This window comes from Xyrauchen texanus, chromosome 12 (assembly GCF_025860055.1).
Source record: "Xyrauchen texanus isolate HMW12.3.18 chromosome 12, RBS_HiC_50CHRs, whole genome shotgun sequence".
Taxonomy (NCBI): domain Eukaryota; kingdom Metazoa; phylum Chordata; class Actinopteri; order Cypriniformes; family Catostomidae; genus Xyrauchen; species Xyrauchen texanus.
This window is the reverse complement of record NC_068287.1, coordinates 41,572,512-41,644,600: the sequence shown is the minus strand read 5'-3', so window position 1 is coordinate 41,644,600 and position 72,089 is coordinate 41,572,512. Positions and strand designations below refer to the sequence as shown.

The following is a 72,089-nucleotide window of genomic DNA, read 5'->3' as shown; positions in this document are numbered from 1 at the left end:
AGGAAGAGGATATGCTGCCATGGAGTTGTCACCAATGGAAGAAGTATTCACAGCATCCCCCAAGGCCAACACTAGGCCCTCATGGAATTCAGAAGAGAGATGCAGCAGCGCATTGAGGAGCTCCTTATGGCCCAGGAAGAAGATAAGCGGTAGCTGCGGAGCTTAGTTTTCCAGGAGGGGGGCATTCACTGCGACCCCAACAGTAGTGCACCCCAACATGTTGCTTACCAAGATGGGCCCCCAAGATGACCCAGAAGCATATCTGGAGCTCTTCGAGCATACTGCCGACGCGATGAAGTGGCCACAGGGCCAGTGGTCGGTGCATCTGCTACCACTGCTGACCGGGGAATCCCAGATCATGGCGCAACAGCTTCCGTTTGCCAACCTCTTGGATTACACAATGCTTAAGATGTCAAAGATGTCTTGCAACAGCCGTAAGTGACGTAAGCAGTTGCCTAGGGTGCAAAATGACAGAGAGACACCCCACGAAAGTTTTTTTTTCAGAAGTGCGCCCTCTTGTGAGAACCCCTCTACCCATATATTGAGCACTAGCGCTACGTGATTATGTTATAATCGGATCATTATCATATCTGGAGTGAAAAAAGAACCAAATTAGGCCATCAGGAGCACAAGCCAGGAAACGGAACAAAGAATAGGTGAAGAAAATAAAGCAATATAAATGTAAGAATCACAAGTTAATGACTGTTCATGTCAGCCATTGATGTTTTTTTACTACTTTGAAATAGCTTATTTAGAACCTCTTAACTGGCACGGACACTGTGGGCCATTTTTTGCTTGTTTTATTTAAGTTTAGTGCAAGTTAAGTGCAGTGTATTTTCTTTCAAATTAACTAAAGCTTCTATAATGTTATTTTAATTTCAGTTATATTGCTGCTTGCTATATATTCAGTTATATTCACTTCACCAAAAAACTCTTAAATGTCTTCTTTTAAAAGACACCATGGTTAGTCTAAATTATTCATGCTAAGCATCCTCAAACATACTTTAGAGCACCCTCCATTGCAGACCAAGGCAAACTACTGCCCGCAGGTCGATTTATAATGAATGTTTTTTATTAGATCTTTCATTTATCTGGCTTTGGGACCTATCGCGCATCCACAATCTTTTAATATGCTCAGGGTTTCCAGATAATAGATGCAACATCCCAATCAGAAATTTATACATGCACAAATAGCAAATATTTCACCTTATGTCATATTTCGTTTTTTTATTTGGAATCCCCAATACTCACTACTCAGTAGGTCGTCTTGGTGGCAAGGTTACGCACCTCAATCCAGGTGGCAGAGGACAACTCTCAGTTGCCTCCGCTTCTGAGACCGTCAATCTGAGCATCAACGTGGCTTGCTGTGCATGACACCGCGGCGACTCACTAAGCAATAAATGTTTTGTACATGAAAAACTGTTACATAACTTTACATTGTTTTAGTAGCATTTAATCTAAATCTACAATCTCGCCTAGGGCGCCAACAAAGCCTGGGCTAGCCCTGATTGGAGCATTTACATTCCTGACAGTTGCGCTTTGGGTGCTGGCAAGCGCCAGGCGTATGGTCATTAGGTGTTCATTGATACTCACAGGGAGTTCAGCAAGGTAGCCAATGAGACCGTTCTTAATGGCAAATCCGACATTGTGATTTCTAGGTTCATCAGCTAGTTTTGCTTTCCAGAGTATGTATAATGACCTCTCTGCTCTTTGAGTTGTCCTTAGCCAGCCAGCCATGTTTCAGAGAGTACAGCAATATCAATCCAACATTTCTTTAGAGTTCGATAGACTGTGGCTAATTTCGTTTGTTTCATTGAATGCACTGCAAGTCGCTCTGGATAAAAGCATCTGCAAATGCATAAATAAATGTAAATGTAGCAATGATGTCGGTTTGCCAATATGTACACCCACATACATCAGCATACATACACACTTTTGAATTCAAAGCTGACTCCTCCATGTCCCATGGGGTCTGAATACCATCCAGATGTCAAATGGCAGTATTTAATTTGTTGCCCGATTATTGCAAAGCAAACAATATTTAAAACTCTTTAGATCTGTCTGAAAGAAATGCAAAGGCAAAGAGAAATAAATGGATCAATCATACAGCAATATCAAAACTGCTTTTATGTTTCTCTCTCACATTTTTGCCTCCTATGTTGAGTTTGTATAACGTGCAACCTTAGGCAAAACAGCAGATGTGTTAGGAGTCAAATCCACACTCATTTTCTGTATGCCTGGTGTATGAATCATCATTGGAACAGTTCTTTATAAAAAGCACAATTGCATTTTCAGGCATTGTGACAAATTACTCACCAGTGAAAATGCAAATGAACTGTTAATAAGAACTTATATGAGGACAGTGGGACAGTGGCGATATGAACACATGGATGCAAAGGTGCAGGTAGGTCTCTCAAGTCTGTCTACCAAGAGGCCCAGTTCAGTCGTGGTCGGGGACATCACTATGCACTCCCTTCTAGCACAGTAATCAGTTTCAGAGCTTCTCAAACCCTAACAAATTATAGCAAGCAATGGGAGAATCTCTTACACTTATGTAGATGTGCTTGGCTGCTGTCCACTGTGCTGAAATCACATGAGAGGTGAAAGCCGGGACAATGCTGACGTACAGAATGCTTGCCATCACACCTAATATCAACTGAAATTGAAAATTAAGAATGCGTGCCTAAAGGGTAAAAAAAAGATTCAATTAATTCAAATACCTTTTCATGTGGCTGATGGTTGCACAAGCAGCCTCAGAGACACAAGGCTGGTCCCATGGAAACCAGGGAGTAAACGTGTTCACATAAACAAGGATGAGCACAATTCTGAGGTTGCACATTTTCCCTCTCAGATTACATTTGACTACATTGACAGTTAAGTTTAGGGTTGGGGTTCGGTTTAGGATGTATGGTTAATAAAATATTAGTGCTGTCAGTCGATTACATTTTTTAATCACAATTATTCACATAAAGTTTAGTAGTTAATCACGATTATTTGCACATTTGAAAGTGCTGAAATTTGACTTTATATATATATATATATATATATATATATATATTATACTTCTTTTCCTGTCAAAATGCATTTATTTCCATCTTAAGGAAAGAAAACAAAACAATATGCAACAAATGAATGCTTTATTAACATTTTCCAAACAAAGCCTTCCACAGTATAAAGATAGAAATGCACTAAAATAGCACAATTCAAGTAACATTAAACGTTTCCCAAAGTCAAAGTGGAAGTTTGACTAATTGAAAGACCTAGTCCACACATATTGGTTGCATATTCATTGCAATGGGCATCAAATCTCTTCAACTCTCATCATCCACACTATTAATCAGCCAGCAGACTATGGCTATCAAGATTGTTACAGCAATCGTGAAGCTGCGTTCATGATTCGCTTCAGAAAAGCTGCTTTGAACTCCACATGAAAGTGCTTGCAGACAAAAACATCTCATTCTGCATTTTGTTGATAGTTAAGACTTGCAATGCTTCTGTGGTAATTAAAAAGCACCTGTATTAACAGTAAATGCGTTAATCGCATCCATCCATCCATTTTCAACCGCTTATCCGAAGTCGGGTTGCGGGGGCAGCTGCTCCAGCAGGGGGCCCCAAACTTCCCTATCCCGAGCCACATTAACCAGCTCTGACTGGGGGACCCTGAGGCGTTCCCAGGCCAGTGTGGAGATGTAATCTCTCCACCTAATCCTGGGTCTTCCCCGAGGCCTCCTCCCAGCTGGACGTGCCTGAAACACCTCCCTAGGGAGGCGGCCAGGGGGCAGCCTTACCAGATGCCCAAACCACCTCAACTGACTCCTTTCGACGCAAAGGAGCAGCGGCTCTACTCCGAGCTCCTCACGGATGACTGAGCTCCTCACCCTATCTCTAAGGGAGAAGCCCGCCACCCTTCTGAGGAAGCCCATTTCGGCCGCTTGTACTCGCGATCTAGTTCTTTCGGTCATGACCCAGCCTTCATGACCATAGGTGAGGGTAGCAACAAAAATTGACCGGTAGATCGAGAGATTTAACAGTTGATGGATGATGTGGTCAACGTCTCCAAATTTACATGCAGGCAAAACTTTTAAGGACTGTGAAAACACATACACCTCATCAGCGGCCATAGCTACGTTTACCCAACTATGACGACTTCCGCTTCGTGAATACGGAAGTGTGAAAAGGGTCCATACTGTAGCTGCGTATTGAGTCATCAAACTTTTTGGTCCAATTTTGCAGAAGAGAAAGATTGTACATTTTAAATGTTTATCCAGGCTGATCTTATTAGTATTTGTAGTTATTTGAAATTAATTTTTACACGTGCATTTATATCCATTTTGACATATAATGCACAATATCAACATATTAACATAATCTAAAAGGTAAGTGCTTTTACATGTGTCCAGCATTAGTGTCTGTGCAAATGCACAGTAATTTAAGTTAGGTTTGTATAGATAACCCTAATGTAGGTATATCTGTAAAAGTCAACTTTTAGGAGTACTCTAGCATATTGATGGCCTCAGAGCTAACCGACATGAATTGAAAGCCACAAAACTTTGATTTTGATTTCATGGCGTCTACAGTTTCAAACTAGTTACACATTGGCAGTTTAATGAGATACAAGAACATCATATCCAGAACCAAAATTAACTAAGCAATATACGCTGTCATAGAGTTAATCCTAAAATGTGGCAACAGATGCTGATAGTGTTCAGCAGCACTGGTCAGTGATATAGCTCTTGATCTCTGATCTTAGTTTTGAAGGACTGTCTCTGACACATGGCTAATGAACCATGTGTCTGCATGCCTCTGAGGAAGAGATCAGAGCTTTTCAAGCACACACACACGCACACACACACACACACACGCGCGCGGCCTCTCACTCTGATTCTAGCCCACTCACTATGTAAAATTCAAAGCAGGTGAGCAGCAGACCCCACAGAAAACTTGTTTACCCAGCTTGTGACGCACATCAGAGTGAGTGAGGGAGAGCAAGCAAGCAGGATTGAGCTTATGAAAGGAGGAGACCAATGGGAATGGGAAAGAGAGAGACAGAGATAGTGAGAAAGCCAACACAGTGATCCATGAAACAGGATACAGGGCACACAGGCGGTGAGATAGGTGATAAATTAAAGGCAATGTTTCTAATGCAGCACGCACACCTGTTCTTCTTAAAGAGATAGTTCACTATTGTATAAATGCAATTTTTCCTTGGGTTTATTTTGTGTAATAGTGTGAAAAGCATGACTTCGTTAGGTTTAAATAGATTTTTACTTCATGCATTTTAAATCTATTTGGCTACAATGGCTGTTTGGTTGAAATGATGGTTGCTCTGATTTAAAATAATGAAAATAAAATAATCATAATTATAACGCCTAGCCATTGGGACTGGAATATAAAGACTTTCTGTTGGACTATTTTGACATGGGACAGAGAGCAAACACCTAGAAACCACAAAGACCTCCTATTGCAACCATCTAGAACACCCAAACAACCACATAGTAACATGCTAAAAACACAACATCTTATCAACTGCATAGCAATGCCCTAGCAACCTAAAACAACACCCTTGTTGATATCCTGATGGCATGTTTTGCACATGCAAGCAGCACGCTCACTTTTCCTCCTTTTCCTTTATTCTTGGGGAACTGTTACGTACTGTTGACCTGTCAAAGTCCTGGACTGGATTTGTTCAGTGTAAAGTTTAACATCCCATGACAGGTTTGTTCTAGAGCAATGTCTCGGCTGCTCTCGTTCTAGTTTTGTACTCTGTAAGCCCCTTTGTGGTTATAAGCGCAGTTCTCTTGGCTTTCCCCCAGAGACTGTCAGGATAAATTTAGGGGTGCCTTTGTGAGCCGAGCAAAAAAACATGCTGAGTACACACACACACACACACACACACACACACACACACACACACACACACACACACACACACGCTTACTTTCTACCTCTAAATTTTGAGGTCTGCAGTGCAGGGATATCAAAATGAATGATTCATTACAGCCTTAGAGGCCTGATAAATGTTAAACACATTAATAGTGGGATAGGTTTATGGATGGACGGTACTATGAGAGAGCGACAGATAAACAAACAGACTATGAATTTGAATGCCTAAAATGAACAAATTTCAACAAAAATGAAAATTCTATCATCATTTACTCGTAGTCCAAACCTGTACCGCTTTCTGTCTTCTGTGGAACACAAAAGGATAGGTTTTGTAGAATGTTCACACTGCTATTTTCCAGTCAAAGAAAGAGCCGCTAACCACCAAAAAGGACCAAGAAAGCACCATAAAAGTAGTATGTAAGACTAGTGTGCTATTTTCAATGAGTGCATTGCTACATGTTACATGCACACCAGTAAGCCGATAACTACTGAAAATCAGCTTGTTTTTTATGTCATAATGTAAACAGGCATGCACATAACTAGGCCTGTTGCGATTATTAAATAATTGTCTAAATATGGTATTTTGAGTATTGCAATTATTCTGCTCTTCAAAATCCATTTAAGAGTAATTTTAACCCTGTAAAGCCTGACATATGAAAGTTTCAAATTGTTTGACATTAAATAGTTTTTAGTACCATTAAACAAACTATAAAAAGGCTTTAAATGTCATTATCCTCCTGAGGACCAACCGAGTGTGCAGATTTGGCTACGAGCGGTTGGGGTGAGAGATTGCAGCATTTCATAATATTCAAAGCATTATTTGTATTTTTGTGATGGGTATGACTGTAATGTAATGGTGATTGAGACATTGTGACAAGGAGGAGGGCGTGGCTGGGCCGTGATGGAGCACAGCCGGGCTGAATCGGCTGATCAGCGGGAGTGCGAGATAAGAGGCAGCCGGAGGTGCCAGAGAGAGAGAGGGACACGCACGTGGTCGCGTTGCATGTGTGTCTGTGTTTGTTGATGTTTGTTTTAAGTTAAGTTTCTGATTAAACTTTATGTTGACTGTTCAGCCGGTTCCCGCCTCCTCCTTACCCATCCTTTATCTGTTACAGACATATACCTCCAAAGCCTGTTGTATCATATGATATATGGATTTCAAAGGGAGGTTTTCAATAAAATAATATTCAAAGTTTTAACCAAGCACAAGCTGCTTATATTCAGCAAATACTCAAAAATATCAGTAATGATGTAATATTAACTGTCACTTTTACTTTATTGTAATAAGCTGTCATATATCTCAACATAACAGTCACTTTTCACGCAAGTCTGCCACCATTTTAAAAAGATCGATTTAAACATTGAAACCACTTCACCTTTTCCCTTCAAACCATTTCACAAATAACCACTAGATGGTGCCACAAACATGTGAAACTTACATACCATAAGTTGTTTGTCTCGTGAGCTTGAACAGAGAGTGAAACAGGTGCCGTCTCAAATTTAATACACAACGTTATAGGGTTAAATTTGGTCAAAATGCCTTTGGCTTATCCTCATCACTGACTAAATGAAAAAATATATATAAAAAATAAATAAATAAAAGGATTTTAGGTTTTTAATGTTTGGGTCAAATCTGACCCGTGGTTAAATAATGCTGGTTTTCAATGCAGTGGTGTAGCTTCTCTTGAGTGAAGAGTGTCACAAGATCTCTCGCTCAGCTCGCTCGCTCTCTCTCTCTCCGTCCCTCCCCTCTCTCTCTCTCTCCCTCCCTCTCCCCCTCTCTCTCTCAAAGAGATAATAAACATGATTGTTACTATTACTTTATCAAAATCAGCAAGGAGTTCTCCTCAAAAAGACATGTGCATAAAAATATAAAGACATTTTAGAAATTATATTGCAAAGTCTTCTACCTCCAGAAGTACAGAAACTCACAGGAGGCAGTAGACATCTACCACATTGCATACAACAGGGTTTAAGCAAGTATTTATCATGCTGATGATGTAGAGAAAAATCATGTATGAAATATGATACACACAGTTTTATAGGGTTAATATTTGCAGATATTATACACGCACCTACATATACTGCCAAAACTGTGTGTAGTGTGCACACACACACACACACACACACACACACAACGGACACACACACACACACTCAGTTGTTTGTAGTTGTTCAAATGCACAATGTTCATTTGACAATGCTGGCAATGTATTTGTTGTAAAATAATATATGTTTGCAATATTTCAATGGTTGCAAAATAGGAATAATTTTACAGAATATAAACCATGATTCTGTTTTTCTTTCAAACAAATAAAATTTCTATGTAATCTGTATCAGCTTATTTTAAATTTGCAAATCCTTACAGTAAAGCAAAGGATTTATTGTGTCTCTTCTGTACACGAGTAGTACCAAAAATGACATATAGTTGGTGCTCTTTCCAGTTAAAAAGGTACTATTTAAACCTTAGTGTGTAAAAATGTAGGTAAGCCTATGCCAGTATTCAAGCTCATATAAAAATAGATAAGTGTGCTGTAAATCTACTGAAAATCTATTGAACTCTATACAGGTCATTTTTGATCCGAACATCAGAGTTCTTTTTTATTTGTCATTATTTTTTACATTTCAGAAGGGTTAATCTCACTGAGCCTGTTTACATGCACGGCAATATCCTGAAAACTCCCAAAAATCTGCTTATTTAAAAAATCGGACAAAACATGAGAACTGGGCGGCTATGGCTCAGGTGGGTTGGCCGTTCGATTCCCGGCCCATATGACTCCACATGCCTTGGGCAAGACACTAAACCCCAAGTTGCTCCCAACAGCAGGCTAGCCCCTTGCATGGCAGCTCTGCCGTTATTGGTGTACGAGTGTGAGTGTGTGTGATTGGGTGAATGGGACACAGTGTAAAGCACTTTGGTAACCGCTAAGGTTAAAAAAGGCGCTATATAAGTGCAGAACATTTAACAACTGTGTTTACATGAGACTTGAAATAATCGAGTTATTCTCTGTTTTTGATGTCAAACTGTGAAGATGCATGCGCACAACACTTGCATAACTTGAATAAGCCGATAAGAACCCCGGTAAAAGTGTTTACATGCAACACAAAATTGAGGTAGTGGGCAAAAATCTACCTGTGTCGATCAGTTTATTCTTAAGCCGTTTACGACCTTACACCGATAAAGGAAATCCGTTTAATGCGTTTACATGGCCACACACGTTGTCGGCTTATTAAGCATAATCATTGTAAGATTGTGCATTGATACACACTCAATGGCAGCATTTTTAATTTTTTGGTAAACTATACCATTAACAAATATATGTTTATTTTAAAGAAGCAGCTTGCAATGGAGGTTTTACACAATTCTAGTGTAATAACCGTTCTACTATAGGCACTAGGCAGCAAATATACAAAAGACCAAGTGATGATAAACAAATCACTTTAGGAAACTTGAGCCAAAGTGCACTTACAATACAGATAATGATGCAGTGAACGAGACCTTCACACTCTTTCCTCAAGAACGTGCACACAACCCTGGCCAGACACACCTCTACTAAATATACCTCATACATAAGCACAAGGTCGATAGCTGTGGATCCATGTTTAGAACGCTCTCCTAAGGGAAAGCATGGCCCCATGTCATACTCTGATTTGAAACTTGACGTCTGCAGTCTCTCTTGACTCCTGTGAGTCACAATTCCTGATTCAGCCACAACGACAACCCTGACATTATTGCACTGCAAGTGTGCAATCTTAATGCAGTCTAAATCACAATAAAAGATTATAATTCTCATATACACACTTGGCACTTCCTAACCTTAAGCTTAGAAGAGAATGTGACATTTTCTCAACTATTAAATAACTTTATATGTTTTGGAGATATCAAAACAAACATTGTAAACCCTTGTAAAACAGCACTTTGGCAGATTTGGTATCAGATGGTTATAAAATGGTGCTGAATGAATACTATATTTAAATAACATGGTATTTACATGGTACACCAAGTTTCTCAAATTGTATTACTGTGGTACAAGTCCAAAAGAGCACGGTAACATAATGGATTTTTTTTTTTGCTATTTTTTGTAAGTAAAGTGACGTTAAGAAATAAACCAATATATCAATGGCAAAATTTTGAACAAAACAACCAAAACTGATGGTTGTGGGATAATATTGTGTACAAAAGTACGTGAGAAGGTGAGTGAATGTGCACGCGAGCTCGCGCACGCACGTGCACACACACACACACACACACACACACACACACACACACACACACACACACACACACACACACGAGCACGTGCAGCTGGCTCTCTTGTGTAAGTGCTGCAGCTCTGTTTACATTAAACAAGCTCTATTTTTCATGGGAACAGCGTCGTGCTGCCACCTGATGACAAAAAAGATGTATTGTATTTATCGAATATAACTTTAAGAAATATACAATTAACGTTTCCCCCATCATTTTACGTATATTTGGAGCCTCACTGGTGAATCAGACTCAATCAGACCCAGGAGTAATCAATATGAATCATGGAATAAACATAACTGAATCGTTGAAGCAACTATTCACTGAATCGGTTCAGATGAGTCACTCACGCGGTGACCGCACGTTTCATCCTACTCCAACTATGTCTGGTTTTCCATGACAAAAGATCATACATATTCGCAGCAGAATACCTAGAATAAAGGTATACAGTATTTTCCCCTCATTAAAACGTTGTACACATAAGAATTTTGAACAATAATTTAAACTTAAAAAAGTTTAAAAGTATGTACACTCTGATGAGATGAAGACTCTTACCAGTAATGGCCTTGGGGTCCATGTTTGCAAATGACTCGGTAGGCCAAAATGAGCCTACTCAACTCGCAGCCTTGCACCAATTAAAGTAGTAGACACATCTGTTTAATGACAGGTGTTTAGTAAGTAACGTTCTTAATAATTGAATCACAATCGTTAAAAATCATCTATGTCTCTTGTTGTAAAACTGCTCATTTTAACAGTCTACTTTTATGGCAAGAAGATATAGCTTTTACTGCTATTAACGTTACTTATTGAAATTGCAATTTTACTAGTAATATTTCAATAAGGGGCTCTACCATACATTTTTACTATTATGAATTCCAGTTACAGATTTTTTACTAGAAAGAATTCGAATTAGTGAGCTCTCTTTTTGCATTTTACTAGTAACAATGCATTTGCAGAACTCTACGACTGTTATACAGTGCTCTGCAATTGCATTTTTTCTATTAAAAACATCAATTAAAGAGATTTAATGTTTTTTTTCTACAATTTAATTAAAGAGCGCTGTGATTGCATTCTTACTAGTAAACATCGCAATTAAAGAGCACTGTGATTGCATTCTTACTAGTAAACATCGCAATTAAAGAGCACTGTGATTGCATACATACTAGTAAACATCGCAATTAAAGTGCACTGTGATTGCATTCTTACTAGTAAACATCGCAGTTAAAGAGCACTGTGATTGCATTCTTACTAGTAAACATCGCAATTAAAGAGCACTGTGATTGCATTCTTACTAGTAAACATCGCAATTAAAGAGCACTGTGATTGCATACATACTAGTAAACATCGCAAGTAAAGAGCACTGTGATTGCATTCTTACTAGTAAACATCGCAATTTAAGTCCACTGTGATTGCATTCTTACTAGTAAACATCGCAATTAAAGAGCACTGTGATTGCATTTTTGCTAGTAAACATCGCAATTAAAGTGCACTGTGATTGCATTCTTGCTAGTAAACATCGCAATTAAAGTGCACTGTGATTGCATTCTTGCTAGTAAACATCGCAGTTAAAGTGCACTGTGATTGCATTCTTACTAGTAAACATCGCAATTAAAGTGCACTGTGATTGCATTCTTGCTAGTAAACATCGCAATTTAAGAGCATTGTGATTGCATTCTTGCTAGTAAACATCGCAATTAAAGAGCACTGTGCATTCTTGCTAGTAAACATCGCAATTAAAGTGCACTTTGACTGCATTCTTGCTAGTAAACATCACAATTAAAGTGCACTGTGACTGCATTCTTGCTAGTAAACATCGCAATTAAAGTGCACTGTGACTGCATTCTTGCTAGTAAACATCGCAATTAAAGTGCACTGTGACTGCATTCTTGCTAGTAAACATCGCAATTAAAGTGCACTGTGACTGCATTCTTGCTAGTAAACATCGCAATTAAAGTCCACTGTGACTGCATTCTTACTAGTAAACATCGCGTTAAGACACTGTGATTGCATTCTACTAGTAAACATGCAATTAAGCACTGTGATTGCATTCTTACTAGTAAACATCCCAATTAAGTCCACTGTGATTGCATTCTTACTAGTAAACATCGCAATTAAAAGCTCTGTGATTGCATTCTTACTAGTAAACATCGCAATTTAAGTCCACTGTGATTGCATTCTTACTAGTAAACATCGCAATTAAAGTGCACTGTGATTGCATTCTTACTAGTAAACATCGCAATTAAGTCACTGTGATTGCATTCTTACTAGTAAACATGCAATTAAAGTCTGTGACTGCATTCTTGCTAGTAAACATCGCAATTTAAGTCCACTGTGATTGCATTCTTACTAGTAAACATCGCAATTAAAAAGCTCTGTGATTGCATTCTTACTAGTAAACATCGCAATTTAAGTCCACTGTGATTGCATTCTTACTAGTAAACATCGCAATTAAAGTGCACTGTGACTGCATTCTTGCTAGTAAACATTGCAATTAAAGTCCACTGTGATTGCATTCTTACTAGTAAACATCGCAGTTAAAGAGCACTGTGATTGCATTCTTACTAGTAAACATCGCAATTTAAGTCCACTGTGATTGCATTCTTGCTAGTAAACATCGCAATTAAAGTGCACTGTGATTGCATTCATACTAGTAAACATCGCAATTAAAGAGCACTGTGATTGCATTCTTACTAGTAAACATCGCAATTAAAGTGCACTGTGATTGCATTCATACTAGTAAACATCGCAATTAAAGAGCACTGTGATTGCATTCTTACTAGTAAACATCGCAATTAAAGTGCACTGTGATTGCATTCTTACTAGTAAACATCCCAATTTAAGTCCACTGTGATTGCATTCTTACTAGTAAACATCGCAATTAAAAAGCTCTGTGATTGCATTCTTACTAGTAAACATCGCAATTTAAGTCCACTGTGATTGCATTCTTACTAGTAAACATCGCAATTAAAAAGCTCTGTGATTGCATTCTTACTAGTAAACATCGCAATTAAAGAGCACTGTGATTGCATTCTTACTAGTAAACATCGCAATTTAAGTCCACTGTGATTGCATTCTTACTAGTAAACATCGCAATTTAAGAGCACTGTGATTGCATTCTTACTAGTAAACATCGCAATTAAAGAGCACTGTGATTGCATTCTTACTAGTAAACATCGCAATTTAAGAGCACTGTGATTGCATTCTTACAAGTAAACATCGCAATTTAAGAGCACTGTGATTGCATTCTTACTAGTAAACATCGCAATTTAAGAGCACTGTGATTGCATTCTTACTAGTAAACATCGCAATTTAAGAGCACTGTGATTGCATTCTTACTAGTAAACATCGCAATTTAAGTCCACTGTGATTGCATTCTTACTAGTAAACATCGCAATTTAAGTCCACTGTGATTGCATTCTTACTAGTAAACATCGCAATTATAGAGCACTGTGATTGCATTCTTACTAGTAAACATCGCAATTTAAGTCCACTGTGATTGCATTCTTACTAGTAAACATCGCAATTATAGAGCACTGTGATTGCATTCTTACTAAGTAATTACAGTGTAGCGTTTCAATTGCTTCATCAGTTTAACAAATTATTAAATAGAACTGGCTCGTTCACGAATTGGATATCAGTAGACTTGTATCTAAAACACAAGAATAAAACCAACAAAGGGCAATTCCCCATGAAATTGAGTTTAATAGAGTTTAAAAATAAGGCTATGATGCAGTTTGAGCAAACTATTGACAAGAAAAAAACAGTAATTACAAGTTGTGGCACGCACAGCGAGTCCAGTGAAATTTTAAGGGAAATAGCAACTGCACACGCTCATCCACGCACACAAATCCAGTAATATTTCACAATCAGATGTGCACACATACATAGAACCAACCACCCAAAAAGGTGGCAATTAACAGATATTTTAACAAACAAACTGCAGTATACTGTAAAAAACAAAACAAAAAAAAACATGCATAACTTCATACAATGAATGTGTTGATTTCCAATAGATCCACAGAGGTTATACTTCATAAGCTGTCTAATACTGTCAACATTATCAGTCAACATGAAAAAAGACAGATATTCGCTTCTTAAAGGTGATTTAAAAGAAACAATATTGTTCTTGTTAACAGTAAAAAGTTACATTCTGAACCAAAAAGTTCATTATGAAAAAGAAATACTGGAATGGCAACAATGATTTCCCTTTATGTGTGAGAATAATAAAAAAAAAAAGGTCCTAAACCAACCCATTAAAAAGTCCAACATTAGCCTTTGCTGCATTTGTTTCAACAAGACATCAAGGTACAGCTAAAAGTGTCTTACAGACCAAATACAAAAATGAGTGCCAAACTCTGATTACAATTAGAAAACTGAGAATATAGTGGCTCCAAAACACTTAAGAGACATTTAAGTCACACTTAAAAATATCTGAATGTCATTGCATTACATATCAAACCAAGTGGCATTTAATGTAAATAGATGGGACACGTTCACAAGATTAATGTATAAAATAATAAATATACACCATTTAAAATGAATAACATCCCTCAATCTTGTGTTTCATGGATTAAAAAAGTCATACTGCTTTTGAACGACGAGTGTGAGTAAATGATGGCAGAAAGGTCCGTTTTTATTTCATTGGTTGTTAAAGTTTGTCAGTATCATTAAGTGTAAATTATTGTCCAGAGGTCCTGACAGAGTGTAGATGTCACTTTCTATCAGGAAGACTCGCAGACTTGAGTGAAATTTTAAGATGACATTTATTTGATGGATATAAAACAGAAAAGTAAAATCTGTCTTTGGCATAGGCCCCGTCTGGCGGTCCGAATAAGTTGTACTCAGAACCGTCACATCCTGCCGGAGATAGGAGGAATGGGCGAGGAGACTACCCCCATGCAGGACGGGACTCAACAGGTGGTGGTGGGGTGGTGGAGGTTGGCGTGTTAGCACACTGAAACAGCAATATGATAGATTGTGAGCAGACTTATAAAGCAACGGCTTACGTATGATTGGCTGGGAGTTACCCCGCTAATGGTGCGATGATGTACAGCCGCTGGAATTACGCTGCGCTTACATGTCTTGTGATACCTTTAAATTTTTCAATGCAGGTCAGGACGGGCCAATCACCGTAGTTTATTATTACTAGATGGGAATTTTAACAACTTTTTTATAGAGACTGCTGAGGCTTATTTTCATTCACATGTCTGAATCCTTGAAATTATCAGTTTTTATTAAAAAAAAGTGTAAAAATTCAAATTAAAGTCTCCAATTAGATATTAAACGTTCTGATAGTTATATGTGGATGACTGAAGGATTCAACTTTCTGAGTGGCTAAGCACTCCCTGTCTCATGTAATAGTCATTTGCTGACAACATTTGCAATTTGCAATGTGTTCATTCACAGGGGTTGCTCCTGCAGTAGTACCACTTTTTTATTGATGTTTTGAAAGTATGTAGCCATAATTATCATTTTAAATAATAAATAATAAGTACAATTAAATCATTTAGATCCTTTTTAGTGAACATTTTAACTTATTGTTCAGTTTTAATTGTATTTTTGTCCCAATATAAAGATGGAAGAAAACGTAGTTAAACCTTGTAGTAAAATGTGAAAAGTTTATTTAATTTTTAATCATTTTCAATTTTTACGGGGGCACGAACGTTTTTCTTGTTTCGGGGGGGGGGAACAGGTAGAAATCACCTTGAATTGGTTAGAAGTAATTGCAACAATTAATAGTTCTAAGAAAAAAAGGTCTAGCATAATTTTTAGATGCCACTGGGTTTGATATTTTGTTATCTAATGCAATGACATTCATGCATTCTGAAACATGGCTAAAGTGTCCAAATACTTTTAGGGGCCACTGCACACACTCGAACCCAGGACCAGGGAACACGGGTAAACAAACTTTAGACAAGACTTACATTAATTTGATGCTAAGTGCTGAAGCAAAAAGATTAAATAAAATAATAATATATTTGACACAGGTAAACACGATTTATACAATCCCTGTCTTTTACTTTTTTTTATACATTTCATCCATTTTCCCCATTCAAAAGAATTACATAACATCAAATAGCCTTAGCAACACAAAATATGAGCGTTACATAAAATTAGGCTGTTTAGTATTTGTTCTACATTTCATCCTTTGGTAAAAGGGGAGACCCTCTCTGCTGAAATAAATGCTATCATATGTTGTTCTTTCCGGACGTTAGCTCATTTTAACGTTTGTCTATGCTTGTTACTGTCTTTAAAGTGCCAGCGAGCTCTAACATGAGGGAAGCCCAATGCTAACAACATATTTTAGACTGGAAAGCTCCAGAGCTCCATTTAGGAATGATACAAGACTCATGCAGGCGAGAAATCACGCTAGGAACAAGCGTACAGACGCACACGCCATGCCTTAAGGTGCTGAGACACCACTCACAATATCTATGCCGTACAGATAGCAAAAATAGCTCTCTGAGTTTCTATATACAAGAACTACACAATGCTACCACTGCCATAGTGCACAAATGCAGAGCTCCAGAGAAATATCACCATCTTTCGCTGATCAATATATGAAAATAAATAAATAATCATAATACTGTGAAGCAGCTAAAAAAAGAACATTACAGTTAAAGGTGACGTGTGTAATTTGTTTGATGTTAAAACACTTTATCGTATATCAGCGTGAGACAACTCAAGTAAGCCATTAAAAGAATAGTAAACATTATTAAAATGTTGCTTTGTTTGTTTGCACATCCTGACCGGTCTGACACAGCGACATTGGCTCCACCAATGTCATGGGTTTGGGGTGGGACTATCTGTTTGATCGACCAATGGCGAACAACAGTGTTTGGGAAACCAGTTTAGAAAAGTCATTATTTTTTGCATATTCCGTTTGGTGATGCAAGCAATGCAGAAATTACGCACTTCACCTTTAAGTAATGACACACCTGGCCAAGCTGCAAACGGTTAGAACAGGATTTTCAAGACTTGTTAACACAGAAACAGCCACATTTACGATAAAGTTGTGGACGGACTTTGTGTTGTCCTTCAAGTCATCATTTTGTTCCTTTATTTTCCTTCTGATTTCTTTTCACTGAGTCACATCATGGATAAATGCCATATTGATTTCAAACAAAACAAATAAATAAACATTTACTAAGATTAAAGAAGTCATGTAGGTGTTAAAAAAACAACACTATTAATCATATCTGTATTAATAAGAAGAAAAGTCTTTTGTAAAATAATAAGCCCATGTTGGGTTGACCTAGACGTAGAGTTCTCTCTTAAACTCCCAGCAGTGATTTGTCAGTCACTCACTGCCTACTGCCACCTGCCAGACTATAACATAACTGCGCTCAGGTTTGGCAGGGGCCGACTGCAGTTTCAAAGTGGGTTCCACAGAGTCCTCATCTTCATCTCGGCCCAAACCACCATCATCATCACCTGAGAGAAAGAGGGAGATAAATTAACAGCATACCCTGTTTGTAACCCACATACGTATATACACTCATCTAAAGGATTATTAGGAACACCATACTAATACTGTGTTTGACCCACTTTCGCCTTCAGAACTGCTTTAATTCTACGTGGCATTGATTCAACAAGGTGCTGAAAGCATTCTTTAGAAATGTTGGCCCATATTGATAGGATAGCATCTTGCAGTTGATGGAGATTTGTGGGATGCACATCCAGGGCACGAAGCTCCCTTTCCACCACATCCCAAAGATGCTCTATTGGGTTGAGATCTGGTGACTGTTGGGGCCATTTTAGTACAGTGAACTCACTGTCATGTTCAAGAAACCAATTTGAAATGGTGCATTATCCTGCTGGAAGTAGCCATCAGAGGATGGGTACATGGTGGCCATAAAGGGATGACATGGTCAGAAACAATCCTCAGGTAGGCCGTTGCATTTAAACGATGCCCAATTGGCACTAAGGGGCCTAAAGTGTGCCAAGAAAACATCCCCCACACCATTACACCACCACCACCAGCCTGCACAATGGTAACAAGGCATGATGGATCCATGTTCTCATTCTGTTTACGCCAAATTCTGACTCTACCATCTGAATGTCTCAACAGAAATCGAGACTCATCAGACCAGGCAACATTTTTCCAGTCTTAAACTGTCCAATTTTGGTGAGCTCTTGCAAATTGTAGCCTCTTTTTCCTATTTGTAGTGGAGATGAGTGGTACCCGGTGGGGTCTTCTGCTGTTGTAGCCCATCCGCCTCAAGGTTGTGCGTGTTGTGGCTTCACAAATGCTTTGCTGCATACCTCGGTTGTAACGAGTGGTTATTTCAGGCAAAGTTGCTCTTCTATCAGCTTGAATCAGTCGGCCCATTCTCCTCTGACCTCTAGCATCAACAAGGCATTTTCGCCCACAGGACTGCCACATACTGGATGTTTTTCCCTTTTCACACCATTCTTTGTAAACCCTAGAAATGGTTGTGCGTGAAAATCCCAGTAACTGAGCAGATTGTGAAATACTCAGACCGGCCCGTCTGGCACCAACAACCATGCCACGCTCCAAATTGCTTAAATCTCCTTTCTTTCCCATTCTGACATTCAGTTTGGGGTTCAGGAGAATGTCTTGACCAGGACCACACCCCTAAATGCATTGAAGCAACTGCAATGTGATTGGTTGATTAGATAATTGCATTAATGAGAAATTGAACAGGTGTTCCTAATAATCCTTTAGGTGAGTATGTATGCAATAATGGACAACTGATTTGGGTTTTTCATAGCTGATGCCAATAGCGATATTGAAGGAGCTGGGTGACCGTTTGGCAATATAAAGCAGACGTAATTTAATGAAAGCAAATGAGACTTCCACAAACTCGTACAGATGTACAGAGAAAAATTATTAATTCCACCTGAGCGGGGAACAGTCAAGATAAAGGTCCGGGACAGTGATTTTGTGCCTCTATTAGATGGCAACACGAGGTGCCATTCACCTGCAGAACGCAGGTTTCTGGAGGGAACATCAGTCTGAAGTAGTGAGTTTAGATAGTGGGGTGCGCAGCTAGTGGTTGTTCTGTAAGCAAGCGTCAATGCCTTGAACTTAACACAAGCAACCATTGGCAGCCAGTGCAATTTGTTGAAGAGAGGCGTGATGTGCGCTCTCTTGGGCTCGTTGAAGACCACTCTCGCTGTCGCGTTCTGGATCAATTGCAGAGGTTTGACAGTACATGCTGGAAGGCCTGCCAGGAGAACATTGCAATAGTCTGGATAGAACAACAGCTTGGACGAGGAGTTGTGTAGCATGCGCCGATAGGAAAGGCCTGATCTTCCTAATGTTGTACAAGGCAAATCTGCACGATCGAGCAGTCCTTGCAATGTGTTCTGTGACGTTCAACTGATCATCAAACATATCTCCAAGATTTCTGGCTGTCGTGGATGGTGTTATCGTTGACGAGTCTAGCTGGATGGTGAAGTTGTGATGAATTGCTGGGCTCGCTGGAAGCACGAGAAGCTCTGTCTTAGCAAGGTTGAGCAGAGGAAAGAAAGTCATACACATCTGGGATGGCGTGAGGTTGAGTAAATGAGAGAACTTTCATTATTGTGTGAACTATCCCTATATACAGTAGCAACACAATAAAGTGTACAGTGATAAAAAAACACTGGCATATTACATAAAGGAAATGTTGGTTTTGGACAAGCAACATGCAGCAAGACATCTTGTCGGTCGGTTGCTTTCTATTTTTAGTGCACTGTAGGTAACCACAGTAAAATCTTATCAGAAACTTGCATCACACCTAGTTAGGACACTAATTAGGATACATTTCTAAGAATCAATGAAGTAATGAGCATCTTCTGTAACATTCAAGAATTAGATGCAGGGGGCCTGGGAAGCTCAGTGAGTAAAGACACTGACTACCACCCCTGGAGTCGCGAGTTCGAGTCCAGGGCGTGCCGAGTGAGTCCAGCCAGGTCTCCTCCGTCCTCTGCCACCTGGATTGAGGTGAGTCACTACACCACCATGAGGACTTAGAACACATTGTTAATTGGGGATTCCAATTGGGGAGATAAAATAAAATAATTATTTTTTTTAAGATTTGGCTGCAAAACATGCACATTTCTGAGGTTTATGCTGTCAAATGGAAAAAATATTAGGGATGTCCCGATACCGATTCTGGATTCGGGTCTGATAGCGCACTCATGTAATTGTACTCATGCTCGTAAAAATGCTTCGATACCATCTGATGTACGAATGTCATTACGTAAACCATACCATAAAAAGATATAGTGTGCATGTGCTGCACACTTCAAATGAGAGTGCTTGTGAATGTGTGAAGCTGGTGTTGTGATGACATAAAGAAACAAAGTGCTCATACCTTTTAGAGATCATTGACTCATACACTGAAAGCAACATGAGCATTGCACACCTTGTTTGTAGCAGATGACAGCGAGCAGAATGCTAATTCACTTTGTAGTGCGAGGCACAAACAGACTACATATTTATTTTATTTAATAGCAGCCTTGTGCGGTTTAATAATCACTTTGGGTCACGTAGCGACCTGCTTTTCCAGAAGTGAGAAAATAAAAGCTTCCACCAAAATAAAAGCTCAGTTTAAATGGAAAAAAATTACGACAGAAATATATCCCTACTGTATAGTTATGTAATGTTCACTGTAATACTACTACTATTACTACCAATAATAATAATAATAATTAGTAATTGTATTATATTTAAGCAATATCTGACATCTGTGATAGTTTGTTACGGAGCACTTTATTTGACATAAATAACTCATTTATACTCATTCAAATATTTTTTGCGTTGTGAGGTTCTGTATAAAAGTGTTTCATTTGTTAAAATTTTAAATGATTTGATTTATTTAAACTGTTTTGATGATCAAATTTAAATACAATGTTGATTCAGAAAAAATAAACCAAAAAAACAGGTATCGTGAGTACGGAAAATGAAGTATCTGTAAAAAAAAAAAAAACGTTATTGGGACATCCCAAATAAATATGCCCCCTCTTGTTCAAGGACAGACGCTAACAGGTAACAAAGACATTTCTATTGAATGTTTTACCGATTCTGAAGTCGATGTATCCTTCTCCTCCGCTCATAATGAGCATGTTCTTGCTATCTGAAGCTGAAGCATCTGAGTTTTCAAACCCACCATCAGATCCTGCAGCTCCTGGCACAATTACCTGACCTGAAGCAGAACACATCAATTACAGCAGCTTTGCAGTCCACCAGTCATTATACCAAACACCACAGCATTAAAGGACTATTCAGGGTTCAATACGAGTCAAGCCCGCCAGTCTAATTTGACCCACCATAGTTTTATAATTAACCAAAAATATTGTGCCCTTCTCATAATATCATAAAAGATCTCTAACAGTGTTTTGCACCATTGCATTGGCAAAGCATCTCTCACTCCCATTCAGTCAGCCCTCACTGTGTGTTTCTGCAAGTGAATGTTTATTTCCACCCACACGGCATTTCTCTTTCAGTATTCTTCTTTACCCTTTGATGTAGTGAGTGTGACTGTCATGCCATATTCTAGAAAACACAGTTCTTGGCATAAATTAAAATATGGAATTATTTGCTGTTTGCATGTGTGATGCTCTTGTTCTACCCGCTCCGTATGGGACTCGAACCTAGATCCGGAGACCGTAGGAGGCGGGTGCTCTAACAAGGAGGCTAAAGGCTACAGCCTCTCGTATCAGTCGCTAGTGCACCTCTTGAGGTCAGGAGAGTGAGGTTTACACACTGCACAGCTATCTACCAGCTGGCTCCCATTACACTCACCCCCCTAAACCTCACTCCCATCCGGGTCACAGCACCAATGTGATGCTCTTGTTATACCCGCTCCGTACGGGATTCGAACCTAGGTCTCCGGCGTGGGAGGCGGGTGCTCTAACAAGGAGGCGTCAGTCGCTAGTGCACCTCTTGAGGTCCTATTTTTTGCAAACTCCAGATTTTTTAAAAAGCAATTAAAAATCACCAAATTCTCCCCTATATAGGGGTGCTTTACGGTCCGATGTCATACCTGGAACAGTAACAAAGAATTTAACAGCATCCCTGTGGCCGTGGAAGCAGAGCTGAGCATGTGCCATGGAGCAGTATGGTACGTACGAGCCTGTCATCGCACCATCCACGGTTTCATTGCCATACACTTTTATTGCCCCACCTGGACGACAGGCGATAGCTCCGACAGTCTTATGAACTGCTGTGGAAAGACAAATACATTTAACCACAAGTGTTTAAAGCAAAAGCCCAGACCGAAATTTGTAATGGAACACCAGTAGCACAGTTAAAGCATCTTTGTGCAGACAGGGCAAAAAAACTAAACAAATAATCGTTAGCAATTTCAAAGCAGAGAGCTCTGCTTGCAAAGCACTGGGGTGCGACTGTTGCCGATATTAAAGCAAGATTTTGCTAACTGCAGAAACGCTGTCAATCAGCCCAGAGAGATAGAGAGGGGGGAACTTGCACATGAAATATTGAACAAAGCTAAGCATGATGCAAGCGAGCAAGACAGGTTTGTTTGAGAATCAGCCTGCAATCAATGTTTTGCATTTCCCACTCACCCCTCTGACCTAAAAATCCACACTGACCCACAGCTATAGAGACAGCAGAGGAGAGAGAAAGATAGAAGAATAAGGTAGTCAGGAGGTGAAAAAGAGGCTGAATACTGAAAATTGGCTGTCCTAATGCTACTTTACTCAGTGTCAAAGCTAATACTGATGTACAATGTATATGTTTGATATTCTACCTACGGAGTTCATCTGTGCTCCTGTCTCATAACTGTTGTCTTACATATAGAAGATTTTATGTTGACTTTTTTTAACCCTTAAATGAATGGGTGTTTCACCAAACATTATTAGATACCCCGTGTCTTTAGCGACCCGGCACGTACATCTCTCACAAATGGATCTACAATATGCCCATATAGTGTACAATAAAGGCAATTAAAAAATAATAGAATACAATATATTTGTATGTTTTATTTTTCATATATCAAAGAGATTATGCAACAAATTAAGTTTCATAACTTTCACACTGAAATTTCATGAGATGCAACTGGCAGTCAAACACATATTGAGCTACACAACATCATTTTCTCAGGCACTTTTTGAATCTAAATAGACGCACAACGAACATCATTTCAGTAGTACATACAAATTAAAAAGCCAAACCACTATTTGTCCACTCTCGGTAAGTGTGGTTTGTTCGCTGTCTGCAAAAGCTGCACGTTGCCTATAAAGATGAAGTTTCAATGCTGCCCCCTGGAGAAAACAGGTGGTACTACAAGCTTGAATTGCTCAGATGCCAGGAATATTCCTTATATCCTGGGACATAATTAATTGTGTAATTTTTATATAATTACTCACATTGAATTAACGCGTTAAATCGACAGCCCTAATAAAAAACGATAAATTTAGCAATTTAGCATTTTATTTTTTTTACTATTCAGAAGAGAAAGGGTTGAGGAATTCTAAAGAGGTGTGGGCATAACTCCCAAAAATGGGTTTATGTGGGCATGACTCCAAAGAATGGATGAGTTACAGGAGGTTGAATGAGGTCCCGGGTCACTAAAGACCCGAGGTATGCATTAAATGGTTAAATATAAAAGAATTGGGACCCACTTCATATTAGGTGTCTTTAACTTCTCATTTGTAATTAAGCATCTTATCATGTACATACGTGTGGTTGCACTGTGCTTACATTTAAAGTACCTTTATTTCCATTACATCTGTAGTTACACTGGTCACCTTACCTCTTAACACTAAACGTACCCCAACCCTTACCCCTACTCCTAAACCTACCCATACCTAAACCTCAGTAGTAGCAAATGTGAATCTTGAGAATTTTGCAGAACAACATGTAGTTGCATAATAAGTATATTGTACTGTATGTACTTATATTTTGGTACATAGTAGTTAAAGACACCTTATATAAAGTGGAACCAAGATTTATATTACTTATAAAATTACATACACTGTCTATGTCTTGTCTATGTCTTGTTTTGCACAATTCTCTTCATTGTCAACGTCCTGCAATCTGAGCCTCGTCGTAAAAATTAATGCACAGTAAACCCTGTGTAATCTGTGAAAATGACAAATAAATCAACATGACTTTACTTACAGTCTGACAGTGGGATGGAGATAATTACACCATTTCCTGTTCCCACCCACAGCCGGTTACAGGACACCTTTAGGGCTGTGATCCTCACAAAGGAGAAGCCAAGTTTCCCTGTACCTGTCAAAAACAAGAGAGAGTCCATTCAAGTTCTATTTTCTCCAAACCATTTCATAAGAGCACAAATCACATAATTTCATGCATTTTGGAGACCTATATTCTAAGCATTAACTATTATATAGCTATTCGAGTCAACAGAAATCAATGTAATGTTATTTTAAAAAGAACCATAGTATGTATACTTTAAAGGAACAGTACACTCAAAAATGATTCTTACCCAACATTTTGCTGACATAAGGTTCAATGTCAACATCTTGCAGATGCTGGAAGGTGTGAGCGTGGAAGAGACGGAGGGTGGAGTCTAGACGGATGGAGACCCAGATACCATCGCCCACCCAGGCCAGCTGACGCACCTGGCTCTCCTTACGTGGGTGGGCGTCAAATGACTTCTGTTGTGCACATACACAATGAATTATGTACAACTTATACTAGTAAAGAATGCATTTAACACATTGTTTTGTGCATAATGTGCAATTAATGCAGTAATAAGAAAAACATAATGCTAACCTCTATTTTCATGGCTTTTGGCTGGATCACATAGATCTTATTCCGGTAGCCGCACCATACTTTATCATGCACAACAGTCATGCAGCGGATAGAGTGATGTGGTCGCCCGAGGTCCAGGAGGTGGTAGTTGGTTAAATCCCATTGGCTGTCTGTAATGTAGAGGGCATATGGTTTTATACAATAAAAGTGACAGCAGGAGGGGTATTTGACATTTCAGTAAACTGACAGTGTCTTACCAAGCCCTCTGTGAAAGATGGCCAGAGTACCTTCAGCAAGAGCCACTAAAACACGTCCCCTCACGTGTCTATGTAAACAAACAATATAAGATATCACTACACTACATGACTCAAACTGCAATGTTTGCATTTGTTTTCACCTCAAGATTGAATATATCAGCTGAAGTATTTCTAAAAAGCAGCATGGAAAAGATTTGTTTGCTTAAAGGTGCTGTAAGCAAAACAAAATGTGTCCATGGTCCTGACCATTGACACTTTCTGCCTGTCAATCATTTTGCCCGTTCTCATAGTATTGTAATTGCAGCAAATTATTGAGGCATAATGCCATTTTTCTGCCATGTTGTTCCTAACAGTTGTCAGTTGAGGGCGCTATTTTACTACTGTTGTTTTTAACAACCAATTCTGTTCTCAATAAAGCTCATTTGTTATCTTTGGAGTGTGGGGTTGTGGAAAGAGGGGGTGTGGCTAATCCAACGGCTCAGTCTCATGGAAGTAGAACAGTTGAAATTGCTTACAGCACCTTTATTGATCGTGTCTGATGCATTTCTTTCCTGAATAAATGATGTCATTTTGCACTTACACAATATTTAAGATTGAATCCTTCAGCTTGACAGCATGGAGACACTTTCTCCACCGAGCAACTGATGAGTGCACGTATAAACTATACATGAGACAATGTAAATAAAAGTGTTAAAATCACATAGCATTTCAATGGTGCCATACAAAAGAACTTTATGAGGATCTATGAAAACACTCCATTGGGGGACGTTTAACATTTAACTGTACTGTAGCACACCTTACAAAGCATTGCACAAGGTCATGGGTTTGATTCCCAGGTAACATGCTTACTGATAAATATATACCTTAAATGCACTGTAAGTTGCTTAATGCATCTGCCAAATGAATAAATGTGAATCTCTTTCAAATATGCTAAAATGCGATGCAGTTGCTGTGTATTTGTGTGAGTATATAAGTCTCTCACCAGCCGTTCTGGGCCCCCAGCCACATGGTAGGAAGTGCACTGCTCATTCGCTGGGTCTCCTCTCTCGCCAGATCTGCTTTGTCACCTGTAGATGGCACATTATCCCTGTCCTGATCTGACTCCCTGAAAAGGAATTTAACCAAGTATGAGTTTGCATTGAAAGATACTGGGGATTGCACTGCATCATAAGGAGCCAAGCAACATTGGTCTAGTGGTGCCCATTCTGGAAAGTAAACCATATATATCTACTTACCTCTGGATATTGCCGGTTGAAGCTCCAGAAGACTCTGTTCCCAGTGGGTCAGTGAACACATGTTCTGTGTAGATTCCTGGCTGACTGGTGTCCTGTCCTGGGCTCACCTGGTCTTCCTCGGTGGCCTCCATGGCTTCCTCTGCAGCAGTGACTTCATCTTCACTGGGAGCTCTGGAGAGGTCTACTACAAAGAGAGTTACAAAAGAGTGGGAGTCTGTTAACTAAGGTAGGTTTTTACTAGTACTGGGGAATTAAAGGAATATTCTGGGTTAAATCTAAGTTAAGTTAGATCAACAGCATAAATGGCATGCTGTAAATTAGCAAAGACAATAATTTTGGCTCATCTCTCAGCAAAAACAAACTAAAGAATGTGTTATGCACTTACAATGGAAGTCTATGGGGCAAGAGTATCACTAGAGTCTATGAGGCAAGTGTAGATCTATGGTTTATGGAACACGTGTACAATACATGTCTATGGGACAAGTGAACAATTAGGGTTTATGGGGCCAGTGTACAATAAAGGTCTATGGGACAAGTGTACAATTAGAGTCTTTAGGGTAAGTGTACAACTAGAGTCTATGGAGCAATGTACAAATAGGGTATATGGGACAAGTGCACAATAAAGTTCAATGGGGCAAGTGTACATTTAACGTCTATGGAGCAAGTGTACAACTAGAGACTGAGGCAAGTGTACAACTTGGGTTAATGGGACAAGTGTATAATATGTGTCTATGGGACAAGTGGTCAATTACGGCTTATGGGGCAAGTATACATCTAGAATCTATGGGGCAAGTGTGCAACTAAATGCTATGGGGCAAGTGTACAATAAAAGTCTATTGGGCAAATATACATCTAGAGTGTATGGGGCAAGCGTACAATAAAATCTATGGGGCAAGTGTACATCTAACATCTATTGGGCAAGTGTACAACTAGGGTTTATGGGACAAGTGTACAACTAGGGTTTATGGGACAAGTGTACAACTAGGGTTTATGGGGCAAGTGTACAATTAGAGTCTATGGGGCAAGTGTACAATTAGAGTCTATGGGGCAAGTGTACAAAAAAGATCTATAGGACAAGTGTACATCTAATGTCTATGGAGCAAGTATACAACTAGAGACTATGAGGCCAGTGTACAACTAGGGTTTATGGGACAAGTGAACAATAAATATCTATGGGACAAGTGTACAACTAGAGTCTAAGGGGCAAGTGTACAATTAGGGTTTAAGGGACAAGGACACAATAAAAAGTCTATGGAGCAAGTGTATAATATATGTCTATGGGACAAGTGGTCAATTAGGGCTTATAGGGCAAGTGTACAATAAAAGTATATGTGGAAAGTATACATCTAGAGTCTATGGGGCAAGTGTACAACTAGGGTTTAAGGAACAAGTGTTTAATAAAAAAGTCTATGGGGCAAGTAAACATCTAAAGTCTATAGGGCAAATGTACAACTAGACATAATAAATGCTCATTCAATCAGAATTTAGAGCTGAACTATCAGTTCTATAAACATGCATAATCATGAGTGTCAAATAAGGCATTTAGTTATTCAAAGGCTCTGAAATCTGGTTACATATTTCTCAGTTAAACGTTCCACAGACTGTTATTACCATTGCCTTTGACAGGACTTTGTTCTGCTGATTGTTCATTGGCTCCAGCGCTGCCCATCTGAGATCCTGTGCTGGACTCTTCAGCACCGCAGCCAACCACTGACACGTCACTCAACACTCCTTCACTGCCCTGTGAGCTGTGACTGGCCAATAAATGGTCTGGCCCCGCCTCCACATCCTGAGGAATCTCTTCCCCTGCGAGATAGTCTGTCTCCAAAACACCTGAAAATCACACTAGAATTAATATATAAATATTATTTTTTCTTTTTATGTTTATTTATATAATGATGAAAACTACTGATTTCCATTCTGGAAAGTAAATGTGGCAAAAATTTAATTTGTTTTAATTAGTGGTCCATCTATCTATCTATAATAATAATGTACAACAGTATGTATTATGAGGGATGTGGATGTCTGACCTGGTATACTGGCGATACACAGTACACATGAGTTACAGACATAGAAACTGTCCAGCAGGTCAGAGGGCTGCGTCACATCCATGATCATCACTTTAGTGGAGGAGTGAGTGCTTGTACATATCCAAACCCGACTGGACATCTCCACCTGCACTGTCTGCTCCTTCTCATGATCCTGTCAACACATGTCATATCTCATGCATGAAGAACACTCTCTAACAACACCCCTGTCTTGCTGTATGTAAATGACTTGTATATGTAAATTACCTCTGCTATGATTAACTAATCTCTTCACATGATGTGACAAATGAGTTACAATGTCCCCACTAAAGTATGTTAATATGTTCATGGCTGTAACGTCATAGCCATGACAACTGACCCATTCATGATCAAATTTTGCAGATTCGTTTCATAAATGGTCTGGGTGGACTGGGTAGGGAGATTATATATTGTGAACAACAGAGAATGTCTACACAGTGGGTAGTCAACTAGAATGACCCTTACCGACACAGGTACCGAAGAGTTTATTGAAATATTGTACCTTAGGTTCCTGTTTCAGCTTGTCCAGACTGCTCTGAGATCCTTTCTTCTGCTTGGAGGTGTCTGTATCCACCACAGACTCCTGACCACTAAGCCCAGAGCTTCCCTCACTTGGCCATCCACCCAAGAGATTCACTCCTGCTGCACACAAGAGCTGCACAGAGGAAATCACAGCTAGTTTCATAACAGACCGCCAACAGTTCTTCAAGAAAGGTGACTGTAAAAAATGACATGGTTAATTCATTTGTTATTTAGCCGACATTTTACACAAGTACATGAACGCAGACGCTTCAAGCTACTCAAGCTCAATTTAGTTTATTTTTGCGTTCCAAAATGTGTCAGACCGCGCAATTCAGACCACAACACAAGTACGCCTTGCATTCTCAAAGTTGCCACAAGGGGCGTCAACTGCTGTCATGGCTGTGCAACAATATGAAGAAAACATTGCTTAGAAAACAAGTCAGTATACTTATAGAAGCTTGCCTCCGTAATAACACATCCAATTTAATGGCACAGACTTTTGAAGGTAACTCTATCGCCCCATTGAGTACTGAGGTTTGTTCCCGCCACATTACTGCAAGAATGCATGTTAAGCATGTTCAATTGGACCACACATTGGCAATTGGACAATGACTCTGAGCGTCTTGGTGAAAATTAAGAAAGTTCATAATTTTCCCCCTGCTGGACTCAAGCATCCAGTACAACCTTTCAGATATCAGCCAGCATCTTTAACCAATAGGGAACACAACCTTAATCCTCATACCTATTCATAAAATGAATGTTGATTAAGCGCAGTATTGCTTCAGCAAAATGGCTTAGAAATTTGCACAAAGAAATAGAGAAGACTGCATGGTCCAGTATCACTTCTTTTAGAAGCATTACCTTCATAGAAGCATCTTTCTGTTCCAGTGGCTTGAGGCACACGGGAACTGGTAAGTTCATTTTGTTCTCTGCATAGCCACCATTGGCAACCTGTAAAGAGCAGAAGAATGCAATATTAGATATTTCCAAAAACACTTAGAAAAGGTAAAAATTAAGAAAAGGGTTGGCCGAAACTCTGAAAACTACCAGTTTTGAGGGCAAATATGAGTGCTCCCTTTGTTTACTATAAATTACATTCATTGCTTTTGCATTTAGAGTTTGGTATGTATAGACATCTGCCTTGTATTTGCCCGGGAGGCTCCAGCCATGAGCGGTCACCCTGCCGTCCTCCTTCTGCACGTGAGCCTTCACATGCTGGTACTGAGCACGCTTCTGCTCGCGACGGGACAGAGAACCACTTGAGTCAACCCTGATGGAGAGAGAGCCCAGTAAATAATTCAGCTTAAACCCAGGGAAGTACAGCAAATAAAACTGTGTTTGTAAACTCTTCAATGTGCGATTGGAAGCCAGAAAAAGACTTCTCCATATTAGGTTTCCAATAATATCAATGCACTTACTCTTCTTGGAGGAAGTCGAATGCTTTGGACTTTTCTCTGGGGAACTGGGAGAAGGTGTTGCTCTTCTTCATGATGCTGGGTGGATTGTACTTCACGTTGGACGGCAGAGCCCTCGGTGTGTTGCTCGACGTAGAAGAACTGGAGGAACTAAATAGACGGCTGAAGCTGTGGATGGAACACACAGACAGCTGGTTGTGAACAGGCCGAATAGAAGGGACAAAACAGTTTACATTTCTCATGGATGTGTGAGGGTTTTCTAAAGGAGCTTTAAAGGACAAAAGTTCTTACAACTGCCTGATGCTTGACCTCTTCTTCTCGGCAACTTCTGTGTTTTCCCTTGAAGCTCTGTGGATCAACAACACACATCACTGCAGAAGAGCCATAAGCAACCAGACAGTCACCACGAGGAGTCCTTTTTCATGAGCCAGAAAAACTGGCCTACTTTCCAAAAGAGCAATTAGAATCAGAACAGCTCAATCTGAGCATAAAAATATGGTCTAGTCAGACACTGCGGACAGATGAAACAAATAAACGAAACAACTACATTCACAAGACAATGGTGTTGCTTCTATAATATGTGGATAAATTATCATTTTTGTATTCTTCATTGGTACATCTATGGAGCCCCTTAAAGGACAGGGCGGGAACTGTATTCTGAAAAAGGTTTTTTTTATTTTGCAAATAAATTTACCATGGTTTTACTCAGGGTTCGAATTATGATTTCATCTTTGTGGGGGTCTCTTAAAAAAAAAAAAGTAGCCTATAAGCAGGCGTGGTGTGTGTGATAAATAATTGCTTAACACTGCACTTGATTCTTTTGATTTCAATGTTTATTAATACAGGAGTAGAGAAACGAGTAGACTGTCCTCTGATGATGTTTTTTGTTTTTTGAAATAAACCCGAATTTTGCCAAAGTTGTACCTGATGTTGGTAGCAGTCTTTTTATTTTTGGTGGCATGGTTGCTGGTTCTGAACTTTACACTATTTCTAAAATATTCTAACTGATCCCCCAGCGTGAGTTATTCTAGGTGACCGTTATTTAGAACCTGTCACTTTAATGTTTCCATGGTGACGCATCATTGCTTGTCACGTTACACAGCGCAACCACAACACAGCGCTGAATGAATGATGATCTGCTTTTATGTCATTTCTCCTTTTTTATACAAAATATTCACAAATGTATTAGCTATAACATGAAACACTGATATTCCGATTGTCAAATATGTGCAAGTGGATGTGTTTTGTTGTTTAAACGCCTTTATAACGATCGCGTTAAGTTAGTTGAGCTGTATGTGCGATGGCAGCGCCATGTTATTTTACAACACGTCAATTCCTCAACTTCTCACGAAATACATGAAAGTAAGTGGCCGGTGAACTGGGAGAAGAATAGAGTAAAATGTAAAGCTACTTACACAATGTGTATCTGATATGAAAACGTGTCTTATTGTAACGTAACGTTAATGGAAAGGATTATTACTGCCGCTTCCCTAGACATCAGTGTGTATTTTACAAACTCAAAATAATTTTTTGCTAGTACTTATGTGTATTTAAATGTCTGAAACCTAAAATAAACATTATGTGGTTGAAAACACAGAACAGTTCATCTGTCTATGGTTGTGATACATGACAGCAGCACTGAGCGCGTCTGTCTCTGGCTCAGCGCCAGCCAAAGCGCGACAGCACGTTTGAATTTAGCAGTTGATCACGTGATGCACTGACCGTTCTAATCACACCGGTGTTGATCGATCATACGTGCAAAAGGGTTAACATAAACATTGAAGGAATATATTGAAGGAAAAAATGCTTTATTTGTAATTTAAAATAATGGTGCTGATGATTTTTAGAGACCCCCACAGGTGTATGATTTTACTGCTTTCATGGGAGCTCATCCTCTCTCTATGGGAGCTCATCCTCTCTCTATGGGAGCTCAGCTCCCACTGGCTCCCACGTAATTCGAACCATGGTTTTACTATAGTACACATATTTAACCATGATATTCATAGTGAAACAATAGTAAGAATGAAGGAAAACGTATTATTACATATAATACGTATATATTTATTTATATATTTACATATATATTTTTTGGTTATTATGGTTTCACTTTACAAATACCATAATTTAACTATGGTTTTACTATAGTAACATTGTAGACTGTAGTAACCATCAAGCTTTTTGTGAAGGAATGCAAACTATTGCGATGGAATGCAAACTATTGCGAGGAACCACAAACTATTGCAAGGTCACACAAAACGTATTGCAAGGGAATGCATATTATTGCGAGGGAACTCAAACTATTGCAGGGGAGCGCAAACTATTGCAAAGGGAAAGACACAAATTATTGCAAGGGCATGCAAACTATTGCAAGGGCATGCAAACTATTGCGAGGGAACGCAAACTATTGCAAAGGGAAAGACGCAAACTATTGCGAGGGCATGCAAACTATTGAGGCATAAACTATTGAGAGAGCATAAACTATTGAGGCATAAACTATTGCGAGGGCATGCAAACTATTGCGAGGGCAAACTATTGAGAGGCATAAACTATTGAGAGGGCATAAACTATTGCAAAGGAAAGCATAAACTATTGCGAGGCATGCAAACTATTAGAGGCATAAACTATTGAGAGAGCACAAACTATTGAGAGAGCATAAACTATTGTGAGGACCCTCAAAACTTATTGCAAGGGAACACAAACTATTGCGAGGGAACGCAAACTATTGCGAGGGAACGCAAACTATTGCGAGGACCCTCAAAGCTTATTGCGAGGGAATGCAAAACTTGTTGCGAGGGAATGCAAAATATTGCAAGGGAACACATTACTTAGTGCGAGAGAAAGCAAACTATTACGAGAACACAAATTATTACAAGGGAATACAAACTATTGTGAGGGCACACAAAACTTATTGCAAAGGAACGTAAACTATTTTGAGGGAACGCAAACTATTGCAAGGGCACCCAAAGCTTACTGCGAAGGAAGACAAAACTTATTGCGAAGGAAGGTAAACTATTATGAGGGAACACAAACTATTGCGAGAGAACGCAAAACTTATTTTAGAGAATGCAAAACTTATTTGAGAGAATGCAAAACTTATTTGAGAGAATGCAAAACTTATTTGAGAGAATGCAAAACTTATTGCGAGAGAACACAAAATATTGCAAGGGCACACAAAATGTATTCGGTGGAATGTTTACCTGATCATCTCGGTCCACCTGACGGCCTCCTGCAGCTCCATCAGTCTCTCTTTGTACTGGTTTCTCTCCATCAAAACGCGAGCCATCTCCACCCGTGTGAACCTTCTCCTCTGTGCTGTGGGCACATCACTCTGTGGAAAAAATGGCAAAAAGGACACAAGCTTACACACACCTAAGGCTTTAACACATTTTTTTTATTGAATTTCTTATAAAATTTTAAAGGAGTAGTTCATCCCAAAATTTTATCATTTGTGATGTACCAATTTCTGAGATGGCTTCAGATATATTTTAATTATCACGCTTTAGTCATATAGACGACTTTTTTTGTCATTTTAGGAGCTTGAAATTTCCTTGTCTCAATCCAATTTCATTGTATAGAAAAGAGAAGCATAAACATTATTCAAAACATCTCTTTTTGTGTTCACAGCATGGAAGAAAGACAATGGGTTACAAAATGTTCCAGCTCCAAAAAGCACATAAAAGTAGCATAAATGTAATCCATACGACTCAAGTGGTTTAATCCATGTGTTCTGAAGAGATATGATCAGTTTTGGGTGAGAACAGACCAAAATGTACAGTTGAAGTCAGAAGTTTTCATACACTTAGGTTGAAGTCGTTTTGGACATCTACTTTGTGCATGACACGAGTAATTCTTCCAACAATTGTTTACAGACAGATTGTTTCTCTTTAATTGGCTATATCACAATTCCAGTGGGTCAGAAGTTTACATTAAGTTAACTGTGCCTTTAAGCAGCTTGGAAAATTCCAGAAAATTATGTCAAGCCTTCAGACAATTAGCTTCTGATAGGAGGTGTACTGAATTAGAGGTGTACTTGTGAATGTATTTTAAGGCCTTCCTTCAAACTCAGTGCATCTTTGCTTGACATCATGGGAAAATCAAAAGAAATGACTTCAGAAAAAAATATTGTGGACCTCCAAAAGTCTGGTTCATCCTTGAGAGCAATTTCCAAATGCCTGAAGGTACCACATTCATCTGTACAAACAATAGTGCACAAGTATAAACACCATGGGACTACGCAGCCATCATACTGCTCAGGAAGGAGACACATTCTGTGTCATAGAGATGAATGTAGTTTGGTGCGAAAAGTGTAAATCAATCCCAGACAGAACAGCAAAGGACCTTGTGAAGATGCTGGAGGAAACAGGTAGGCAAGTATCTATATCCACAGTAAAACGAGATATATCAACATAACCTGAAAGGCTGCTCAGCAAGAAAGAATCCACTGCTCCAAAACCATCATAAAAAGCCAGACTGCAGATTACAAGTGCACATGGGACAAAGATCTTACTTTTTGGAGAAATGTCCTCTGGTCTGATTAAACAAAAACTGTTGTCCATAATGACCAATGATATGTTTGGAGCAAAACGGGTGAGGCTTGCAAGTTGAAGAACATCATGTAATGTAAAGTAATGATCCTAACTGACCTAAGACAGAAAATGTTTTCAAAAATTAAATGTCAAGAATTGTGAAAATGTATGAGTTTAAATGTATGTAAAATTCTGGCTTCAACTGTAACTCCTTTTTCACTATACATTTTGAAATCAGCAGTCTCCATGGCGCGATCGTGATTTGAAGCATGATGATGATGTGACCTGTACATGCTTCAGAAGACAGATTAAACCACTCAAGTTGTATGGCTGGAGTTTGAGACAACATGAGGGTGAGTGAATTATGAGAGAATAATCATTTTAAGGAGAACTGTTCCTTTAAATATCTCCCACTGTATGAGGTGTAATTCTTCTATAGGGCATTACTGTGGTTTTTACATATGAATACTCACCTCATCTTCGTCTTTATTATTATTCTGTTTAGGCATCTCTGATTCTGCTTTCAGTCTGCGTTAGAGAACATTCTGATGAGTCACTCAATTTCTGAACAATTATACTCTGTCCACACACATTATTGCAATTAGGCATCTACATCTAATAAAAAAACATACATAAACATACAAAAACATAAACTGCTGTAGACTTGAAATAAGCTGATGGTAAGATAGATTTATTCTATACCTCTTTGGCATCTTGTGTCATTTGGAGAGAGTTTGGACAAAATGATGACTCACTTTTTGAGTTCGTCCTCCAGCTCTTTGTTCTTCTCCTCCAGTTTGGCTTTTGTCTGCAGAACGGCATCCAGTTCTCCCTCAAGAACCTCCTTCTCACACGAGAGCTCATCCACACGAGCGATCAGATCGTTCTTCACCACGTTCAGGGCATTTCTTCATACAAAAACACCAAAAACCATGCAAAGTTGCACTGTCAACTACAATGCTAAAATATATTTTAAAAAGCATATTTATTTATTTCTAATTTGTTGACACTTTTTTATTATACAGAGAAAGTGACAGGAAATGATTCGGGATTAACGAGATCCGTCGAGTCCAGACTCCAAACTGCACTGCCCATATGAGCACCACAGCTTAATGTGTCCACAACATGGCATCAACAAAAGCACAATTTAAGTTCTATAAAAAACAAGCTTACTTTGTCTCTAACAATTGCACGTTTTCCTGAATGAGGTTCTCCACCTCTCGACTCATGCCTGAAAAAAGCAACATTTAAAAAAATATTTGAATTACTGTGAAACGAAAGCAAAATGATGATGAATCATTGCAATGAATCAATGATAAACATCCCATCACAATGCGCAAACATTTCAAAATGTTTGAGATGAGATGATTTGTATGTACCCTGTATCTTTAGGTAAGACAGGTAAAGGTGACACAGCTGGACAGGTATGAATGAATGGTCTTACCGGACAGACTCGGGTGTTTAAGTGCATGCACTGCATGTGTTCGACAGACAGACAGACAGACAGACAGACAAACAGACACATGGAGAGCGAAACAGGAATGGACAGCTGTGAGGTGAAAGTTAACAGGTCACAGTAAAACCAAGAGATGCTGGAAAGAGTGTAGAAACCCCAGAGAGATCAGCGAGAATAAGCATATTCAAATAAGCGCTGCTATATCTAAAGAGAACACAAAACAATTAATAGTTCACCCAAAATAAAAATTCTATCATCATTTACTCACCCTGATGTTGTTTAACTTTCTTCTGTGGAACACAAAAGCAGATGTTAGATAGAATGTTACTTCGCTTCAGTCACCATTCACATTCATTGCATCTTTAGTCCATGCAGTGAAAGTGAATGGTGACTGAGGCTAACATCTCCTTTTGTGTTCCACGGAATAAAGAAAGTCATACAAGTTTGCAACAACATGGCAGTAAGTAAATAATGACGGAATTTTCATTTTAGGGAGAACTATCCCTTTAAATCCAACCCCACAATTTTCATGTTTCAGTTAAAGGGGGAAAAGTGAAAAATGAATATGTTCATGTAGATATAAGAATGAGCTTACACAGATTTTATGACACGGAGACATTAAAGGATTAACTCACCCAAAAATTTAAATTCAATCATTGTTTACTCACCCATGTGTTGTTATAACCCCAAATGACTTTCTTTCTTTTTCTTAACACAAAGGGAGAAATTGTGATGTCATACTGTGGCAGTTTATGGTGACCACCTCTACAATCATCAAAAGGACACAAAAGTATATCTCAGAAGTCTGATAAATTATTCCATGAGACTCATGATTGTTATGAAAGCATACGATAAGGTTTGGTGAGAAACAAATTGAAATCGAATTTATTATTTAGTGAAAATGTTCACTGACCGTTGATCTCCTCTGTGCATTTAGAAGTTCATGCAGCCCCCTTGCAACATTGGGGTGTTCAAGCGAAAACTCATTTGTTTATCTAAAAACAGGCGACCCACTTTATATTAGGTGGCCTTAACTACAATGTACTTAATAAGTACATTGTATCAAATGGTTATGTACATGTTGTTGCATTGTAGTTACATTTAAAGTATTTGCATTTAATTACATTTGTAGTTACACTGTTAACTTTACCCCTAACCCCACCCCAATCCTTAACCCAAAACCTAACTCTAACCCCTAATCCTAACCCTAACCCTACCCTTACTCCTAAACCTACCCATACCTCAACCTCAGTAACAGCAAATGTGGGAATTTTGTAGAACAACATGTAGTTTCACAGTAAATGCATAGACTTGCATGTATTTAATGTTAGTACATTGTAGTTTAGGCCACCTAATATAATGTGTGACCAAAACAGGTCTGCTATAGCAACAACAGAACACAACATAGATGTACACAAACCTGAGAACAGAACTCACTAAACATGTCTGAAGAATTTGTAGTCGAAGAATTGATGCATTTCTATGCCCAGCCTTATTTTTTTGAACGGAGTACTCAGAAATCAAACAGAAACATAGAGAAGGCAACAGGCAGCCTCAGTCACACCATGTCCTAACCTGGCGGCAAACGACACTCGATAAAAGGTATGTGTTCTATGTTAAACAGAGTTTTTGTCCTAACCAGCAGTGATGAGCAACAGTATATTCTATCGATCGATTGTTTTCTATTTTCGGCATCACGTGGGTAACTCCATCCACTGTGAACTGGCACCAGTCCAAAAACTCTCAAAGAAATAATGCTGGGCATAGAAATGCATCAGTTGTTTGACTACAAACTCTTTTATTAAGATCTGTTCTCTGTTTTGTGTGCAGCTGTGTTGTGGTCTGTTGTCACTATCACTGTGGAGGACCTGTTTTTACATAAACAAAATGAGACCAATGCCTAAATGTTGCGAGGGGGCTGCGTGAACTGTTGCTCTCCTGCCTTATCATAAATGCGTATCATAAAAGTGTCAGGGAAAATTTTCATGAAATAATACATTAGATTTCCTTTTGATTCTCACCAAATCTTATCCTATAATTTCATAACAATCATGAGTCTCAAGGAATAATTGATTAGACTTCTGAATTATACTTTGTGTCCTTATGAAGCTTGAAGTGCCATTGTATGACATCACTGAGCACAAAAGTTTTCACAATTTCTCCCATTGAGTTAAGAAAATAAAGAAAGTCATATGGGGTTATAACAACACAGGGGTGAGTAAACAATGACTGAATTTGAATTTTTGGGTGAACTATCTCTTTAAGGAGGAATGCACAATACACTGTATTTTGGCCAATATCCATATAGCAGACAATTATTTATTTTAAATTTATATTAAATCAATAACATGATTTTTTCATTTAAAATGTTATTTCATATGACTTCTAATAATAAAACAGCTTTCATGCTTTTCAATCTATAGTTTCACATGCATTAGGTTTTAAAATGCCAATATATGGTAGAAATGATAAATAATTGTTCAGTGTTTTCGAAACTTGGCAAAGAAAAAGACTTTTGATTGAATGTTGAATTGGCAATAAATAAATAAATAGGCCCTGTGATTCTGTTTTGTAAATCTGCCTATTTAGACTTATTTAGTCTAATAATAATGCAATGCTAATATTGTCTGACACCAAAATGGTAACAGTATATTTTGCACCTCTAACATTAAGACAGGAAGAGAACATGAAGGAAGGCCGTCATACACACCGGAGTACTCCACTGGTTAGAGGAAGAACAGCAGAGCGGGGGCAGGGAGAGAGAAATCTGGGTCAGTTTTACATGCAAAACAGAGAATAATGGGACTGTGCCAACATACAGAGAACATCTTATTAAGGGAGAAAAATCACACATTATACACATTTTATGTTCTGTTTCTTTATATATCATCTGTTAGGTCAAATTTATCTTCATCAGGATATACTGATATAATGAAGGAAGAAATCAAAGTCATTAAACCAATCTTAAAATATAGTAAAAGTGAAATAAGTGAAAGCTATCCTTTTCCCGAAGGTTACAAACTTCTTCATATTTATATATGAAATCACCTAAATGCCAAATGTATTAATGACATTAGGGCTGCAAATAATAATTATTTAGAAAATCGATTAATCTAACGATTATTCGAACGATTATTCGACTATTCGGGCGATTATTCGACTAATCGTCGATTATTGAAACGATTAATCATTCACTCTTACCCGATTATTCAGCTTGTGCCAGACTTTAAAGGTTGTATTAAACGTGCTTACTAACAATAAAGAGGACTAAATAATCTTTTAAAAATACCTCTAAATGACATTCACTGAATTAACATGGATTTTTGGTTTAATTCAGTAAGAAATTCACTGCTTAAAAATCCTATTGAGAACAAGAGTTTTTGTCTTGTTTTCCATTTAAAAATGTCTAAAAATCCTTAAAACAAGATACATTTACTTTAGAAGTAACATGTTAGATATTTAGACTTGCTTTAAGAGAATGTATCTTAAATATAAGTGTATTTTGAATATAAGTGTATCTTCTCACTTGTTCATACTTCTGATGAACAAGTGACTATATACCAGATACGGCTCTGCTTTATTTCACGATGACGCTGCTTCTGTATTTACGTATTTTGTATTTTTGCATACTTTGCAATCTGTAGGCTGTTTGGAAAGTTTGGTGTATTTGTGCTGTAAGCGATGTTTTTTCTCAATCAGCCTCAGTGCTGCTCTTGCAAGTCATCGTTCGAGTTTCGAATGATCTCATGTTAGGTTAAATGAGATCAAACGACACATTTTTGTCGACAATGTTTTTATTGTCGACACTGACGATAACATCGACTTCAGCCCTTATTGACATTCACTATATTTTTGGTCACGTTGACCTTGTTTGACTAAAATATGTGCTTTTAATACATGCAGTAAATTCTGTAAAACTGTTTGTACAACTATACAAAATTCAAACAAACTCTGCTACAAAAAGACATATAGACAGTTTAATTCAAATATCAAGTGTCCTCATATTTTTCAGTCAACTAATTAGGTTTTACAGTATAACAGATTAATTAAAAAATTACACTAGATTTAAAAATATATACATATATTTCAGTTTCCCTTAAGAATATTTCATACTGTGAGGGTTCCTTCTAAGACGATGTGATATGTGAATAATAGAGGTCAACCAACCATCGATCGTTTTAACGATTAATCGTTGCTTTTTTGAAACGATCCATTTTAATCTTAGTTTTTCTTTTTATTTAATTTGTGTAACACACATACCCAACAGATCTGCTCCCTCGTCTACATCTCCAATCAATCCCGAGCCCGCTGACGACACCTCTTCAAACAGAGATTCTGTGTTCCGGTCAAACGCCATGTTCTCAATACCTCGGGACGGGGTGCTTCAATACATCATAAACAACATGACATATTACTCAGAATTTTAGTCTTGTCTTTATTGTTTGATCTGACAGAGTAACACTGATCATTGATTATTCTGTCAAATCATGTGTGTCATATGATGAAAGGAGTGTTTCTGAAAGTAGTTCAATTGGGACAGCCCATGCAAACTCATACGGTGTAGTCTCTATGAGTCTGTTTCGAAACCTAGTGAGCTGCCTACCTAGACAGCATTTATATGCATCATACAAGTGTTTTGTCAGGTAATTAAAAAAAATGTGCTTTATGTGGTGATATCTAAATTAACTGGTTTTATTCAAGTTAAAAGATATTATTTAATATGACCAAATCAAGTTGACAATTGCTCATTGGGACCTTCGATGCTGCCTACATTTTTCTGTACCCTTCCCCAGATCTGTGCCTCGATACAATCCTGTCTCGGACGTCTACAGACAATTCCTTGGACTTCATGGCTTGGTTTGTGCTCTGACATGCACTGTTAACTGTGGGACCTTATATAGACAGGTGTGTGCCTTTCCAAATCATGTCCAATCAACTGAATTTACCACAGGTGGACTCCAATCAAGTTGTAGAAACATTTCAAGGATGATCAGTGGAAACAGGATGCACCTGAGCTCAGTTTTGAGTGTCATGGCAAAGGCTGTGACTATTTATGTACATGTGATTTTTTTCGTTTTTTATTTTTTGTAAATTTGCAAAGATTTCAAACAAACTTCTTTCATGTTGTCATTATGGGGTACTGTTTGTTGAATTTTGAGGAAAATAATGAATATAATCCATTTTGGAATAAGGCTGTAACATATCAAAATGTGGAAAAAGTGAAGCGCTGTGAATACTTTCCGGATGCACTCTAAATTAACGTTGAAAATTGTATTTATCATCACTGAATAAACCTGAATACATTCGGTTACACCAACAAGACTACTCTTGGGACCCCGTATCCACATATGTGGACATTATATTTAAGCTTCATTAAACGCAATGCATAATTTAATTTAAACTGACTTAATACTGTTCACAACACTCTAGACTGTCATTTAAGGGTTAAACGTCTGGTGCACCAAGTCACGAGACACAATAACATAACGTCAATTTCCGTGAAGCACATCTATGGGCGCAGAGCCAACAAAAGTGCCTCTTGTAAGAAACCGCTTTTAAGTTTTTTCATTGAAGCCTTTTTGAGTGTAAAGTGTAGCACCTCTAGTTTCGTTTGAAATGCCACTTTAAAAAATGCATGAATTGTGTATGCGCAAACGTTCTGATAAACATGATGTCCACATATGTGGATTTTGGGACAATATTTCCTCAAAAGTTGATAAAAGATATTTTAAATAGCTTTCAACATTAATACATCTGTGGGTCGTTTTGCTTCTCTCTATGAAAATTAAAATCTGTCTATAACGTGGTATTATTTAAAATTCACAACTTAGTCCCACTGTCCACATATGTGGACATCAATTTTGACACCGAATTGTTTTTCTTTGGCACGTTTATTAGATGCTAATAGTTACGAATCAAAAATGGAAATGGACAGTGCACACAACAGTCACACTCGGGTCTCAGGAGGTTAAAGGTAACTATTGCAGATTATTACTTTTTAATTTTTTTTAATGTTGGTGCATTTTAAAGTTCAAATGGAATGTTTAAACACCCCTTTGTGCCTAAAAATACTGTCTAGCTAGGCAGCTCACTTGATTTTCATTTCATTCAATTGCCCTGATTGGTTACCTTGCTCCTTTGCATCCACTGAGATCCATGTCCAGCTCTGGTGTGGACTCAATAATCGCCTGAACGTCTGACTTCTCGTCATTATCAGCCAGACCTTAATAAATCACAATCGACAATTATTTATCCATCTGTTTGCTGCCATATTATGTACACATAACATCTGAAAATGCTCTGGTGACAAATCACATTTAAGATGCACAGTACAAAAGGTCATACTTTTGCCTTAAGTCATTTAACAGATGCTTTTGTCCAAAGCAACTTTATAATGGGGAATAAAATAAGCAATTTGTCAAACAAAAAAGTCAAAAGTTTCTGCAGAATTGCACAAAAACACATACACTAAAATACATTTAATCATTTTATTATTATTTTTAAATAAGAAGTGTGGCCCCACTTTTATATTAGGTGTCTTTAACTACTTTGTACTTAAGCATTTGATCCGATGTACTTATTATGTACATATGTGTTTGTGACAGGGCGGAGGGCGAGGCCAGGTCGTGATGCTACTCACCCGGCCCCTAATCAGGCTAATCAAGCCTCAGAGAGGGATAAAGGCCGACTGGAGACCGCAGTGGGACAGAGAGAGAGATTTACCTGCAGCTGTCCGACACGTTTGAGTGTTTGTCTTTTGTTTACGTTTTTTATTAAAATATTATTTATATTCTCAAGCTGGTTCTCGCCTCCTCCTTTCCATTAACCCCTTTACACTGGTGGCGAAATCCGGGAAGGAGGGATGCGACGTAGTAGGGTCCTCGCTACTACCATCCACACCAATGGAGCAGCCGCGGCCATCCGCCTGGTAGCGTAGGAACGGCCGCTGACCGCGAGAGGAGGAGGGCTCACAATCAACGGCCTGGAGCGATTACCGCTGCCAGGGGCGGGGGAGACCCCTACCGTCCACCAAAAACTTGGCGGGGCGTTCCGTCCACCAGGGCTCCCCGGCCTGAGAGAATGAAGGAGGAATGTGACAGGGCAGAGGGCGGGGCCGTGTCGTGATGCTACTTACCTGGCCTCTAATCAGGCTAATCAAGCCTCAGAGAGGGATAAAGGCCGACTAGAGACTGCAGTGGGACAGAGAGAGATTTACAGGCTGCTGTCCGACATGTTTGTGTGTTTGTCTTTTGTTTACGTTTTTTATTCAAATAGAAGGTTCTCGCCTCCTCCTTTCCATCAATCCCTTTACAGTGTTGTTGCATTTAATGTACCTGCATTTAATTACATCTGTAGTTACAAGATTACATTTACCCCTAAACCTAACCCTACCCCAAACCTTACCCTAAACCCTAACCCTAAACCTACCCGTACCTCAACCTCAGTAGCAGCAAATGTGAATCTTGTGAGAATTGTTCCAAGCAACTTGTAGTTACACAATAATTAGGTTGTATTTCATGTATTAAAATGGCAGTAACTAGTAGTTAAATACACTTTATATGAAGTGAGACTGGAAGTGCCTTTATGGTTGTGGTGTGGTGCTCAAGGAATAGATGGTTTTAGCTATTTCTTGAATAGGAAATTAGGGACTAACCCGCAGATATGCTCCTGGTACCGGGAACAGCCTGAACCTCTGTGTTCTTCCAGAATCCATCTCCATCCTCTCTGTGGGAGTCCAGGGCCAGATCTGAGGCCGTGGTGGACATTGGCGTGATAGACTTTGAGCCCCCTTGGCTGAGGTCAGACAGCTCATCCTGAAATCATCCAATGCGCAGTTGTCAGAGATCACATCTCAAATCACATATTCAGTTCAGGGACAGGAGAGAGAAAGCATACATCAAAACATAAAGGATTATTTTACTAACTTCGGCCCAGCACATTTGACAAACCAAACCAATGAGCACTAGACAAGCTGTACACAAAGACACCCGATACACAAACACACGTACACTCAGAACAGAAACAATGAAATCTATAATCTTCATAATTGCCGAAATTTGAGTAGACGTCAAGCTTATATGAAACAGGTCAGGGTTGTGAATTTAGTGGCAAATAATAACCAGACAGAATCCTGTGCCTGTTCAGGCTAAAACTAAAAAGAAAAAGAAAAAAGAGAGAGAGACTGAGAAACAAAACAGCAACATAAAAGAGGATTTGACAGCTCACTGATGCAACTGGAAGAAAAACGTTTACATGGCACACAAATAACCAGAGGGTCGAACATCACAAAACAAACAGATGAACACATAGATACACATAGTTTTTATTTATGCAAGAAACCCCAAACAACAAAGCAAATTTCATTTAAAATGAATGGCAAAAATGTTAAAAACATCACTGTGAATGCAGGAAACACAAAACTGCAATGAATGCAGTGATTTAGAGAAAACAAATGTGTTAAAACCAAATGTTGAGTAACATGTAACAAGTAATGTGTTACATATTCATTACTTTTTGAAAGTAACAAGTAACATATTCAATCGACAATTTTAAAGGGATAGTTCTCCCAAAAATGAAAAGTCTCTCATCATTTACTTCAGAAGAATATCTCAGCTCTGTAGGTCCTCACAATGCAAGAGAATGATGGCCAGAACTTTGAAACTCCAAAAAGCACATAAATGCAGCATAAAAGTAATCCATAAGACTCCAGTGGTTTAATCCATGTCTTCAGAAGTGATATGATAGGTGTGGGTGAGAAACAGATCAACATTGAAGTGTTTTACTACTTTAAATTTGCACTTTTACTTCCACATTCTGCTTCTTTTGTTTTTGCCAATGCGAGAATTTATAGTAAAAAAAAAAAAATACAAAAATATTGATCCGTTTCTCACTCACTCCTATCATATCACTTCTGAAGACATGGATTCAACCACTGGAGTCTTATGGATTAATTTTATGCTGCCTTTCTGTGCATTTCTGAGCTTCAAATTTCTGGCCAGCATTCACTTGCATTGTGAGGACCCACAGAGCGGAAATATTCTTCTTAAAATCTTTGTGTTCTGCAGAAAGTCATTCACAGAAGGGATGGCATGAGGGAGTAAATTATTAGAGGATTTTCATTTTTGGGTGAACTATCCCTTGCAAAAGCAAAAAAGTTATTTACACATTACTTTCTTTGAAAAAACACTGCAACATAGTAACTTTTATTAGAAGTAATGCAATAATGTAACACATAACTGAAACATAACGTTCCCCAACACTGGGTAACAATAAACAACTATGTTATTAGTATTCTAAATGAGTTAAAACTTAAGATAAGTGACGCTATCAGCTACAATTTTGATCAAACCTAAACCTAAATCAAAATAAACTATAAAAGAGCAATGAAGAAAATCAAAGACAGTGTGGAACTGAAATGGCATGCGGTGAAAACTATATTAACTAGCTGTATGCAACTACAGATATATCCAGCAAAATCTTAATATTGCATGACTAGATTTTGTGTTTGTATATAATTGATTAAATGATAACATTCTATTATTACATATTATTATTCTAGTTATTATAAATCTGTTACTTCTATGTTTGTAGTTGCATTCAGCTACTTCAGACTCTGAACAATGCTTAGTGAATTTTTGAATATTAGAGCACAACAGTGATTTGGACTACACACTGTCTGCCGACACAGAGCCCGGCTACCTTGCAGTCGTTTGCCAGCGAATCCCAAGCTTCCAGAACATCCTTACCCTCCCTTTCCTTTGGAGTGTCCTCCGCCTCCAACTGCTTGGACAAGAAAATTGGGATGCGGCATATTTTATTTGTTGGCACAACATAAAACACAACAGCGCTCACATGTGTTTGTGTGTTTGTGTGTTTGTGCTGTGAGCTGGGATCCAGCATTGCTGGGCTCAGAAATACAGTTTATGCAACATACATAGATCCACACGGCGTTCTTAAGGAACTGTTCATCCGAAAATGAAGATTCTGTTGTCGTTTACTCACCCTTTAGGATGTTCCAAACCAGTATGGCTTTCTTTCTTTCGTGGAACACAAAAGGAGTTGTTAGGCAGAATGGCAGCCACAGTCACCATTCACATTCATTGAATGGTAACATTCAATCCCTTACATTCTGCCTATCATCTCATTTGTGTTCCACAGAAGTCATTTGAGAGTGTAATGACATAGGGGTGAGTACGTGGCGGAATGTAAATTTTTGGGTGAACTATCCCTTTACATTGTGATTAAATGACTACTTAAAGAGCATCTACTGAATGGAGGTGAATGTGGATATTGGAACCACAAACCAATTCACATAAAGAGAAATGACTGTGATGTTAAAGGAAAGATCGCTCTTTTTGATTGAATGTCAGACTGAGCACGGATACAGATGGACATGATATTATTTAATAAACTCTGCTCAGTTTTTTCATTAGCGGTACTTCGTCTCTATATCCCCCTGATCCGCATGTCTAGCTCTTGGGCTGCTAGAAGAGTTAACATAACAAGCTGTTGATGTGGAGTGGATTAGGATATCAGACAAAACGCTAATATTTGGATATTTTCTGATGGAGAGAGGTCTAGTGGGACACTGGATATAACATTCCTGCCATTGTCAATTAGACAGGATGATTCAGCATTCAGTCGTCAGGATGGATGATCTAACAATTATTTCCCATATATTGTCATCTAGCCCTTATCAAAGTGGCTCAGATCCTTACGCTTGCCCATTTTTCCTGCTTCCAACACATGAAATCCAAGAACTGACAATACTTGCTGCCTAATATATCCCAACCCTTGACACCCCACCAAATACCGCAAAATAGGGAGAAATAACACCGCCTGAACCACTATTTTTCCACTGAGAAAGCTGATCTTCAGAAAGCTGACAGCATCTCTGCTTGGGTGTGGCAAGAGTTGATCACACACGTTCCGTCTCTCTCGCTCTCTCTCTCTCTCTCTCTTTCTCTCTCTCACACACACACACCCCTCCATCCATCCTTCTTTATCCAATAACATGTTAGAAACAGCACAAGCCATGATACTATTTCTGAAGTGACAAATTTGAATTACTAACGGAGGCTTGGACGCATCATTTGTTTTGAACCAGCAACGGCAGATTCTGATCCGTCATAAAAAAGTAGTTCCATGCACAAATGCATTTTTATGACCGTACTCAGTTTTTCAAAAAAATTATTTTATTTACTTGTACATTGAACTGTTGTATATAAGCAATATCACACTCACAATATTGCTATATGGCCCTACATCAGCACTGCTGTGATTACCTATGGCACTCTGCCTGCGGCCTAATCACAGCAGTGCTGATGTAGGGCCATATAGCAATATTGCTAGTGTGATATTGCTTATATATAGACCTATATATACTGTATGTATATATATATATATATATATAGTACTGCCCAATAGAATTAGGCACATAAGATGTTTCACAAAAGCATTTGTCTTAAGATGGTTATTTATATTTTCAGCTTTAGTGTGTCAATAGGAAAAATTTATTTTAGACTCCCAAACATTACTTTTGCAAATAGAAAAGATTAGAATAGAAGAACAGGGAGACCTGAAACAGATGTCATGGTCCCCACAAAGCCCCAAGTCAGTCTGGGATTACATAAAGAGAGAGAAGCAATTGATAAAGCCGAAATAGACAGAAGAACTGTGGCAAATTCTCCAAGAAGCTTGGAACATCCTATCAGCCAACAACCAAGACAAACTGTGTCCAGGTGTATCTAGGAGAATTGGGGCTGTTTTAAAGTTAAAGGGATAAATGAAAACTAATATATATATATATAAAGAGAGAGAGAGTTCTATTATATTAATCATAAATGTGAAGGATAACCCAACGCTTACTCTTTATATTCTTGTAATAGTTTTGATGGCTTCTAAAACACTAAATCTTTTTTTGTTTTTAATATAATAACTATTTTTTTAAAACTTTTTAAGCCAAATCACTTTTAGGTCAGACTTGGGTCAGAAAATACCTTAAAAAAATATTCCGGGTTCGATACAAGTTAAGCTCAATAGACAGCATTTGTGGCATTATGTTGATTACCAAAAAACATAATTTCGACTCGTCCCTCCTTTTCTTTAAAAAAAAGCACAAATAGAGGCTACAGTGAGGCACTTACAATGGAAGTGAATGGGGCCCATTTTTGGAGGGTTTAATGGCAGAAATGTAAAGCTTATAATTTTATAAAAGCATTACATACATTTTTCTGTTAAAACTTGTGTATTATTTAAGCTGTACATTTGTTTATATCATCATTTGTACAGATGTTTTACATCGTCATGACAACGAAGTTGTGAAATTGGATATAACTTTACACAGAAAAGGCTAGTATGTGATTTTATCACACTAAAATCATGTTAACAAGCATAATGTTCATGTATTGTGGCAGATTTCTAAACAGTTAGTATTTTAATATTTACAGATTGGCCACATTTACTTCCACTGTAAGCGTCTCACTGTAAACAGATTTCTGCTTTTTTTATATATATATAAAATATAAAAACTTTTTTTTGTGGTAATCAACATTATACGAAAAATGCTGTTGATTGAGCTGTACTTATATTAAACACGCAATAATCCTTTAATTAATGATGGGTGGTGTTGCTGCAGTTACCTTGAGGCTGGCATTGGAGCGTTGATGAGTGAGATTATTAAATCTCCATCCTTCAATCCCAGGAATCTCTGCTCTGCCCTGGACATCAGACGTCAATGAACTGCCTCCACCAGACATGGGGAAGATTCCCAGAGACAGGGGACGCTCTTTCCTGTTTAATGAAACACGCGACAAAAAACAGTCAATCAAATAAGCTCCCCTCTTTTTTCATCAATTTCTCCTCTTCTAATTTCATCTTAACTTCAATCAAATAAAATAGCAAACAATGTGCTTTTCAATAGCCAATTCTCAATCAGGCCAAAATATATTCTAATGCAGCCAAAGGCCCAATGAAGTCTGAAGTCAAATGAAAAAGAATGTGGAATAGGACTTACCGAATAATACCGAATAATACTTACCGAATTCTGCCCATGGTTCCTGTGTGAGAGGTCTCTCCTCCTGTCTGCTGCAGCATGATGTGTTCCACATGTTCCATGTAGTTTTGGATCATCTATGGGTTAAATTAGGAAGGTAAATTAATTTATATTAAAGTGTATGACATGCAGCTGTTTGTAAACACAATAAATATTGGATTCGAAAAGTGAATTTGCTCTGTCTGACCTCTGTGTGACGCAGGTGAAGGGAATTATATTCTCTCTTGAGTTCCGCCTCTCGCTCCTCTAAACGACTTACTGAGAAAGAAAGAAAGAAAGGTTGCTGTTAAAGTAAGGTACAATGAAAGTGAATGGAGCCACTCCATAAATGTACATAAACATAATTTTAACATGATTTGGCGGCAGGTCATCTCCGATACGTCGTAGCTTGGTCCTCGGCCACTCTTCCACCCTCTAATGGACGACAGCTGCACCTCCCCAGATGGACCGGAGGCATTCCTCTGGCCCCTGGTGGACGGAATGCACCGCCGCGTTTTTGGTGGATGGTAGGGGTCTCCCCCACCCCTGGCAGCGGTAACCGCTCCAGGCGGTTGATTGGGAGCCCCTCCTCCCCTCGCGGTCGGTGGCCGTTCCTTCGCTTCCAGGTGGCCGGGCTCCTCCGTCCTCCGGCGGATGGACCACGGCTGCTCCTTTGGGGTGGATGGTAGCGCCGAGAACTCTACTACAACGCATCCCTCCTCCTTCCAGGGTTTCGGCACCAGCGTAACAAGGTAAAGGGGAAAGGAGGAGGCGAAAACCGGCTTGATGATATAAATAATAGTTTAATATAGAACTGAACCAAAAGACAAACACACTCACGGGTGTCGGACAGCTGCCCATAAATATCTCTCTCTGTCAAACTGCCATCTCCAGTCGAACATATCCCTCTCAGGCTAATCAGACCAATTAGGGGCCTGGTGTGCGGAATCACGACCCGGACCCGCCCTCCGCCCTCCCATAAGGCCTTACCAGCGTTACGTTGTTATGACAACAAAGTTGTAATCTTGGATCTAACGTTACAATAATAAGGTTAGTAAGCGATTTTATCACACTAAAATCACGATAACATGTCTAATGTTTATGTCTTGTGGTTATACTATTGAAACCATGCATTTTAATGATTATGATCTGGCCCCATTCACTTCCATTGTAAATGCCTTGCGGTAAATCGTAATATGTGCTTTTTTATTAAATAAAAAGGGACGTGTTGCAATCATTTTTGTGGCAATCAACATTATGCCACAAATGCTGTCAACTGAGCTTAACCTGTTTTGAACCCAGAGCATTTCTTTAAGCAGAACGTTAGTATGTGGCATTTTGTAAACACAATATGGTCACATGTCTCACGCACAGCATGAATTGTAGAAGCTCTGATGAAGGGCTTAGAACAAAAGGAGGACAGAAAAATGAAGCTAATTATCCCAGTCATCATTGTAGCACAGGTTAGAATGTCCCAAATGACCAATGAAGATCTGCTGCTCATTGGAAACTGCACTTTTATAGATTGCTGGGACAGCGTGCCACTTTAAATGAGCTTGAAACCAGATTTCCATTTTAAGTTAATAGTTTGACTGGGCAAAACTGATGCTCAGATTGCGTGATGTCTGTCGAAGAAATGATTGCAGTATTGTTAAGTCCACAGAGGATATTAAACAAGCTCAATTAAGTAGGTGACACAAAGACATAATCCACTTTTTAGCTGTCTGGTTTAAATCTAAGCTTGCTGAAGAACTGCTCAATGCATCTAAATGACTGTCTGTTTATGTATTTTCACATTCTAGTAAAACTAATACCGATTATAAATCTCAGAGACTTGTATGCTGACATTAAACTATTAATTAATGCAAGAATGTATTTATTAGTGCTAGATTACAGTCCTGACATCCATAATTAGTGTGTATTGTTGCTTGACTAATGTCATTATCACCCACGGGCATCTTGTCGAGTGCAGGGTGATTCTAGCAGGCATTCAGTCTGAACAGACCGTTTATGTCCCTGAATTAGTTGAACTACTGATGTTTTTAAATGACAGAATAGGAGTGAGGCTATGCAGGGACATAGAAAACACTACATTTGAAAAGATTTAATGAAAGAATGGCACATTACTGCAAACTCTAGTGAAAAACAGACCAGAATAAACTGTTAATCCAGTTACTACTAGAACTGAAACTATTTGCTCTGATTCAATGTACTCAATTATGTAATGCATATTGAAATCTATATTTGGGTCACAGTTTTTTCTGATTTTATTATTTTGGTATGATTCATAATATCGATTTAAAAATATGCGAAAGACAAACAGAATTGGCGAGGCAATTTACCGTAGTTAAATATTGACAAAATCACCAGGTTTAATATTTGCATCCGCATCAGTAGATTGGGGATGTACATTTGGTGAATTTTTCTAAATAAAAATAGGTCATGAATTGTATTTTGGCAAATAAATAAATAAATGAACATGTGTGTTTTTATTATTATTATTATTATTATTATTATTCTTTTATTATTATATTATTATTTAGCTAAATTCTTTAATTAATTAATTTAATTCACACCCCTAGAGACTACATTCAGATAATTCGCAGCATTAGATAATGGAGTGAGACCATTGTTATCTATATATATCTCCTTAACACTTAATCACTGTTTGGGTCAATTTTACTTCCTTAATCTGAGCGGGACAAGGCTTGGTGACTTTTCCTAAACTTGCCATCTGAATGGAAGGTACTGTTTGGATCAAATTTGACCCGCCATAGGAAATGAACGGATGAGACTATAACACGGAGCGATTTTTCTTTTGGCCAAATATAAATCAATAAATCAGACACAATGCAGAACAAACACACATAAATGAAGGAGGTGAGACATTTAAATTACATGTACATTTACATTAATGCATTTGGCAGACACTTTCATCCAAAGTGACTTACAGAGCCCTTATTACAGGGACAATCCCCCCGGAGCAACCTGGATTTAAGTGACTTGCTCAAGGACACAATGGTGGTGGCTGTGGGGCTCGAACTAGCAACCTTCTGATTACCAGTTTACCAGTTATGTGCTTTAGACCACTACACCACCACCACTCCAAGACCATAAAAAGACCATAAAACATACACAATGCCAAACACACACACAAAGAAATAAATGATTTGGCAATAAATGACAAACCATTTGATGTTTTGGGTCATATTTGACCCGAACAGATGCAACTGGATTCTCTATTGATAATTGTACAAAGGTTAATATCATAGTTCTGATCCAGGATCATTCCCAACAATATTTCTGTTGATCCAAGTCATCATGCTTCAGTAAAGATGCTTCCCTTGAGCTCTAAATGACACTTATCCCCACTAATCAACCCTATTTATTTGATCTCTATATGTGAATGGTAAATGGTCTGCACTTATATAGCGGTTTTTTTAACCTTAGCGGTTACCAAAGCGCTATACACTGTGTCCCAATCACCTATTCACACACATTCACACACACACACTCATACACCAATGGTGGCAGAGCTGCCATGCAAGGCGCTAGCCTGCCATTTGGAGCAACATGGGGTTCAGTGTCTTGCCCAAGGACACTTCGGCATGTGGAGTCGTTTGGGGCACGTGGAGTCGCCAACCCTGTGTTTAGTAGCCGACTCGCTCTACCAACTGAGACACAGCCGCCCCATAATGAATTAACTCTAAATGTGATTGACTTCATGCCAACCCTTGGGCCAAAAAACAGGGCCAGCACCAACCAGTCGTGGGCACATTTTAAGGGACAGTAACAGCCTACAGTCTATCCTCACTGAAGGACTTGGAACTTTATGGCTATTATGAATCTAAACAGGAATGGGAATTATATTATCAGAGTAAGAGCGAGAAGTATTCCAGACACTATTTACTGGTTTGTTTTTGGTTAACTCTGATATTCTCATAATTTCACAGTTTTAAACTTTAAAAGTTGGACTATGATCTTAGTTAATCTAGTTAACACTGCACGCAGCAAATGGCCCTGCAAATCATTGACTGTTTATTAGTGTAAGATATCACCTGCTTATCTACTTCTAGTGACTCACAATCCAAATGAAATCAAAGAGTTATATGTTGAAGGAGGCAAACGAAATGTCACATTTTTCCAACAAATGGGCTGCTGTACATTATCAATACTCCACTAATGGGGTCAGTGGAATGAGTTGAGGAAAACAGTACTCCATTATGGTATATGTGTAGCACATTGTAAACCAATATGTCACATGAACTGATACAGTATAAAAACTATGGATTTTATCCATTTCACACTAAAACAGTGACTGCTGAGGTAAACACATGAAAGGAGATTTGTTTCGGTAAAATGCGACTAAAATGAAGTCGTACAACAGTCTATAATGGAGTGAATATTCAATGTGTGAAGGTTTTAAGACTGGTCAGAACAGAAGGATTAAAAGGGTTAGTTCACAAATGTAGATATTAGGTACCGATAGCCTCAGTCACCATTCACATTCATTGCATCTTTTTTTAATACAATGAAAGTAAATTGTGACTGAAACTGACAATTTTGGCTAACATTTCCTTTTGTTCTCCACTGAAGAAAGAAAATAATACGGGTTTGGATCAGCATGAGGGTACGTAAATGATTACATCCTTTTCATTTTTGTGTAAACTGTCTAATCTAGTGAGAAAAAGGGAGAAGACGACTGTGGGGGTGAATGTGGAATAAAATTCTTACTCTGGTCAGCATAGTTCTTGATCTTCAGCTCCAGTTGACGGGAATGTGACCCCAAACTCTCCAGATGATTCTGCAAATCTTTCTTCTCCTGTTCCTGAGAATCTTCCAATTCAATGAACCTCTGCTCATAAAAAACACACAAAGTAGCGTAATAAAAAACATTGTCCTCAGAATTGCAAATACAGTCAATCAGTTTAAACGCAAACTCTCAGAAAAGCAAGATTCTGGCACTTTCTGACTTTCATCAGGTATCCAGGACAGGATTAATGTGAAGCTGAAGCTGTATGTATCTTTCCAGATGTCCTTATGCCTTTCCTTAGACTGAGAAAATCATTTAAAGGAATAGTTTGGCGGAAAATGAGAATTCTCTCATCATTTACTCATCCTCATACCATCCCAGATGTGTATGACTTTATTTCTTCTGCAGACCACAAACAAAGATTTTTAGAAGAATATCTCAGCAAGGTAGGTCCATACAATGCAAGTGAATGTTGACCACAACTCTGAAGCTCCAAAAGCACATAAAGGCAGCACAAAAGATCATGATTTCAAGCTTGATTACACTTCATAGTTCTTGACCCATATGCAGAGCACAAGATAGCACTAGGAAGTGTAATAGAGCTTGAAACCATGATGGCCAAGAAGACTGCTGATGTCAAGTGTTATAGTGAATAACTAGTTACATTTTGGTTTGTTCTCACCAAAAACTGGATCACTTCAGAAGAAAGTAGTCGTATAGATTACTTTTATGCTCCCTTTATGGGATTTTTGGAGCTTCAAAATATTGGTCACCATTCACTTGCATTGTATGGACCTTCAGAGCTGAGATATTCTTCTTAAAATATTTGTTTGTGTCCTGGAGAATGTGAAATATGGATAGTGGTCAACCGATACGAGTTTATCAGTTGCCTATGCCAATATCTAAATAGCAGTGTGGACAATGACTGATACAATGGCGACATACACATAAACAATATGAAGAAATACATCGAATTTGGAGCGCTATTTGCAGGAAGGACTTTGTTCTGTAGTTGTAAAGAGTCCCAGTAGGTGCACTTTGGTTGGGTTTAATTTGGTTGGTATGTGTTGAAATATGATAGTGCACTTCCTCTTGTACAAGCAATAAAAAGCAGTTTATTTTAGTTTAGTTTGTCACGTATGGAAGTTGAAAAAGTAAAAATTAATAAACTGTGGTTTTAGTTGGACAGTTTTTCATTTTTTTTTAAAGTAGGGATATCTATCGACTAACTACTGACCAAATTAAACCCATCGGCATATCAGTAATAAGCAGGAACACCCCAATATGAAAAATCAATGGTTTATTTATAATTAATTAGTAAAACATGTTGTAAAAACCGAAATAATAAAAGCCACATTATGTGGAAAGGTTGGCACTCCTAAGAACATGTAATATTTATTTTTATTCTGTCTCATTCTCAAGTTAATGCGGGATAAATGGACGTGACATGTTAAAACAGCATAAATGGATGCGACAGTTGTGAAAGCGGCACTTACTTATAAGCTACGTGATGAGGGAAACCATTCAAAACACTTTGAAATCAGCAGACTTTGACTTCTGACATATCGGAATGATATCCCTTAATTGATTGATTGAATTTACATTTATGCATTTGGCAGACACTTTTATCCAAAGCGACTTACAGAGCCCTTATTACAGGGACAATCCCCCCGGAGCAACCTGGAGTTAAGTGCCTTGCTCAAGGACACAATGGTGGTGGCCGTGGGAATTGAACCAGTGACCTTCTGATTACCAGATTACCAGTTATGTGCTTTAGCCCACTACGCCACCACCACTCCGCCAAATTAAGATTGAAATTGCAATATGACCATGTGACATTACTAAACCTTAAATGATTGCATCTTAAACTGCAAAACAGAAGGGAAAATACATTTTGGAAGTACAAAAGAAACTTTTTTTCATATCATTCATCGTGTTATCATTTATGGTACATTTTTGTATCTTTTTTATCTTGTATATATCTTTCTTTAAAATTTTGGCCTGTCATTTGCGCAACAGATTCAATGTTCAATGGGAATTATTTATTGTTTGAACAGTGAAAAAAAGCTTTTGTACATTTCTGTAAATTTTTTAAGCATTCCTAAATATAACAGCAATATGATGACAAAATATCATTATCGGACAATAGTTTTTTTGTTAAAATCTGTATCGTATCTGCCAAAATATTCATATCAGTGCATCCCTATTAACATATATAGATATACACTCACCTAAAGGATTATTAGGAACACCTGTTCAATTTCTCATTAATGCAATTATCTAATCAACCAATCACATGGCAGTTGCTTCAATGCATTTAGGGGTGTGGTCCTGGTCAAGACAATCTCCTGAACTCCAAACTGAATGTCAGAATGGGAAAGAAAGGTGATTTAAGCAATTTTGAGCGTGGCATGGTTGTTTGTGCCAGACGGGCCGGTCTGAGTATTTCACAATCTGCTCAGTTACTGGGATTTTCACGCACAACCATTTCTAGGGTTTACAAAGAATGGTGTGAAAAGGGAAAAACATCCAGTATCGCGGCAGTCCTGTGGGCTGAAAATGCCTTGTTGATGCTAGAGGTCAGAGGAGAATGGGCCGACTGATTCAAGCTGATAGAAGAGCAACTTTGCCTGAAATAACCACTCGTTACAACCGAGGTATGCAGCAAAGCATTTGTGAAGCCACAACACGAACAACCTTGAGGCGGATGGGCTACAACAGCAGAAGACCCCACCGGGTACCACTCATCTCCACTACAAATAGGAAAAAGAGGCTACAATTTGCAAGAGCTCACCAAAATGGGACAGTTGAAGACTGGAAAAATGTTGCCTGGTCTGACGAGTCTCGATTTCTGTTGAGACATTCAGATGGTAGAGTCAGAATTTGGCGTAAACAGAATGAGAACATGGATCCATCCTGCCTTGTTACCACTGTGCAGGCTGGTGGTGGTGGTGTAATGGTGTGGGGGATGTTTTCTTGGCACACTTTAGGCCCCTTAGTGCCAATTGGGCATCGTTTAAATGCCACGGCCTACCTGAGCATTGTTTCTGACCATGTCCATCCCTTTATGGCCACCATGTACCCGTCCTCTGATGGCTACTTCCAGCAGGATAATGCACCATGTCACAAAGCTCGAATCATTTCAAATTGGTTTCTTGAACATGACAATGAGTTCACTGTACTAAAATGGCCCCCACAGTCACCAGATCTCAACCCAATAGAGCATCTTTGGGATGTGGTGGAACGAGAGCTTCGTGCCCTGGATGTGCATCCCACAAATCTCCATCAACTGCAAGATGCTATCCTATCAATATGGGCCAACATTTCTAAAGAATGCTTTCAGCACCTTGTTGAATCAATGCCACGTAGAATTAAGGCAGTTCTGAAGGCGAAAGGGGGTCAAACACAGTATTAGTATGGTGTTCCTACTAATCCATTAGGTGAGTGTATAATGAGTACTCTTGCCCTAACACAAGCAGACAGACACAGACTGAATCAAGCCAGAATCTTTCAACCCTATTACAGCAAAGGACCCCGTGACCTGGAAGTAATATCATCCTGACGTAGTCTCCCTAATTGGAAAATTTCCCGTACACACTCTTTGTGGATCTCATGGCTTCTGTGTGGAATGCAGGGGTCTCATACAGCGCCAGGAGCTGATTAAGTGCCACTTTAGTTTCTCATCATACTGACTGATGCCTCCAAGCGCAGACATAAGGGCATAAGCATCAACAAACATAAGGTTCTTGTCACATTCAATACACTTTCATTTTCAATGCAATACAAACACATTGTTCAGAGTTGTCAACTTGTCAAGTTAAGGCAGTTTACATAGGACATGGATTCAGTGCTTAAAGACAGCAGCATATAGAGTGCAACTGTGCTCACTTTTTGATCCATCTTGTTTCCAGAAGTATTTTCCCCATAGGGATTTTAGAAAATTAGTTATCAAAGTTAGTTAAAAAAATAAATAAATACATTTAGACAAAAGTACAAGACTGTGTACTTAACATCTTAAATTATGTTATCGATATAAAAATAATGAAAATATACAAAACTATTGATTAAAAGTTGTTGATTCTAAGTATAGAATCAACATTATTTTATTGCTAAATATTTTGATATATGCATATACATTAGCATTTTGAGAGTGTAGGGAGAGCGACTCGATTGCATCATTCACAGTGGGAGTGGGCGGTCGCTGCAGAGCTCTTTTGGTGCACAGTGTTTGCTGTGATTCTCTCATTGGTGGATCTTTCTCTGCAGGGTTCATAGGGAGTGTTGTTATTCAACACAAATTCCATAATTAATGTGATTTTTTTGTCACATTAAATGTGACAAGTTGTAGAAACACATTGTGATGGTTAGGTGGAGCATTTATCATCAATTACCAACCTCAGAGCTGACTCTAGGTCTATCTTTCAAGGTTTATAAGTTACGATAAAAAATCTATTCCCTTTTGGAGAATTGGGATTTTTACTTCTGGAACCAGACCATTGCGCTCTATTGCTGTTAGTGTGGGTTCTGTATTTAAATTGGCAATAACATATCAGTCAGGCCGATTAATCTGTCAATATTGTAACATTATTGGCGTCAAAATCTACCACCAGCCTTGTTCATGTATAATAAACCATTTGTATTTCAAATGATTGTGAATTTTGAGCAAATATTGTATAAATCAAGTGTTTATGTCATATGTCAGTTGAAGAATTTATGCATTTCTATGCCCTGCCTTATTTTTTGGAACGGAGTACTTAGAAATCAAACAGAAACATAGAGGAGGCTGCAGGCAGTCATAGTCACACCATGTCCTAACCTGACGGCAAACGACACGTGATAAAATATATATTTTCTATGTTAATCAGAGTTTTTGTCCTAACCAGTAGCGACAAGCGACGGTACATTCTATCAATCCCTTGTTTTACATTTTTGGCATCACACAGGTAACTCAATCCACTGTGAACTGGCACCAGTCCAAAGATTTAAAAATAAGGCTGGGCATAGAAATGCATCAATTCTTCAACTACAAACTCTTCAGACATGTTTACATGCAGTTGTGTTGTGTTCTGTTGTCGCTATCACTGTGGAGGACCTGTTTTTAGATAAACAAAACGAGTTTTCGCTTGAACTACTCAATGTCGCGAGGGAGCTGCATGAACTGTTACTCTCGTGCCCTATCATGAACATGCACAGGAGATCAATGGTCAGTGAATATTTTCACTAAATAATACATTAGATTTCGGCTTGTTTCTCACCAGACTTTATCGTAAGCTTTCATAACAATCATGAGTCTCATGGAATAATTGATTAGTCTTCTGAATTATACATTAGTATTACCTTTGTGTTAATCAACATTATGCCACAAATGCTGTCTATTGACCTTTACTTGTTTTGAAACCATAAAATTCATTTAATATTGAAAATATAATAATTACATTGAAATTGTGAATTTTACTTTAAATAAAGTAGAATTTGTGGCTCTACTAAAAATAAATGTGTTTAAACTTGATGACCACTTTCACAAATAGGCTTTTCTCTAGTATATCAGTGAACTGTAAGGTTAGTAAAAGATCAATTCCCATTATTTAATATTGACAGACCGTATGTCACAGTTTTGGTGTAAGTGAAACCTGTGATAATAAGATCCATCTCAGATCAGTGCACATGGAATAATACAGCTCATGGCTCATTTGTGCTTTTGGCTGAAGAATGTGCCAGGCATATTGCACATAATCCCAGTTAACTCTCAGTGAACACATAGTCATTGAGGAGCCTTAATCTGCCCAAAGTCAGCCTTAAACACATTGAGAGAGCTGTACAATGCAGTATAATCTCATTTCCAAAACAGATTAGAGCCACATCAAAGCATTTGCTCATGCACAACTACTAAATGTTCATATACTGTATCAATGGTCAGTGTTGATGTAAAATGGGGTCTTACTCGTGCAAAATAACATGTAAAGCACCTCAAGTTAGTGAAGTTAGTTAAGGAAAGCATCTTTGTATGCATAACACTACTGAAAAGGGCAGAAACTAATTGCAGATCAAATGCATTAATGCAAAGTAAATAAATGCATACCTGCACAAAATAAGACTGCACTGACTTTTGTGGGTGTTTGCATATGTAGACTGTTGCAGCTCTGCCTGTGCCTGTCAAAATCCAGCCATATGATTCTGATACAAGCATCTGTCTCTATATTGTGCATTGTTTGTTTGTTTAAATTCATTAATTAGTTTTACTTTTAAGCATGCAAACAACGTGAAGCAATCTGTATTAATGCATGCTTGATTATATGCATGCACCTAAAGTTATAAACATCAAAAGGGCATAGTAATAAATTGAGGGGCTGAAATAAAACGCAAAACATGCAGTGTTGATGTTTCTTCCATTTATTTAGGTATTTATGAAATGCCTAATTTGAAAGACTGATTCATCATCAAAGGGCAGCACTGGCTAAACAAGGCATGACAAAGCCATTCATGCACGTGCAGGTTGATACGTGGCTCTGATTCTGCAACTAAACAATGATGCCAACCTCTTGTTCTCCTCCTGTAGATGCTGATGAGAGGTGCTGCTGTTATCAATGCACTATTCACAATTCTCCTGCACTCACCTCCTCTGCGTGTTTCCTCAGCGCTTTCTCGCGTTCATACTGAGTGATCAGCTGCTCGTTGTCCTCCTTGAGAAGCTCGAGCTCCACTTCGTGCTCCTGGTTCTCGGCGAACACAGTGTCCAGGTTCTCTAGTACCGCCACGACCAGCGGCATGAGCTCTTTTACCACGTCCTCGTCATATTTGCGGATGAGTCTCTCGAATTCACGGTAGATGGAGTTGGCCAGGCCCGAGACGCGCTCCGACATAATAGCTGACGTCCCCGGGTCGTCCTGGTACACAACTCCGTCATCCAACTCCATTTTCCTGCCCCTCGTAAACTGTCCTAGATCGAAACCTCCTCTATTTCGCCCCAACGCGTCTTGTGTTATCTCTGAAGAATTGATGTGAATATATTCCCGGTGTATTCTGTGCTCCCGATGATCCCAACCAAGTCCAGAGTCCCTCCCTGGAACTAGCCGATGTATTACGTGGAATATTTTCCCGCGGTCGCCCCACAACAACTGAGCTGTTGACCAGACAATCGCGTGGTGACGTCACGCGTTCTATGAGCTTTGATGGAACAATCAAGAGTTACAATATTATGTTGCAGGAAATTGCATCGGGGTCATTCGAACTCCTGGTCGCTAAGGAAAACGTGTATGGTAAGCCGTTTTAACATTTATTTCTTAAAACAAAATAGGAGCCTATCTAATGCTAGTAGTTCGTATTTTTTAAGTATATGTAAGTATTCTAATAGCGACTGTTTTTAAAACAAAATTACACTAGTAACTATTCATTGGATAGATTACTGTCAGAGGTGGGTAGTAACATGCTGCATTTATTCCGTTACATTTACTTGAGTAACTTCTTGTAAAAATGTACTTTTATGAGTGTCATTTAAAAGTGGGTACTTTTCACTCTAACTCAAGTACATTTCTAATGAAAAAAATGTACTTTTATTTTGTTATCATGGGTGACATTCCTGTCATTACATTACTGGTTTTAATGTAATACGTGTAAATAAATGTGTCATTTATTGAGAGACTTTTGAAAGAGACTTTTACGACAGCAGCGCTCTGTCAGTGGAGATGAGTCCACCACTGCAACAGCAGCAAGCACACCAAATAAACAATTTTGAAATAGTGACAGTAGGTGTTAATACAGCATGATCTTGTTTCATTTTATTCAGCATTATATATAATTGGGCCTGTGGGACATTGTTCACATTTTTCACCATAATAATTACTAGAAACTGGTTTTCAAACTTGTCTTCTAATTGACAGAATTGTCCAAATCTGACAAGCGTACTTGAAATGATAGTTCAACCATAAATGAATGTTCTGTCATAATTTCCTCCCCTCATGTTGTTCCAAACCTGTGTGACTGTATTTTGTGGAACCCAAAAAAGATATTAGACATAATGTTAGAGACGTACAGTCTCAGTCACCATTCCCTTTTATAATATGGAGGAAAAAACAAGCAGTTACAGAAAATGGATAACATTCTGACATCTCCTTAATTGTGTTGCATTGAAGAAAATCATATGGTTTGAGACAACATGAGGGTGTATGATAACAATTTTCATTAATAATAATGATTATTATTAGTAGTATTAGGATAATTATTATTATTCTGTCATACATGTTAAATATGTATAATGTAGTGGAATATTGGGGCATATTCATCCCCATAATCAACTACTCACTACTTGAGTATTCTTTTAATTGGATACTTTCTTCCTCTTACTCGAGTAGTTTTTACATTACAACTTTATTGAGTAAAGCTTTTGGGTACTCTATCCACCTCTGATTACCATGTACAGTGCCATTGTGACTAGTTCTTTAAAATTGGACCTGAATTATTAATTTAAAGGTGCACTCAGTAACTTTTGTCTTTGTCATCTTGGACTTACACTGACACCTAGTGGCTTGGATGCAGCATCATTTATAATCAATAGTTTTCAGTTTCAGATGCCATTGTAGAAATGTAGTATTCACAGTCCTATACTAAGTTTTAACTGAAAGTGAATATTTTACCCTTTTCCTCCTTGCAAAGGTGCCTGTTAGCCATGATGTTATGTGCTTAACAAATTAGCATCCAAATTATCCACATATTTGTAAGTAATCATAAAAATGTTTTACACTAACATATAATTAGTTGCTTTTTTTATTCCAGAACAGGGGTTTTCATACTTTTTTGACTCCATGGACCATCAATTAATGATGATTAACTTCATGTTGAGGAACTCCCATCCAAAAAAAATAATATAAATAAGTAAAGGCCCATATATTCTGGCTGAAAAAATAGTAAGTGGGATATTATAAAAACGATATGCTGTTTACTTAATTAAATTATTGGATTTTAAGGGCTCTATTTTCGTGACCACTCTAAGTGCAGTGCTACATGCACTGACTGTCTGATACGTCTTATTAAAGTCTTTCTTGCAAGTCAGCCCAATGGCGGCCATCTTTGGAATGCTCCCGGGAAGCTCAGAATCAGAATCAGCTTTATTGCCAAGTATGCTTACACATACAAGTTATTTGTCTTGGTGACAGGAGCTTCCAGTGCACAATAATACAAACAATACCAAAAAACAGCCTCAAGACATAGGTAATTAAAACACAAAACAAAAAAGAATAAAAAATAAATAATTATACATATACGTACATACACTCACCTTCATACATACCCACATACACACACGTAGTGCAAATCTATTATATTGTATACAATCTGTTATATAAAGAACAAAAATAGAGTATATTATGTACAGAGCAATGTAAGTAATGGCAGAAGTGGATATGTTGGATAATATAAATAGACTTAAACTGTGTAATGCACATAATTATTGCTCAATGGGGCAATTTAATGGTTCATTAGATGGTTTCCTCAAAACATCCCGGGAAGCTATGTCCAGTCATGAAATAGCTATCCTAGGCTATCCTTGCTGGGGCTTTCTCAGTCTTTCTCTGAAGAAAATACATTTGCAAGGTGTATTTAATACCATACCATACCATAACAGTTTAAAATAACTTCCCCTAACCTCATAAATGTAAAACACACTCAACTTACACATGCAACTCATAAAAGGCAACTCATATACAACCTATATAAAGCTTACACATACAACCTATATAAGGCTTGTAATACAAATAATCCATAATACTACTAAATTAAATAACACTACTAAATTACTATGAATACTAATAATTATTAATAATACTAATCATCATGAAAATTTCATCTGCAATGAGGAATTGTCAGATCAAACTAAAGTTAAGTATGGTGTGCCACAGGGATCACATTTAGGGCTTCTCCTTTTCTCCTTATTTATGCTTCCCCTGGGAGACATTATCAGGGACCGTGATATTAGTTTTCACTGTTATGCTGACGATATCCAACTTTATATTTCCTCAAAACCTGATGAGTTTCAACCACAATTCTTCAAGTTAAAGATTGGATGGCTAGAAATGTCCTTCTTCTCAATTCCGACAAAACCGAGGTATTCATCACTGGACCAAAATCCTAAAAATATAATTTGACTTGATGGAGGTACTGTCACGTCGTCTTTTACGGCAAAGAACTTGGGTTTTATATTTGATAGCAAGCTGTCCTTTAAAAAACACATTTCCAATGTTTGTAGAAGCATTCTTCCATCTCAGAAATAATGCTTAGTTACGACACATGCTCTCTGTTTCTAATGCCAAAAAACGAATTCATGCCTTCATGACCTCAAGACTAGATTATTGTAATGCATTCCTGGATGTCCTGCAGGTTCCATAAATAAACTTCAGCTAGTTCAAAATACAGCAGCTAGAGTGTCGACTAAAATCAAGAAATATGATCATATCAGTCTTCTGTCTATATACTTCTAACTACTTACAAAGCCTTGAATGGTCTAGCGCAGGGGAGACCAACCCTGCTCCTGGAGAGCTACCTTCCTGCAGAGTTTAGCTCCAACACACCTGTCTGTCATTTTCAAGTAATCCTAAAGACCTTGATAAGCTGGTTCAGGTGTGTTTGATTAGGGCTGGAGCTAAACTCTGCAGGAAGGTAGCTCTCCAGGAGCAGGGTTGGTCACACCTGGTCTAGCGCAACAGTATTATGTGAACTTCTATTATGCTATATTCCATCACATTCACTAAGATTGCCCAATTCTAGTCTGTTAATAATACCTAGAATATCAAAATCCTTAAAAGAGGTAGATCCTTTTCCTATTTGACTCCCTAAACTATGGAATAGTCTTCCTAAGATGGTTTGGGAATCAGACACACTCTCAGTTTAAGTCTAGACTAAAGACTCATCTTTTCAGCCTAACTATACACCTATAGGCATATATCTATCAACTCATAGTTAGGCAGCATTAGTTAGGTCTGCCAGAACTGGAAACATATCTCATATTCTATAATCCTGGTTTAAAGTGAATGGCATCTATGCTAATATTATTTTATGTTTCCCTGTCTTAACCTTGGGATACATATCCTGCCTGATGTCCAACTCTGGTCCTGCCAGATGCCAGACTCCCACTACTACATGTTGCTGATATATAATTGCAGCCTGTGCCAGCCAGATATCACTTCAGTGTACTATGATGGACTTCACAGAGGATGAACTGTTGCCTGCACCAACCGTCAGACATGGGATACTTCACTGGACACTGCCTGAAATTTAGACTTAAGATGGGCTCCTCCAGAAATGAATTGTCCACAAGCTTACAGTCGAACTGCAGTGCACCTTACTGACCTCTGCCTGCATCTCCTTGGTCAATGGATGGACTACACTCAATGGAATACTTAGATAATAAATTGTTGTGAACCAAACACACTTGTGCCTAGACTAAGTGCATGCTTTCAAGAAAATATGGAATTATGTTATTTTAGTTTATTACCTGCATTAAAGGAGCTCTCGTGATTGTGTATGTATACGCTTTTATAAAATGTTCCGATTGGACTGTTATTTTCCTTTTAAAAACACTTGTAACCAGCAAAGTTTAAACTCTTGTTTTAGCACAGCAGTTGATTGACAGGTAAATGTGTGATGAGCAGGTTTAAGTACATTTAACTAAAACCAAGTAATGCTTAATTGTTTTTTAGATATAAACATGTTCATTAATTACATGAAGCAAGTCCAGTTATTTTCATATCTTTAGTGGTTTTCACCATTTCAAAGCTGTTGCGATAACAAACAGTCCCACCGTGACCCTATTTCACGAATGGACTCATTTGATTATGACACTGGGATGCATACAGGACAGATTAGCGTTTACACCTTAAATACGATATGGTCACATGCGTTTTTGACCACATTTGTATGTGGTTTTTGTGATCCAATCACAAAACGTTTTAGACCCCATTTAGACCTGTATTTGCAAATGTGATCAGATTATCCAAAACGCATCTTAAAACCAGGTGTAAACGGGGTCTTAATGTATTAATGTAAACATAACGTAATAATGTCAAATTTGGTAAATGCATTTAAAAAAAAAAAAAAACATTTATAAATGTTCTGCCGACTCAGTTTGAAAACCTCCGTTCTAAAATAAATTCCATAATTTCTGGTTTGTGTGCCAATTAAAGTCAACCCATATACAGTAAATGTACCCATTAATAAAATCATTAATATCATATTTTTTTTTTTTCGGTAATTAATGAAAAACACCATTGTGCTCAAGTGTAATATATTTTTAAAACAGTTTTAAGAAATGCTTCTTCTTCAGGGAACTTTAGACATTGGTTTCAGACAAATAAAACATAAAATCATGTCCCTTAAAATATTTATTGGAGACTGTAACGTTAAAAACTAGAAAAATAACTAAACCCTACTGGAAAGACTCAAGTGGGTCAAATTCATGGGAACCTAAATATATATAATGACTACGCTATGAAACTCATGTCACACACACACACCTCTAATGTGCTTTGTCAGTATCCACACCACTTAATTTAATGGTCTTGCCATATTTTACTGCATCTCGACAAGTTAATCAGTTCACAGGTGAAAACTGAATATTTAAACAATCTTACTGACAATGGTCAACATCCTAAAAAAGAGTGAAGGATAATGGTGCTTAATGTAATATGAAACATTCTATTATTTACAGTTTACTTGTTTCCATGGGGGCATGAACGCATATGGATATGTACAAAATCTGAAATCAGCATAAGGCATTTTTGTGAACTAATGAAAAACTGAATTTCTTTTTTTTAAACCCACTGGTGGCTAAACCACTTTTTAAAGCAAAGGGGCAAAATGGCCACATGTATAGTGGAAAAAAGGACATACATTACATTTCTTCCCCTCTTAAATCAGGAAGAAACCACAAATGTATTAAACACTCTGGGAACCATTTCTAATCATGGACAATTGAACAATGATGCAATTAATAACTGGAGTTAATGCTTGATCATTCAATCAACCCTGCTTATAGAAAAGTTTTTTCTTCTTTTTCTTTTTTTAATAACAATAAAAAATAAAGTATCACAAGATGCTAAAGACAGAAGAACAAAAAAGTTTGCAAAAAAGTCCTTGTTGCTGTAAGGGGATGGCTGATGGTGTCCAGGTGGAGTGGAAAGAAATGGGTGATTGAGCAGTGGCATTATTGGCCTGTGCTCCTCTATAAGTCTGATGGAGGCACAGCTCTCTGTTCTTTGGCACTTAGGCTGGTAGACTCAGCTTCTTTCCTTTTAACACTGTGGACCAGACAGAACATGTCAGAAAATTAAGCATGAAGATTTTTTGTCTTCCTGGTCTTTTCTCTGTAATAAACCTCTGAGGGGAAAAAAAAAGCCAAATCCCCTAAACTAATGCCAAACAAGTCCCTAGTCATGCATGGATGAACTATTAACAATAAGACAAGAATATGTATTTTGAAAGTAAATAAGAAATGTTTTGTTATAATTTTTAGGTTGACTTATTTCAGGAAGGTCAAGATCAGACATACTTCATTTCGTTTTACACGCATAACCCTATGAAGGTTTAGGTGCATATAAACTCACCTTTAGTGACATAAAGGTAGAAGAAGTCACAATAGAGAATCGTCTGAACGGCCCCAGCAACGATGGCGATCATGTCAAAGAATCCCTCAAAGTAGAACCTCCAGATCCAGTTGAAGAGGTATAGGGCACGGTAGACCCCCAGACAGAACAGATAGTGGGTAGTGATGGTCTCAGCCTCGCCGGTCTTACTAATCATGAAGAGTTGAGGCAGGATGGCCACTGACTCGAGATAGATGGAAAAGGTCCACAGGATCTGTTATCGCAAAACAAATAATATATTACTTTTTGATTTGATAACCAACCAGAGGAGCTAACAGAATTATAATGAATACGTTCTAATAGGGTCAACTCAACAAGATGTCCCGGCTCTGCACTGCACTCTCATACCTGATAAATGGGATGTACATGACCGTAAGTATTTTTTTGATATTATTTTTACCCCCAAACCTTGTGCAAATAATGGTAGATATTCATTTCACCCTGGTGCATATAGTGTCAGATACTATTTGCACCCACATTATTACTAATGTACAGAATAGGCATCAATGGAGTGCATTTATTCTGTTTATTTAGAGTCCTACAGACACACTACATTAACCCCTAAACCTAGAAAAAAATAACCTTGGTTATTTATATATTACCCCTGTACGGTTAAATCTCAGCGATATGGGACTCTTAAAAGTATTAACAAAAAAAATTGAATCAGGGAAGTTTCTGAAATTTGGATGATTTTACACGGAATAACCCAATGAGGTTATATTCGTTAACATTAGTTAACTACGTTTAATAACAGACCCGATTTTAAATGTCTCTCTGACTCATTATTCAATTGGGCTACCAAAAGTAAAGATATATTTTTTTCACAAATTTGATACGTTTATTCATTTCCAAGATGATAACCGGAGGCAGGGCCGTTTCTAGGCATAGGTGAACTAGGCGGGACCATAATTATGAGGTCGTTTTGCCAGATAGGGGCGCCAATGACGAGGTCACCGTGCCAGACGGCAACAAACAGACCTCCCCGCGGTGCCAATATGGTCAGAAATGTCCCGAATCGGACACCCATCACTTGCAACATGGTGAGGTCATGCAAGTAGGTATAGCTGCAGGCCGAAGATCTCCAAATGGGGTGGAATCTCCAAATGAGGACAAGGTTACTACAGAAGGGGGCAGGGTTACTCCAAAACAGGGTTGCGTCAACTCCAAAAGTGTCCGTCACTTCTACTCACGGTTAGGGGCTATCTAGTCTCAGCCTTAGACGGCACGCCCAAGGTCTGTGCACTTACTGTCTGATGCTTATAGCACACAAAACTGGAAAACGCTTTATCGATCAGTCAGCGCAAATCTTAATTCCGAGAGGTGACGCACACAGTACGTTTTATCAGTCCGCCTGGAAGCAGTCTTCACAAGGTTCCGCTTTGATATAATGAGCAATTTTGAGGATAAAATAATCACAGAATTTGCCCAAGTTAGCCAGGTTAGTGACATCAAATCTTTTAAAGACATTCAGAGTTTTGTTTGAGGCACGTAGCAGAAAGTAAAGCGGATATCCACGAGCAGAGCTGCATTTTCTGCTTTCTTACTCATTTTATGCTATTCTCCCGTGTGTTGTGTGCAATCACTCGCGGAGACTCGTGCACCATTATATAAATTACCCCCACCCCCATCTTTTATTATGGTGCGATACATCTCCAATAACCCAAACAACATTACGGGCACAAAACAACCCGTAATGACAAAACCTGACCTACTGTGATTGGTCGCTTTACATGTCAGCAAGTTAGATGGCTTTTCCTGTCCTGACCAACTGAAGCAGCTATAAACCCCAGATCTATGCCGCAGTCATAATTCTGGCTACGTGAGACTAGGGGCTCCTTATATCAATGCTGGTGGTTTGGAGCTCCCACCCATTTTTGGAGCTCTGCCTGCTGCTATATACTTCTCAGGTCATGGGACAACAATGTAGCACACTACTACTATTCAAAACGTTTATCATAGAATTATAGTAGAAGGCAGTATGACTGCAAAGTATTCAGTTAGTAAGCTTGTTCCTTATTCCAAACACAGTTATAATGGAAAAAGGTGGCAAATGCTCAGTGAACAGTTTGATCAATTGCCTCAAAGTTTGCTTTGATCTTTTAGTCAGTCCTACCTCCAATGGAGAGAAGTCGTGGTTGACCAGAAAGGCAAGGCCTCCCACTGGAACCACTAGGAACTCCACTCTGAAAGTGTCATGGTTTCCATCGTAGGTTGCTCTGAATTTGACGTAGATCATGTATACGGTGGCATAGGCACATCCAATGTAGATAAGCTGTTTTAATGAAAAAGCAAATCGCCTATTAACCATGCAAGGTACAAAGTGTAAATATAACCACATTCAACTGTTTACTCTAATGCAAATGATCATGTGCCAAAAACAGATTGTTTCAATCCTCAGTATCAATATGCAATTGTAAGTTTTTGTTTTTTTACACACACATTCACAATGGTTTAGTTTCATACTGTATATGGAAAAGTTCTCCTTTCGTAGTTCTTACCTTCATGGATGTGTTGTAAAGAGAGATGAAGGCCGTTAAGAGATCAAGGTATCTAGTGGTGAAAACCAAGGCGAAGAGTATCTGGCTCTTCCCAGAGATACCTGGGGGTAAAAACCATTTGCACTCAACCCTTTAACCAATTCTTTAAACTGCAAACTATAGCACAATCCTGAGATAAGCTAGTAACCCTTGCAAAAGAGTTGCTATATCTCTGTCAATGGAGTAGCATTACCTATTCTTACAAGGGCCACATAAAACTACATGCACTGCCACGTCAAAGCGAGGTATGCATTGCATTTTAGGAATGTATGGTGAATAACAGGAGGAAGATCTTAGATGCATGGCATTTTGCTGTCATAACAACGCTTTAAACATATCACAAGTGCAATTTTGGCCCCCAGATACATTTTCAAGGAACATCTGAGTAGCCAGTTATTTACTCTGTATACTGAACGTGCTTCATAGCATGAAAATGCGTGATCTGGATGACAAAACCAGCTGTTTTCAGTAAACTATTACTAAATTGCTGAAGTTGGTAACTAGGCCTAAAGTTTCTTGATTGAAAGCAACACGCCTGTACTGTGCATTTTGAAATAAGCCTTCAAATATATACAAGCCAGAGCTTTAATAGCTGACACAACCTGCTAAATATCGACAAATCTGTATATTTAAACGAAATATGCTTTTTGTATTCAAACTATATGGAATTCAGCAGCTCTCAAGTCAAGCTAACCCACTAGCTTGCTAGCTCAACAAATTGCACTTCATATTAATTGCTTTATGTTTGAAAATACATTCACAAGACCCTTTCCTGACAGCTCAACCCAGTCTAAAGGGTCCCTTAACATTTAAAACAGCACAAATGTCAAATTAAAAATGCGAGACATGTATATTTTGTGTGAGTTGAGCTCACCTGCGCACGATCTGGTCTTCCATATCTTGAGCAGCAGGATGATGATGGCAGCTAAATGAGACAGATCTCCGGTCAGTCTAAAGAGATTCATGATGTTTGTCACTCTCTGGCTGTTTTGCGGCGTTAAACAGAGCGCAGGGTGTTTGAGATAACTGTGAACCGGCTCAGTGCCGCTCTCCTCCAGCGCATTCCTCCAGGAAATATGGCGAATGAGGGGCGACGTGGCCGGTGGACATGACGTGGCAAAGATCGAACCCACAATGAACGCTGGGAAATGTAGTTTACGCGGATGCTGGTATTGCCACGCACGGAGTTTGACCACGCCTATTGATTCTATCTAATGACTACTGGTAACCATGGTTTCTGTAAATAAATAAATAAATAATATTAAATGGCTTTGGCCACCACTGACAATGTATTGCATTTTTCATGTTAGAGGAAAAAAAAACCCTAGCTAAAACCAGCCTAAGCTGGTTAGCTGGTCGCCTGGATGGGTCAGGTTGGTCCGTTCACTGGTTTTAGAGAGTTTTGGTCACTTTTTAGCTGGTCAAGCTTGGAGATCAACTGGCCTCCCAGCAAAACCAGCAAAGCTACAGTTTAGCCAGGTTGGGTGACAATCGTAAACTAGCTAATACCAGTTAATACCACCTTAAACCACCTAACAATCTTAGACTGGTTTTAGCTGTTTTTTTAAACAATCTAAACTGGTCTCCCAGACTGGTTTCAGAGGGTTTTGGGCACTTTCTAGCTAGTCAGGGTGGAAGATCAGCTGGCCTCCCATCAAAACTAGCCATGCTCCAGTTTAGCCAAGCAGGGTGACAACAGTTTAGACTACATAAAACCACAATACAGTCTTAGACTGGTTTTGGCTGTTTTTTAAACAATCTTAGCTAGTCTCCCAGACTGGTTTTAGAGAGTTTTGGTCACTTTTTAGCTGGTCAAGCTTGGAGATCAACTGGCCTC

General features: G+C 38.4%; 2 protein-coding genes across 4 annotated transcripts; both read right to left on the bottom strand.

The window, feature by feature from the left end:
• Positions 1-13,817: 13,817 nt before the first annotated feature.
• On the bottom strand, positions 13,818-61,179 carry LOC127652770 (C-Jun-amino-terminal kinase-interacting protein 4-like). Of its 3 annotated transcripts, none has more exons than XM_052139140.1 (32): positions 60,702-61,179; positions 54,069-54,189; positions 49,543-49,613; positions 49,341-49,432; positions 48,943-49,093; positions 46,001-46,081; positions 43,956-44,115; positions 42,431-42,524; positions 40,562-40,683; positions 39,012-39,023; positions 36,019-36,076; positions 35,601-35,753; positions 35,319-35,373; positions 33,517-33,647; positions 30,611-30,667; positions 30,323-30,487; positions 30,045-30,174; positions 29,766-29,855; positions 28,885-29,037; positions 28,347-28,518; positions 27,928-28,149; positions 26,317-26,500; positions 26,064-26,186; positions 25,662-25,742; positions 25,082-25,149; positions 24,846-24,994; positions 24,556-24,727; positions 24,225-24,338; positions 22,667-22,699; positions 22,126-22,305; positions 21,160-21,285; positions 13,818-17,563 (listed from the first exon to the last, which is right to left on the bottom strand). In XM_052139140.1, the coding sequence occupies exons 1-32, from the start codon at positions 60,999-61,001 to the stop codon at positions 17,430-17,432; spliced, it is 3,954 nt and encodes a 1,317-aa protein (XP_051995100.1). In that variant the 5' UTR covers positions 61,002-61,179; the 3' UTR covers positions 13,818-17,429. The 3 variants fall into 3 exon arrangements, with proteins under 3 accessions (XP_051995100.1, XP_051995102.1, XP_051995103.1); XM_052139142.1 differs by having other exon boundaries at positions 22,126-22,302; XM_052139143.1 differs by lacking the exon at positions 22,667-22,699.
• Positions 61,180-66,964: 5,785 nt separating this feature from the next.
• LOC127652787 (ER lumen protein-retaining receptor 2-like) lies at positions 66,965-71,346 on the bottom strand. The gene is made up of 5 exons (XM_052139162.1): positions 71,127-71,346; positions 70,214-70,314; positions 69,829-69,987; positions 67,677-67,929; positions 66,965-67,370 (listed from the first exon to the last, which is right to left on the bottom strand). The coding sequence occupies exons 1-5, from the start codon at positions 71,215-71,217 to the stop codon at positions 67,336-67,338; spliced, it is 639 nt and encodes a 212-aa protein (XP_051995122.1). The 5' UTR covers positions 71,218-71,346; the 3' UTR covers positions 66,965-67,335.
• Between the last annotated feature and the right edge of the window lie 743 nt (positions 71,347-72,089).

Bases quoted from the DNA above. Each gene is read 5' to 3' on its own strand.
- LOC127652770 (XM_052139140.1), bottom strand. From the start codon at position 61,001: ATGGAGTTGGATGACGGAGTTGTGTACCAGGACGACCCGGGGACGTCA. The intron at 30,175-30,322 runs GTAAGTGCATTG...TCTCTCCATCAG, and splicing joins TTCGACTTCCTCCAAGAAGA to GGTTGACTCAAGTGGTTCTC. The intron at 21,286-22,125 runs GTATGACATCGG...GTTCTGCTTCAG, and splicing joins ATTCTTTGTTACTGTTCCAG to GTCAGGTAATTGTGCCAGGA.
- LOC127652787 (XM_052139162.1), bottom strand. From the start codon at position 71,217: ATGAATCTCTTTAGACTGACCGGAGATCTGTCTCATTTAGCTGCCATC. The intron at 70,315-71,126 runs GTGAGCTCAACT...TTTTACCCCCAG, and splicing joins GAAGACCAGATCGTGCGCAG to GTATCTCTGGGAAGAGCCAG. The intron at 69,988-70,213 runs GTAAGAACTACG...TCATTAAAACAG, and splicing joins TTTACAACACATCCATGAAG to CTTATCTACATTGGATGTGC.